The sequence below is a fragment of the Pan paniscus genome, chromosome 7 (genome assembly GCF_029289425.2).
Source record: "Pan paniscus chromosome 7, NHGRI_mPanPan1-v2.0_pri, whole genome shotgun sequence".
NCBI classification, from domain to species: domain Eukaryota; kingdom Metazoa; phylum Chordata; class Mammalia; order Primates; family Hominidae; genus Pan; species Pan paniscus.
The window spans coordinates 82219225-82288097 of record NC_073256.2 but is presented as its reverse complement, the minus strand read 5'-3'; the positions used below and the strand labels follow the sequence as shown (position 1 = coordinate 82288097).

The 68873-nt window shown below is 45.3% G+C and overlaps 1 protein-coding gene, 1 non-coding gene and 1 pseudogene across 2 annotated transcripts; 1 reads left to right on the top strand and 2 right to left on the bottom strand.

The window, feature by feature from the left end:
• Nucleotides 1-31798: 31798 nt before the first annotated feature.
• Nucleotides 31799-57320, bottom strand: VXN (vexin). Its single transcript, XM_008956725.4, has 6 exons — nt 56752-57320; nt 53972-54027; nt 44767-44920; nt 40144-40205; nt 36667-36764; nt 31799-34410 (listed from the first exon to the last, which is right to left on the bottom strand). The coding sequence occupies exons 1-6, from the start codon at nt 56819-56821 to the stop codon at nt 34227-34229; spliced, it is 624 nt and encodes a 207-aa protein (XP_008954973.1). The 5' UTR covers nt 56822-57320; the 3' UTR covers nt 31799-34226.
• On the top strand, nt 48980-49086 carry LOC112440705 (U6 spliceosomal RNA). Its single transcript, XR_003028725.1, has one exon. It is a non-coding gene; the product is annotated as a U6 spliceosomal RNA (small nuclear RNA).
• A 10375-nt stretch (nt 57321-67695) lies between the features above and the next one.
• LOC134730876 (adenylate kinase isoenzyme 6-like) overlaps nt 67696-68873 on the bottom strand; it is a 3616-nt pseudogene continuing 2438 nt past the window's right edge.

Sequence of the window (68873 nt, the reverse complement as noted above, 5' to 3'; positions counted from 1 at the left end):
AAAATTGATACTATAGTAAAGCAAATTAACATATACATTATCTCACATAGTTCCTTTTTTGTGTGTGACAAGAGCAGCTAAAAATCTTATTTAACAAAAATTCCCAATACAGTACAATTTTATTAACTTTGGTCCTCACATTGTACTTGCTACATCTCCCTATTTTCTCTCCCTTCCCCTCCTCACTTGTCCCTGTTCTCTATCTTTGTGTATTTGGGTTTTTTTTTTTTTTTTTTTAAGATTCCACGTGTAAGTAAGATCATGCAGTATTTTTTCTTTCTGTGTCTGGCTTATTTCACTTAACAAGGTGTCATCCAGGTCCTTTCCATCCATGTTGTGGGAAATGGCAGGATCTCTCTCTCTCTCTCTTTTTTAAAGATGGAGTTTTGCTGGAGTGCAGTGGTGTGATCATAGCTCGCTGCAGCCTCAAACTCCTGGGCTCACGTCATGTTTGAACTTTAACCTCCTGAGTAGCTGGGACTACAGTCACGCACCACCACACTCAGCTAATTTTTTTTTTTTTGGAAAGATGGGGATCTCGCTATGTTGCCCAGGCTGGTCTCAAACTCCTGGCTTAAAGTGTCTTCTTACCTTGGCCTCCCAAAGTGCTGGAATTATAGGCATGTGTCACCATGCCCATCCAGGATCTCCTTTCTGTAGCTGAGTACAAACAAGCATTTCAAAAATTTCATTGTCTATATGAAAGGCAATTATATTTTGGGTGAAGCTATACTTTTATTTGAGAAAAGTTGGTGGGCATAATAAGTTTTTAAGTAAAACAAAAGTTAATTAACTTATAGAATGGTCATTCATTCTGAGAACACATTCTTTCTATTTTTGGGGTGTCTGCATAATAATCTTTCTTTCTGAAACAATGAGGATAGTCCTAATTTGGCGATATATGCCAAACCCCAAACCTATTCTCCAAACCCCCAATATTTTTGAAATCTTACAGGCACATGAAATCCAGAATTTGGGGAACCACTCCTGGGGTTCTTGAATAAGAAACCCCCATCCCTAGAAAGATCTCTTTCACTCTCTTCCAGCATTTCCTTGACTGTTCATGTTCTTGAATATGTTCGGTGGCCAGTGAACTATGACACGAAACTTGGTGGGAAGTAAGATTTAGCTCTCATTGCCATTGTTTTGTTGGCATGTTGATATCAGAAACTCTAGTCACGGTAGTTGACTGGAGTAGTTGATTTTATATTAAATGGATAAGAGCACGGTTAATGGTACATTTCAGTTAAACTGGGCATTGCAGCCATGATGGGGTCTCTTTGGGTTCTGTGATGAAAGACCGTGAATTAGCAGTTTCAAGCCTGGAATCCTCACACAGAATGTCAAGCCGTGGTAAAGAACAAAGGGGCCCATGGGAAAACAAGCCACTGCATTCTTAGCAGCTGCCTAGATTTTCTTCTCTTATTATAACCCAGTGGCAATGGTTTTAAATGACAACACAGGATATCTATTTAGTAATAACCACAAAAATAAAGTAGCTGAGGAGGTAGAATGCTTGGTTGGGTGATAGTGATGAGAGGAACCCTGGAGGCAGAATGTCTGTGGGCCATGTAATTAAATCATCAGATGTCAGCTATCGACTTTCTCCCACATTGTAAGGACAGAGCTATCTTCTCACTTATGGTTATTTCTCCTCATTTTTGTGAAAACATAAAATGCAGTGTGTTCTGGAAAAAAAAATACTAAAGTACTATTACAGTGGATAGCTAGTCAGACACGAGCAGGGCAGGAAAGGCCCCCCGCCAACCCTGTGTTCACCAGAAATGTCAGGCAACCATGAGGTGATGGTCAGGTGGTTATTAAACTGTCTCTCTAAAATAATAATTGTGGCCAGGGGCAGTGGCTCACTCCTGTAATCCCAGCATTTTGAGAGGCCGAGGTGGGAGGATCACTGAGACCAGCCTGGGCAATATAGTGAGACCTCGTCTCTATAAAAAAAAATTGGTCACAACCAGCACCACGCAAAGGCAGTCTCCCAATAGATAGAAACACCTGAAACTGGTGATTAGCAGCTTCCCAATAAGATCTTAGGAGTTGGGTGAGCAGGTTCCAGCATGAGCACTAAGAGGCAAAATGACGGAGTTTAAGTGCTATATGACTTTCCTCCAGGAACACTTGACTGGTAAGGCAAAAATGCTTCAAGTGAGCATGTGCAACACCAGTAAACACTGCTCCTGGGGCTCCTCTCAACTGCTGGGAGTCCACTGAGCATGTGGACAGCCCACCCCAGGGGAAGAATCAGGGGAGAAGAGAGCAAAACCCCAGAAGCATGCCAATGTCTAAGACCCCAAGTCAAAGGTCAAACAGGGCACTTGAATCTGTGAAGTCACCACTTGGCCCTCTTCCAAGTGTACTTTACTTTCTTTCCTTCCTACTCCAAAATTTCTTAAAAAAACTTTCACTCCTGCTCTAAAACTTGCCTGGGTCTCTCACTCTGCCTTATGCCCCTCGGTTGAATTCTTCTGAGGAGGCAAGAATTGAGGTTGCTGCAGACCCTTATGGATTTGAGGCTGCTAACAGTACTATTATGCTCAAGAATATGGTCATTATTTTATAATCCCCACTTATTTTCCTAAGGCTTGAGAGGAAGTCATTTCCTGAGACAGATATAAGTTATTACAAAATTGAATTGTTGAGAAAAAGAAAGAGAGAGAGTTAGAGAATATATGTTTGGAGTTTTGTACATTAAATAACTCATATAATAGCTCAAGATATGCATGACTTCCATTATATAAATAAAAATAATCCAATTACTGTGGTGTTGGTTACACAACTCTGTGAGTCTATAAATTTTTTTTTTTTTTTGAGGCAGGGTCTCACTCTGTCTCCCAGGCTGGAGTGCAGTGGCACAATCACAGCTCGTTGCAGCCTTGATCTCCTGAGCTCAAGTCATCCTCCTGCCTCAGCCTCCCGAGCAGCTGGGACTATAGGTCTATACCACCATGCCTAGCTAATTTTTGTATATATTTTTTATAGCAGTGAGGTTTTGCCATGTCATCCAGGCTGGTCTTGAACTCCTGGGCTCAAGCAATTCACCGGCCTCCTAAAATGCTGGAATTATAGGCATGAGCCAGCATGCTCAGCCTATCAAAAATTATTGAATTGAATACTCGAGTGAATTTAATGGTATGTAAATTATGCCTCAATAAAGCTGTTAAAAATTAATTGGTTTGTATGGCATGTATAACCAATAAAATGTAACAAAAGAAGATAGGAGCAAAACATTTTTAAAAAGCCATAACTTAGTTCACATCCATGTGTAATATTGTAGGCTATAGAGGGATGGTCAAAAGTGAGAATCTGATATTGAATCACATGAGAAATATGAAAAAATTTGCATTTTTAGTTTGAAGAGTGCTCTGAAAGCTTTGACCCGTGTAACCACCCCAGTTCTGTATTCAGTGTTCAGCAATGACTCCAACAGGTTCTGAGGTACTAACAGGAACCATGGACAAGAAAGAGTTTATGGGGGGGGGTGACTCAGAGGGTTTTTGTTGACTTAAGAGTAGCTGTGGCCAGTAATCTCAGCACTTCAGGAGGCTTAGGCAAGAGGATTGCTTGAACGCAGGAGTTTGAGACCAGCCTGGGCAAAAATGTGAGACCCTTTCTCTACAGAAATGTTTAAAAATCAGCCAGGTGTGGTGGTGCACACCTGTAGTCCCAGCTACTTGGGAGGCTGAGGTGGGAGGATTGCTTGAACCCAGGAGGTTGAGGCTGCTGTGAGCCATGATTGCACCACTGCACTCCAGCCTGGGTGATGGAGTAAGAACCTGTCTTAAAAAAAAAAAAAAAAAAAAAAAAGAGGAAGAGTAGCTGTAACTGGAATGGTCATATAATTTACTATGTAAACTAAGGACAGTTTGGAACTTGAAATGTGATGCTATCCATAATCATACAGGAACAATAAACATAAGCAAGTCATATGCAAAGTCACTCTACCTCTAATCTTGTGTTTGATAATATAACAAATATTTGGCCCCAGAGAGTGGCTCATGCCTGTAGTCTCAGCACTTTGAGAGACTGAGGAAGGAAGGTCACTTGAGTCCAGGAGTTCAAGGCCAGACTGGGCAACAAGTGAGACTCTGTCTCTACAAAAAATAGAATAAATTACTAGGTGTGGTGGTGTGCACCTGTAGTCCCAGCTACTTAGCTGAGGTGGGAGGATCACTTGAGCCCAAGAGGTTGAGGCTGCAGTAAGCCACAACAACAAGAGGTTGAGGTGTGCAATAAGCACACCACTGCACTCCAGCCTAGGCTACAAAGCAAGACTTTGTCTCAAAAAAAAAAAATTCTATGTAACTCTTGATTGGTTTTATAGGTAGGATTTGGAATTGGAAGGCTTATATAGAAGACTTTCGGGGCTTTGATTTCCTCAATTCTAAAACAGAGAATCTTATTCCGTTTCCCTTCCTTCCTTCCTTCCTTCCTTCCCTCCCTCCCTCCCTCTCTCCCTCCCTCCCTCTTTCCTTCCCTCCTTCCTTCCTTCCTTCCATCCTTTCCTCCCTCCCTCTCTCCCTCCCTCCCTCCTTCCTTCCCTCCCTCCCTTCCTCCCTCCCTCCTTCCTTCCTTTCCTCCTTCCTTCCTTCCTTCCCTCCTTCCTTCCTTCCCTCCTTCCTTCCCTCCCTCCCTCCTTCCCTCCATCCCTCCTCTCCTTCCTTCCCTCCCTCCCTTCCTTCCTCCAACATGTATTTATTGAGCTCCTACTATATATTTTTAAAGTTCTGTGCTAGGGATTCAGGAGATAGAAATAATCATTTCTAGCCCCAGTAACTCCTAGTCTACTTTCAGAAACAGAGTCACTGGCTGAGTGCAGTGGCTCACAACTGTAATCCTAGCACTTTGAGAGGCTGAGGCAGGCGGCTCACATGAGGCCAGGAGTTTGAGACCAGCCTGGCCAACATGGGGAAACCCTGTCTCTACTAAAAATACAAAAATCAGCCAGGTGTGATGGCGTGCACCTCTAGTCCCAGCTACTTGGGTGGCTAAGGCAAGAGAATTGTTTGAACCAGGGAGGTGGAGGTTGCAGTGAGCTGAGATCTCACCATTGCACTTCAGTCCAGGTGACAGAGCAAGACCTTGTTAAAAAAAAAAAAAAAGGAAGAAGAAGAAACAGAGTCAAAGATATAATTATAATTGATGTGCTTAGTGACAGCCCCTTCTTTAGCTTTTACGGGGTGTAACCCCTAAGTTAAGTCTTAAACTCAGAATAAGTCTAGGCATGGTGGCTCACACCTGTAATCTCAGCACTTTGAGAGGCTGAGGATGGTGGATCTCTTGAGGCCAGGAGTTCGAAACCAGCCTGGCCAACATGGTGTTACTCTGTCTCCACTAAAAATATGAAAATCAGCCTGGCTTGGTGGCACACACCAGTAATCCCAGCTACTTGGGAGGCTGAGGCACAAGAGTAGCTTGAATCGGGGAGGTGGAGGTTGCAGTCAACCGAGATCACACCACTGCACTCCAGCCTGGATGACAGAGCAAGATTCTATCTCAAAAATAAAAAAAATGAAAATAAAAAAGAGTCAGAATAGGCTTAGGCTTTAAGCTGGGGTTGGACAAGCTCTCTCCGGCAAGAGGCTTAAGAACATCACTATCCAATGTTCCAAGGTGACAAACTCTCTGCAGGGCAGCCATCCCCAGTGCCCCTTGTCATCTCTGACATCACCCTGGGCAGGTTTCCTCCATAGGGCTCACCATTCTCTCAGGAGCACCAGCAGGTTGCAAAAGCAAAATGAACAATGGTGCTGACTGGCCTTTTATGAAATGCACTTCATGCCCACAGACCTAAAGCAGTCCCTCAGCATGGCTGCACGATCCTACCCCGTGCCCGTGGGTGGTCAGCTCCTTCCCTCTCAGGAGGGACCTTTCCATCTTCTCCTCTCTCTTCAGATTTGCATTCACTCTTGGTCTCTGCTTTGTGTTTTAGACAAAATAGTGACAACCAGCCAGAAATACCTCATTGCCCCTGCCTGCCAGCACAACCCCCTACTTCCCGCTGGGCCTACACCCACCAAGTTCCCTGCAGAGGTGCCCACCTATACTCTCTACTCTGCTTCCTGAGGGTGCATCATCCATTGCTCTGAGGCCCACCCACCCTGTGAGCTGGACCCTGTCACCCACCGTGACTTGTTGCCCCTACATGCCTTCCTTCTCTCTCCAGCATCCCACACTAGCAGACTATTTCCCCCTCTTTACCTGATTGTGGTCATCATCTACAATAGGGTGGAAATATCTCTCACTTTGAATAAATAACCCTCCCGTGACCCAAGCCTGCTCTGTATCTCCCATTTATTACCCTGCTGCTCTTCACAGCAAAACTCCACTTTTTCACCTTCCCTCTTACTCTGATAAAATCACCTCTTGCCAAACCAGTGCCCAGTTTGCAGTCCTTCTCTTATCTGATCTCTTAGGGGCTCATGGCAGAGCCCACTTGACCCTTTCCTTCATTCGGCCTCTGGGATCTTTCTAGCTCTTCTCCGGTTCTCTGGCTGCCCTCTTGGTTTCCTTTCCTGTCTCCTCCTCGTTGGGTGCCTAACTTCTAAATACTGGAGTCCCCAGGGCTGAGCCAGGGCCCCCTTTTCTTCTCTGTGTATTTGTCCCCTCAGGTGACTTCATCCAGTCCATGGCTTTCAATAACATCTATATGTAAAAAGAGAGCTGTCTCCAGTGTTCATTTTTTTAAATTTCTTTTTTATTATACAAGTGACACATTTAGTTATAGAAAATATGTAAAAGTCAGAAAACGCAGATGATCAAAAATAGGAAGATAAAATCAGCCATAAACACACAACCCAGAAATAATCACTATTATCATCTTGGCGTATATACTTTTTCTTCATCCATTCACACATATGTAAGTGTATATATATATATATATATATATATATATACACACACACATATAGTAACAAAATAGAATCATACTGTACATATTATTTTATAACTTGCTTTTTCAATTTAAGAATGTTTTTGTGGATGTCCTTTGATAGTAATATAAACCTGTCTTCAGCACCTTTAATCTTTTTTAAAACATTTATTTTTAATTTTTTTTAATAAAAAAACTCTGTGGGTACATAGTAGGTGTATATATTTACGGGGTACATGATGTGTTTTGATACAGGCATGCAATGTGTAATAATCACATCATGGAGATGGGGTATTCATCCCCTCGAGGGTCTATCCTTTTGTTACAAACAATCCAATTACACTCTTAGTTATTTTAAAATGTACAATGAAGTTTTTTTGACTATAGTCACCCCTGCTGTGCTATCAAATACTAGGTCTTATTCTTAGCATCTTTAAATTGCTACATAATATTTTTATAGTATGTATGTTTCTACAATTTATGTAACCTAACTCTTTCTTGTCAGAGTTGTTTCTAAATGTTTTCTATTACACAAAAAATAGTGGTGCTGGCACTTGGCTTGTCTTTGGACCATTCTGAGTGACACCCCAGGATGTACTTCTAGGAGAGGCGACTTGCTGAGTCGGAGGCGCACACTTTAATGTGCACTGTCAAGGCTTGCTGGGGTCCCAGGGCTCACGCATCCCTTTCTCTCGCTGAGGGCCAGTCCACCCACATCAGCCGTCAGTCCCGGTGCCAGCCCGGAGCGGGAGGGGCCCAAGCCCGCAGCACCCGGCGCCTTTTGTGTGGCCCGAGCCCTGGAGAGGCTGAGGACGCGGCGGGCATGTAGCCTGCGGATGGCCCTGGCCCGCACCTGCCAGAAGTGTGTCGCGTCGGCCTGGTGCGGGGCGGCCGCTGCGCTGCATAAATGCACAACCCGCCGGAGCGGGCGGCCTTTGTGCACGCCAGACACCAGATGGGACGCGATTAGGGATGTGACAAGCAGGGCCGAGGGCAGGCTCCCCGTGGACCTGCTGCTGCTGCTACTACTACGGACATTTTGGCGGGAAGAGAAAATTATTTAAAAACGAAATAAATAAAAGAACGTCTTCCCTGTGACAGGCCCTTCGGACAAACGTCTTTTTGACTTTGTGTGTGCTCGGGGGCGGGGTTGCCGCTCAGAACCGGCTCTTTCCTCTGGGATAAAAGGCTTTTGCTCTGTCAGATCTGAGCCAACAAATGACGGGGAGTTTCCATCTGGCCTTTGTGGGCAGAGACTAGAGCCATGTTTGCACTTGGGTGAGCGCGGCTGGCCCCGGGCCATTGTTAGGAGTCTTCAATGCAGGGTGTCAGCCAGGATGGATCTGCGCTGCATCCCTCTGTCCAGGGCCCGCCCCAGGAGCGCCCAGGGTGTGTGCATCTGCAGACAGACAGGACACCGGGACCCCCAGAGAGAGTCTCCCAAGGTACCTCTTGGCCCAGTGTTCCTGGCCAGAGAAAGACTTGGCAACTGGAGGACGTGGGCCGACCCCTGACCAGGTGTGGATGCGTGGTGTGTGTAGGGGAGGAGGGTAGGACACAGGCAAGCAGAGCCATGCTCCAGCTGTAGCCGCAAGTCGCCTGACCTCTGCCACCCCTGGTGGCCGTTTCTTCAGATCTGGCAGCAGAACTGATGATAGTAATCATGATTTATCTAGGGCTGCAGCTTGACCACCGTTTACACAGATTGGGAAATGCCCCGTTTGGATTTGAATGGGGTGTTCTGTTCTAGAACACCACTGTCCTGGGCCAGTAGATGTGAGGGAAGCTGTATGAAGGCCCCTTCTATGTTCTAAGCATCTGCTCCACTGACTTGTCCTCTTCAGGTCTAGGTGCTCTCTCCAGAAGGCCCTGGTTACATCTGTGGTGGTGACCCGAGTCTATTAGCTCACCTCATCCCTTTAGCAGGGACCAGTCATTACATGCAGGCAATGACTCTTGGCCCAAAAGTACACTGAGGCATGAAAATCGGGAGAGGTCTGCAGTTAGGATGAGAGAGAGAGAGGACAGGCAGACCTGGGTGAATGCTCAGCAGAGGGTCCCTGCTGTCAGGGGCGGGGCAAAGAGAGAAGACTCCACAGGGGAACCCCAAAAGCCCCTTCTGACATATTTGCCAACAGCCAGCCTGTTTGGATCTCACCTTCCCACCCAATCCTGCATTTCTAACACATCATCCTGGGTAGTATGCACAGATGTCCATCTGTGTTTGCATGGTGTGTTGTTGCTCTTCTAAAAAGAGAGTGATGGCCAGGTGCAGTGTTGAGCGTCTGTGGTCCCAGCTATTCAGGAGGCTGAGGCTGGTGGATTGCTTGAGCCCAGGAGTTCCAGGCTGCAGTGAGCTATGATCGCACCACTGCACTCCAGCCAGGGTGACAAAGTGAGATTCTGTCTCAAAAAAAAAAAAAAAAAAGGAAACAAGGTAAATCTGCCAATGACCTTTATGCCTTATTTAACTGGCATTTCCTTTTTTCCTTTATATCAAAGCATAAGACAGTTAAGGCCTTAGGAGATATTTTGACATTGTGAGACCTGTGGCCACAACTTGGAGAAAGAGATGTCCTTCTTTCCCTCTTGAGCAAAGGTAAGCCCCAAATACTTCATTAGGAAGGATTTTACTGCCCTATACAGTGATTCTCCACCAGCATTCTGCAAAGAGAAGAATAACTCCTTCTCATGTCCCTGGGAAGCAACTGAGCATGTCTCACTTAGCTCCATTCCTCCCAAGAGAAAGCCATTTCACACCAATCTCTTTGTACTTTGGTGCAGGCCAAGCAGAAGAAGTTGCATTTTCTTAACACAAAGTTCTCTTCTGAACAGTTTAAAGTCCTGTTGCATTTCAGTTTTTATGAGTGAAAACAGGCATCTCAGAACACAGGATGGGAATCAGGATGGGGTGGGGACATCCAGGCTGGGTTGTGCAGGCAGGCGGCCTACTTGTGGTCAGAGGCACTCTCCCTCACCCCCGGTACCCTGTGTGGAGGCCCTTTACCCCTGGCCTGCAGCCCAGAATGAGGCTGGAAATGGCCCTCCCCAGCCTGCAGCAGTCTAGAGGGCATGTGTAACAGAGAAGCCCCCACTTTCAAGAATGGGAGGATGCCAGAGACGCTCCTCCAGCTTCATGTTTGATATGTTTTTTTATTTTTATTTTTCACAAAGGCCCTACTCTAGGCTTGGCCAACTGCAGAGCTAGACAAGTCATTTGGCTTCTCCATTAAATAGGGAAGCTGTGAGCAAAATGGATCCTATAGTTCCATCTAGTTCCCAAGTCTGTGTCTACCATGAGAAAGAAGAAGCAGCAGTGTCAGAGGAATCAGATTCCCAGAAAAGGGAACTGAATATTCCTTCCTAGAACAACACATACCCAGAAACAAACACAGGTACAAAGACACATTTGACTGTCAAATGAGGTTTCTTATCTGATCATCCTTTCCTTTTTGACAACTATGCCCAATGATAACCATTAAAACCCTGGACTTGAGTAAATCAGTGGCTTTCATACTTACCATCTTTCATACTTACCATCCTAGCTTCCCCGGTCTTCTTTGACTGTCTTCCTGGGAACCAAGCTCGGGTCACTTCCCAAGCCTCAGACAAGGCCTTAGTAGGGCCTGGACTCAACTCCAGCCCCTGGTAACTTGGATGCTGCGTACTTGCTGATCACATGGCTGGCAGGAAGGCGGAGGTTAGTGGGCTAGAAGAGAATAATAACTATGTCTTCAACTGGGAGTGGTAGGGGAGGATAGGAGAATTTTTTTTTTCTTTTTTTGAGATGGAGTCTCACTCTGTCACCCAGGCTGGAGTGCAGTGGCATGGTCTAGGCTCACTGCAACCTTCACCTCCAGGGTTCAAGTGATTCTCCTGCCTTAGCTTCCTGAGTAGCTGGGATTACAGACATGTGCCACCACGCCTAGCTAATTTTTGTATTTTTAGTAGATACGGGGTTTCACCCTGTTGACCAGACTGGTCTCGAATACCTGATCTCCGGTGATCCACCTGCCTTGGCCTCCCAAAGTCCTGGAATTACATGTGTGAGCCACCGTGCCCAGCCAGAGGAGAATTCTTAACCATCCCACTTACTCCCTCACCTGCCAAGAACTCCTGGCATACAAGGCTCCGAAGTCCAGACAAGATCATGTCACTCCTCCACTCAAACGCTTCGGTGACTCCTGCTACTCACATTTGGGCACTTGGGGCCACCGTGAGCTAATCCCAAGCCTTCCTTTCTGGCTTGCTTCCTCACATTCCCCAATCAGATCCTTTCATCTCCTCAGAGAAACCCTTTGTCTTCTCACCTCCATTCTTTTTCTGAGCTAGATGCCCTTATAAAAATGCCCTAACCCCATAGCTTCCTCTTCAAATCCTAATTATCATGCAAGGCTCAAGGCTCAACTGGTTCTGCTGCCTCTTTCATGAAGTCTTCTTGGATCTCCTGAGCCAGAATTTTCTCTCCCTTATCTCAACATTCACAGTCTTTGGTTTGTACCTCTCTTTTGATACTACTTGCTTCCTACCTATTCTTATCATTATTTCTACTCATCTTTGATTATGCCTTTATGTACCTTGGAACATTTAGCTCATGCAATGTATTTAGTAAGTAACTGAACAAGTGTCCCTTGATTGACATATGAAAAGAAGCTGGCACAAACATGCCTGCCCTGATGTTGATGAAGCATGCAGCCGGACAGCTGTGAGGCAGGTGAAATGGAGATCTAAGAGCAAATGACTCCCCAACCACCTCAAAGCACATGGGCTTTATTTTCCAGAACTGAATCTGCTGCTAGCTTGCCAACCCTGTCTGCCTTCCAGAAAGGACCTATTTTCTTTCCTCTTCTCTTTTTTTTCCTTCTTATTTGAGGCCCACACACCTGTATACCTCTCAGGTGGAACAACAGAAGAGTTGGAAATACAAGATGTATTTAAGGAAAAGAGGTACTAATTTTGAAAGATTATATTGTGGTTAGGTTAATCTCACAACACAAGGAGTGTAGTTTTGATCACTTTCTGCTTATCATTTATTTTTTTTCTTAGACTATTTAAAGCAAGCTTTAAGGCCTCATGGGCTGCAAACCAGTGCTTCTCAAACTTGAATGTGCATACACACCACCAGAGGATCTTATTAAAATGCAGATCCACATTCAAAGTCTGTAATTTTGCATTTCTAATGAGCTCCGGGGTGGTGCCTTTGCTTTGGTTCCATGGGCCATACGTCAAAAAGCAAGGATCTAGAGATAATTTTCCAATTAGTAACTAAGGTTCTCAAATCACCTTTCTCACTTTGAATTCCCTTAATATCTTGTTTGTGTTGTTCTAAAGGCCCATGTAGCAGATTTCATTTTATTATAGCCATGCCATACATTAGAAGTAACCTCCTTGAAGACAGGAGCAATCCCTTTCTTATGTCTCCATATTTCTCCTTACAGCCTTCATACTGCTGGCACAGAGCAGGTCTTCACAAATGTTTGTTAAATGAATGAACAAATGGGTGAATTAATGGGCAAAACAAAACTATAAGACTGTATTCCAAGCTGGGCGCAGTGACTCATGCCTGTAATCTTAGCACTTTGGGAGGCTGAGGCAGGAGGATTGCTTGAGCCCAGGAATTTGAGACCAGCCTGGGCAACATACTGAGATCCTGTCTCTATAAAAATTTAAGAAGTTAGGCTGGACACAGTCTGTAATCCCAGCACTTTGGTGGGAAGTTAGGCTGGACATGTCTGTAATCCCAGCACTTTGGGAGGCTGAGGCGGGCGGATCACCTGAGGTCAGGAGTTTGAGACCAGCTTGGCCAACATGGTGAAACCCTGTCTCTACTAAAAATACAAAAAAATTAGCTGGGCATGGTGGCATGTGCCTGTAGTTCCAGCTACTCAGGAGGCTGAAGCAGGAGAATTGCTTGAACCTGGGAAGCCGAGGTTGCAGTGAGCTGAGATGGTGCCACCGAACTCCAGCTTGGGTGACAGAGTGAGACTCCATCTCAAAAAAAAAAAAAAAAATTTAAGAAATTAGCTGGGTGTGATGGTGTGCATCAGTAATCCCAGCTACTTAGGAGGCTGAGGCAGGAGGATTGCTTGAGTCCAGGAGGTTGAGGCTGCAATGAATTGTGACTATGCCACTGCATTCCAGCCTGGGTGACAGAGTAAGACCCTATCTTTAAAAAAAAGAAAAGAAAAAAAAGAAAGAAAAGACTGTATTCTTTATTCCAGGGCATGATTGTGCCCTTCAGAGAAAGCTAAGTCCAGGAAAAGAAAGCAAGATGTTCTATGGAAGCCTCCCTCCCTCAGGAGCTGACCTCACTGCCTAGGAAGAGAGTCCATTCTGGATGGACTGCACTGAATGCCCGTTTGGATGCTGTAGGTTCCTGGTCATACTTTGGAATGTGCCACCGGGGAGGACACATGAATTAGCATATGGCAGTCACCATATATAAGGGGCCTCTGGAGGCTTCTCCCTGTAATCCCTGTACATGGATTCATGTAATTATTCAAGTGCTAATTATAGAACCTATGGAGCATCCAGGCTCTTAGCATTTCTTTTGTTTTTCTCCCTCGTTTTTTTCAGTCACTGTCAACATGTTGGCACTATCCATCATGTCATTCTCAGAGCTGCCAGTGAGGGCTTTTCTGAGAGATCTCCTCAGAGCACCTCACTTTTCTTGTGAGCGTCCTCTGATACCCCACTGCCAGCCAGAGTCAAAATCCTGGGCTTAGCATGGCATTCCAAACCCCTCCCCTTCTCAGGTTCGTCATCCACCCATCCCCATCATGCACTTTTCTCCTGTCAAATGGACCATTTTCCAATCCCTGAACACATTCTCTGTCGTCTGTGGTTTTGTTTATGCTCTTTGCTTTGCCTAAAACACATTTCCTTTGTCCAGCTAGTGACCTCTTACTCCTGGCCCTGCCCAAGCCCAGCTCCCCCGGGTCCTTCTGATGCCCCAGGCAGAACTCATCAGTTCTCCTCCCCAGCCCTGCCTCTTTGCTCCTCTTGGGTTTCTGCACTGATCACATTGCATCATCGCGGGAGCTCAATCCGTCTGCCCACCTGCCTTCTCCTTTGTGTCTTCGGCATTCAGTGAGCGCTCAACTCGTGGTTGTTGAAGAAATGAAGTCAAGAGGAGAGCACTTTAACTGACTGCTGTTTATTATGCTTCTTCCTTTCTCCTGGCAATCAGGAGTTCCCATTGTTCCAGTACCTACTGTGTGCCAATGTCATTACCTCCCTATCTTATTTTGTGCCTCACAATTTCTCTGTGCAGTAGGTGTTATCTTCATTTTACACAAAGACACCGAGAGTTAGGGAAGTTAAAGCACTTGCCCCAGAGGTTTCTGAAATGTTTGATTGCAGACTTGGGGCCCAGAAATCAACCATCCTCTAGAAGTTGGTACTCTGGAAGCCCAAGTTCCATTAAGTGCTCACTGATTGCCTGTGGCTTCTTCATAAGGGCCGGGAGCTGTCAGTGGCTTCTGAGTCACTCATTCCTGAAACAAGACTTCAGATGTTTAATGGAATTTCCCTTCCTTTCCTGTCGCTGGCATATTCATGACTCAAGTGGAGGGCACAGTTAGTAGAGAGCTTGCTGACTTGATAGGTACAGCATTGAGGGTGGGGCAATGTTTCTAAACCACAAGCGGCCAAATTATTTCCCCTTTCAAGAGAGGTTTTTGCTGGCCATGCTGATGTAGTCATCTGGTGCAAACATTTTCAAAAGGTTTTTTTTTTTTCTGTTAATTTTAAATACAAGTGATTTCATGCTTTCTTGTTTAGAGTTTCAGATAGATTGCAGCTGTAGGGTATTGGACGGATACAGGATCAAAGCAGACAGAAACACACTTAGTGTCTGTGTGACCTTGAGCAAGTTATTGAACCTCTCTAAGCCTCCAATTTCTCATTTAGAAAATGAGGTTGCTGGGAGGACTACATAAGAATGTGTATTTGTGAAAACAGGGGATGAGCCGATACCAGCCACTCACAAATGTAAGGTCCCCGATCTTCTAGTTTTCCCTAATATGTATCTCTCATTGCAATCCTGCTCAAGCATTGACTGCTTCAACAATTCCAGAAACAGGCAAGATATAAATTACAAGTAAATATTCAATGATGTGTCTCACTACTTAAATAAGGCTGCCCTTTAGGATTCAGCTTCTTCTCCAGAAAAACATGGGCCATTGTGAAATGAAGTGAAAGTGTGAAATGAAGTGAAAGTGAAAGGAAGTCAAGTGAAACTCACTCACTCACTCACTGACAATTTAGGGCCAATTGGACTGATAGCATCTGAATTCCCTGTGGTTTTTTTTTTTCCTCCACCCTAACCTATGATAATCTAAGATAGGGACCCAGGAATTTGTATTTCTACAAACTCATCAGGTGATTCTTGTAAAGATTAAGGCTTTAGGGTGACTCAATTGCTTTTCCTAATCCTGAAAAACTCACTAACAAAAGGTGCTATAGGCTGGGCATGATGGCTCACATCTGTAATCCCAACACTTTGGGGGGCTGAAGTGGGAGGATTGCTTGAGCCCAGGAGTTTGAGACCAGCTTAGGCAACGTGGTGAGACCTGGCCTCAACAACAACAACAACAACACAAAATTAGCCGATTGTGATGGTTTGTGGCTGTATTTCAAGTTATTTGGGAGGCTGAGTTGAAAGTATTCCTTGAGCCCGAGAGTTCAGGGCTGCAGTGAGCTATGATTGCATCACTGCACTCCAGCCTGGGCAACAGAGCAAAACCCAGTCACACACACACACACACACACACACGCGCGTGTACGCGCGCGCATTATTCCAGAGAGCCAATCTCCTTGTTCTGGTCATGTCACAGCCCTTTCTTTAGGAGACTCCAGACCCACATTTGGCACTTGTCATACCCCTTGCAGGTTTCTGGAGACAAACCTTTCAGTCCTGAAGGGAGTTAACTGACATGTGTTTTGATGGGAAGATCATGGAGCTGTAGAACTGATCTCTAATCACCACGGCTGCCTACAGCACCAGGGTTTTAAAGCACAGCATATAAGTAAAAGCAAGAAAAAGATTGAGTTTGATAATTCTGGTATTGATATCTGGTGTTGATTTTGATAATTCAGAAATTCTGATAGTCTCTAGAGGGAATGCATAATGAGTGAATCTGCTCTGTTGAGGTGAGCATTTAATCCTGTGTGTGTGTAAAATACGACACATATTATGGGGCCACAGTATAACTGAATGTTTGATCCCCTCTGCTGCACGCTGGCTTCCCCCTGTGAAAGGTCCTTCCCCCTGTGCATGCCTCTGTTCCCTCTCCTTGGAGTGACAGGTGGGCTAGCATCTCATTAAGTCTGGGAGGGCACCTGGCATTTTGACATTATCATTTTGGCATAAGCATATTTGATACAGCCTTTTAAAAGAAGCCTAAAAAAGTCATTAAAAAACCCCACACAACACTGATTTTTTCAACTGACTTTATTATCAATAAAGGAAGAGCTTCATCCATCCCAAGCTCCATTTGGTCGCTGAACCTCCCCTCCATGCCAGTGCCCTGGATGCCTCTGAGACAGGGATCAGGAAAGGCGGGGACCAGGGCTGTGTCAGGTCCCCGGGGCAGGCAGTCGCTGATGGAAAACCACGAATAACAACACCATGATTGTGTTTACCACATGCGGGCCCTCAGGAAGTGCATCATTATGCTTGGTGAGGGTTGCTTCTTTTCTGAGAATCTGCTTGAGTCCTGAGAATTCTACATCTCACGTCCTCTGATTTTGCTCTTTGAGTTGCAACACCCATATTTTATGACAGATTTGCAAATCTGTCTATTTTTTCTAAGTTTCTTGAATATGTCAGTGGAATTATTTTTCAGACGCTAGAGGGGGCAGGGGGTAGGAGGCGAGGATACTGGAGACAATGTGATCCTTTTTCCTTAGCAACAGGCTGCCCAGAGAATGCTCAATTACATTTCTAACAGTTTTCTCAACATATTTTGTATTGGCATTAGTTAATAGGTTACATTCCTTTATGATGACGGTTTGGAGGAGGGGCATCCCCTGAAAAGCTAACCTAGTTTGAATGGACTTTTCAAAAATATTCTTAAGATTAAAACAATTTTTTTTAATAAGTAAAAATGCACATGGTTAAAACAAAAATCAAAGGCAAAACTATGGAGACGATAAAAAGACCAGTTGTTACCAGGGGTCCAGCGGAGAGAGAGAGGAAGGGAGAGATGAACAGGCAGAGAGAGCACAGAGGGTATTTATGGCAGTGAAACTAGTCTGTCTGATCCTGAAATGGCAGATACATGTCATTACACATTTGTCGAAACCCACAGAATGTACAACATCAAAGGTGACATAATGTACATTATGGACTTTGTGTGTTTGTTTGTTTTTTGAGACAGGACCTTGCTCTGTTCCCCAGGATGGAGTGTAGTGGTGCTATCATGGCTCACTGCAGCCTCGACCTCTTGGGCTCAAGTGATCCCCCTACCTCAGCCTCCCCAGTAGCTGGGGCTACAGGCTTGCGCCACCACACCTGGCTAATTTTTTTGGTATTTTTTGGTAAATGTACATGTTGCCCAGGTTGTCCTCAAATCCCAATGCCTGCTTTGGCCTTCCAAAGTGTTGGGATTACAGGGGTGAGCGACCTGGCCTAGAGGACTTTAGTTATAATGTATCAATATTGGCTCATCAATTGTAACACATGTACTACACTAATATGCAAGATATTAATAATAGGGTGTGGAGGGGTGAGGGAGTATGTGAGAGCTCTGTGTTCTGCCCATTTTTTCTGTAAATCTAAAACTGCTCACAAATAAATTTTAAAACAAGATTAAAAATCAGATGCATTTGATACAAAAAATATTCAGAGTTCAAAAGGGTGTATCTTGAGCAATACTGTTCTCACTATACCTGTTCCCAAGTCCCTAAGATCCCACGCTAGAAGCAATGAATACTGCCAGTTTAGAAAACATCCGTCTGGGCCGGCCTGTAATCCCAGCATTTGGGAGGCCAAGAGGGGGCGGATCACCTGAGGTCAGGAGTTCGAGACCAGCCTGGCCAACATGGTGAAACCCCGTCTCTACTAAAAGTACAAAAATTAGCCAGGTGTGGTGGCACATGCCTGTAATCCCAGGGAGGCTGAGGCAGGAGAATTGCTTAAACCTGGGATGCGGAGGTTGCAGTGAGCCGAGATTGCGCCATTGCAGTCTGGGTGACAAGAGTAAAACTCTTGTCAAACTCTTGTCAAAAAAAAAAAAAAGAAAAAAGAAAATATCCATCTAGGGAGTTTCTCTAAGTACACATCAGCATGATAGCCTACCTTTTTTTCACACGAATGTTGCATGTTATTTATATATTTCATTAAGAATAAATAAATTAGATGACTAATACGGAACCGAAAGCAATAGAAGGAGCAAAAATTCCCTATAAACCATGGTGGCCAGAGGCAGAGCAAGCATCAGGGATGCTTACAGGGTTCTGTGATACCAGACAGAAGGAGGCTCCATTTCATGGAGCAGTTTCCATGAGGCTCTGCCAAAATAGCTGTCCTGTCAAAATAACTGCACCACAAACACTGTAAACAGCCTGCTCCGTCTCTGATTAGAGAGTCGTATGGGGATTGTATGAAACCTGTGGGGTCTAATGAGGGCTGTTCTCTTTAAAACCGTGGCAAGCAGTCCATTCATTCCGGTGACGTCATCTCCCAAATGTCTTTGGAACCTCTCCTTTGTAATCGCCCTTCAGGGTCTGCAGAACAATTTGTTTTCTTGCAGTTTTTTAAATAGCAAAGCCCTTTTAGACCCTAAGAACGCAAGCCCTGAGACACCTGGTAGATCTGCTTGTGCACCTGAATTTGCCAATGTGGTCATTCTGTTATTTGCTTTTCTTGTTACATAAAAAGCAAACAAATCAACCATCCTAGCCTACTCCCACCACCTGCAATGTGGTATGAAAAATGCAGATTCAGAGGATTGCTTTGCATTTGAGAAAATGAATACAAATATGTCAGCTTGATTTACTTGTGACATTTTTTCCAAATTAATTAAATGAAATCCAGGGAATGAAGACATTAGACCTGTGTTGTCCAATACTATTGCTACCAGTCATGTGAAGCTGTTGACTACACTTAGACAATAGACAATTTACTTATTTATTTGTTTATTAGTCATTATCCGTCTCTCCTTACCCCTACCCCAGCTCCCTACCCCACCCACTAAAATATAAGCTCCAAGAAGTCAGAGATCTTTGTTTTGTTTACTTATGTACTTAGAATAGCATTGGCACGTAGTAAATTCTCAATAAATACTAGTTGAATAAATGAATGAAAGGCCTCACCTCTGTGCATGAAGAGCTTTCATTTTGGTTGGGAAGGGAGTAAATGTACATCCATGAAACGTGCAGGGAAAAACTTGGAACATAAATAAAATTAGGCGGGGTGCGGTGGCTCATGCCTATAATCCCAGCACTTTGGGAGGCCAAGGCGGGTGGATCACTTGAGGTCAGGAGTTTGAGACCAGCCTGGGCAACATGGTGAAACACTGTCTCTACTAAAAATACAAAAATTAGTTGGGCATGGTGGCGGGTGTCTGTAATCCCAGCTACTCTGGAGGCTGAGGCGGGAGAATCGCTTGAACCCAGGAGGCGGAGGTTGCAGTGAGCTGAGATTGCGCCATTGCACTCCAGCCTGGAAGACAGAGTGAGACCCCATCTCAAAAAACTAAACAAACAAATAAAATTAAATTTCAGATTGCATGGTGTAGATTATAAACGCTATTAGAATTCATAGGAGGGAAATAGCGGTGAGGTCTGGAGACACACTTGAGCTGAAACTTGAAGAAAGTTTAAGACTTGAGTCTGGAGTTTGGGTGGGTGTCAAGTAAGGAGACGAAACTTGAGTTAGATAGAGGAAAGGTAGTGGTACAAGGGTTAATTCTCCAAGAGGGTGATTGTAATGCAGGAGGAACAGAGGGCTGAGGCCTCAGTTTTAGGGGGCACCTACAGTCACAGCCTGGAAGCAGGAAGAAACACCAGCCAAGGAGCCAGGAAAGAGGTCAAGGAGATGAGGGGGGACCCAGGAGTGCCCCGCAGCAAGAAGCATGGGAAGAAGAGTTTGAAGAAAGGGAATGTGTGTTCTCAAGGGTCCCATGCAGGAGCGTGCTGGAGTACAGATATTGACTTGAGGGGCAATTTTGACCAGAAGGGAGTTCCTATTTGTTATCACTTCATAGATTTTGGGTTGCCAGGCTGTTTCTTGGTGTAGCGATTACGATTTGGGTAGCGGCCAATATAGGTGCTGCCTTGCTTATGTTTGATTGATGTATGAATAACAGAGATCACAGATCACCCTACAATTCAGACTCATAACGTTTTCTTCTAAAAATATATCTCTTTTATAAAATAGGCTATTTATGGTTGGGTGCGGTGGCTCATGTCTGTAACCCCAGCACTTTGGGAGGCCGAGGCAGGCAGATCATTTGAGGTCATGAGTTCAAAACCAGCCTGGCCAACATGGTGAAACCCCATCTCTGCTAAAAATACAAAAATTAGCCAGGTGTGGTGGTGGGCACCTGTAATCCCAGCTACTCAGGAGGCTTAAGCAGGAGTATCGCTTGAACCCGGGAGGTGGAGTTTGCAGTGAGCCGAAATGGTGCCACTGCACTCCAGCCTGGGCGACAGAGCGAGACTCCATCTCAAAATAATAAAATAAAATAAAATAAAATAAAATAAAATAAAATAAAATAGGCTATTTATGATTAATTTCTGCTTATAAACAAATACTACATAATTTAAAGTAACTCAACATTAGTTAAAATCCCATTGTTGTTAAACTCAATTATTATTAGTCACTGCTTAGCTAAATTTTGGCTTTCCTTCTAATTTAAAGGAAATGTTAAAATTTCTTTCACTTACTAAGGTAAGATTTTAGGTCCTGGTTTGCTTGGGACAGTCCCTGCTCTGCCTTTTATTCTAACATCCCATCCAGATTAGCCTTTGTCCCAGATTTTCTTTTTAAAAGATGTATTCTTATTACTGGCACAGAGATAAGCAGGGATGGGTTTGGTAGGTTCCTACTTCCAGCTAGTCTTGGCAAACAGTGTGTGAGATGGCATAGCAGCCAGAGCTCTCCCTTCAACGCATGGCTACATCTGAAAGGCAGCTGGGCATGCCTGTCCCTTTTCTTTTCTTTTCTTTTCTTTCTTTCTTTCTTTTTTCTTTTCCTTTTTACTCACCAAGCTTGCTCCATCTTTATTTATTTTTTAAAATTTGAGACAGGGTCTTGCTCTGTTGCCAAGGCTGGAGTGCAGTGGTACAATCACGGCTTACTACAGCCTCCAATTCTGGAGCTCAAACAATCCTCCTGCCTCAGCCTCCTCAGTAGCCAGGACTATAGGCATGTATCACCATGGCTGGCTAACTTTTTTTTTTTAGTAGAGATGGGGTCTCACTTTGTTGTCCAGGCTTGTCTTGAACCCCTGGGCTCAAGCAATCCTTCTACCTCAGCCTCCTGAAGTGCTGGGATTACAGGTGTGATCCACCATGCCCAGCCTTCATCCCCCCACCCCTTTTTTTTGAAGCTTTCTAGATGCAGCATAAGTAGCACCTCCTTTTCAAGGACAGCATGCAGGGTGTTTGTTGATGAAATAAAGTGCTTTTGGACAGGAGCTGCTAGGGACAACTAATTCCTTCTGGTCACAGGCAGTGGTAGTGGATGCAGTGGTAGTGGATGCTGCGGTACTGGCTGTTGATTGTTGTTGGTGACTCAGTGTACCAGTCAGTTGTGCTGTGACCCATATTTTGGCCTGTGTGATGCCATATGCTCAAAGTGCCAGGCTGCTAGTCAATGGGGTCAATGTGAAATCTGGAAAAATATAGGCTACGTGTACTTTCAATATGTTTGGGAAATAGAGGCCAAGCAGTTCTAGCTCAGAGTGTATAAGTAGTAGTCGGAAATCTGCTACATTGGTTGTGTCACTTATTGTATCATGTAAAACTACATCTAGTTTTTATATTGCTTATTGTGGTCAGCTGACTGATGCTCCACCATCTCCAATACCCAAAGATGTCCATGTCCTAATCCCTGGAACTTGTGAATACATTACCACACATGGCAAAAAGAATTTGCAGATGTGACTAAATTAAGGATCTTGAGATGTGTAGATTATTGCAGATTATCCACGTGGGCTTTATGTAATCAAGGGTCTTTATAAGAGGGAGACTACTGGAGTTCAGAGTCAGTGGTAGATGTTACAATTAAAGCAAGGGGTTGGAATGATGTGAAGAAGGAGCCATGAATCTAGGAATGCACATGGACTCCAGAAACTATAAGTGGCAAGGGAACAGATTCTTCACTTAGAGTCTCCGAAAGGAACCAGGTTGGCCAGCACCTTGACTTTAGCCTAGTAAGACTGATTTGGGGCTTCTGACCTCCAGAACTGTAACTGTAAGATAATAATTTTGCATTTTTTTTTTCCACAGAGCTTCATTCTTGTTGCCCAGGCTAGAGTGCAATGACACAGTCTGGGCTCACTGCAAACTCTGCCTCCTGGGTTCAGGTGATTCTCCTGCCTCAGCCTCCCAAGTAGCCAGGATTACAGACACCACCTCACCTGGCTAATTTTTTTTTGTATTTTCAGTAGAGATGGGGTTTCACCATGGTGGCCAGGCTGGTCTCGAACTGCTGACCTCGGGTGATCCACCCACTTCGGCCTCCCAAGGTGCTGGTATTACAGGCATGAGCCACTGCGCCCAGCCTGCATTGTTTTAAGCTACTAAATTGGTGGTAATTTGTTATAGCAGCAATGGGAAATGAATACACTTAATGCTTTTTAAATTTTGCAATAAGACTTTCTGCCAACAACCAGCTAAAAAAATAGAAAGTTCTTGTTTAATGAAAAATTAGATACCAGCTTTCCATGTCTCAAGATTGTTGGCAATGAACACGTAACTTGCACAACATTTTGTCAGCATTTATTGTCTGTCCACCATAGGGGAGGGTGGCATAGTGACATCACTGACCAGGAAAAGCAGACAACACCCATCAGCATCTACTTCAAAAGTTTGTTGTAATTTTAAGAAGACTGAGCAGAAAGATGATGCAGCTGCAGGAGCTGCATTTCCATGTGACTTAGTAAAGCATGACTTTTCATTTAGATCAAGTATTATTTCTTCTAAATTAATCTCACTCATTTTTATTTCTAAGTTTTGTTGTTTATATACAAAAAGTAAAGCAATTGATGTTAATGTGATGGTTTCATTATAAGCACAAGAGACTTTTTTTAAAAAACAAGTTCTCAGGCTGCATTTAGGTTAAAATTAGTTGTAAATGTTCTCAGCCTCAGCCTCCCAAAGTTCTGGGATTACAGTCATGAGTCACCATGCCTGGCCAAGTATTTTCATTTTGTTGTGCAAAAGACCTCTAGAACTTTTTCATCTGGTAAAACTGAAACTCTATACCCATTGAATAACAACTCTCCATTTCACCACTTCTCCAGCCCCTGGCTACCACCATTCTATTTTGTGTTTCTATGAGTTTGACTGCTTAAGATACCTCAACCATATGTATATTCTTACTCTAACTTTGCAGAAGGGCAATTATTATCCACATTTTATGGGTGAGTAATCTAAGATGAGAGCCTATATGCAAAGTACAGTCAAAACCATTCTCTCTCTCTTCCCTGGCCCACATCCCCTTGAGTTCTGGCTGACCTGTATTGCCATTTCGCAAGCCCCTTGCCAAAGGGCCCAGGCATTTTGCCCAGGGATGCTCCCTGTTCTCACAGTAAGAGAAATCTTCCCAAACTGGGTTGTTGTCACCTTTTCTTCTAGTGCTTGCTTTCTTTCTTCTTTTTTTTTTTTTTGTTTTGGTTGAGATGGAGTCTCGCTGTGTTGCCCAGGCTGGAGTGCAGTGGTGCGATCTCAGCTCACTGCAAGCTCCGCTTCTCAGGTTCACGCCGTTCTCCTGCCTCAGCCTCCCGAGTAGCTGGGACTATAGGCGCCTGCCACCGCATCTGGCTAATTTTTTGTATTCTTAGTAGAGATGGGGTTTCACCGTGTTAGCCAGGATGGTCTCGAACTCTTGACCTCGTGAACCTCCCACCTCAGCCTCCCAAAGTGCTGGGATTACAGGTGTGAGCCACTGTGCCCGGCCTCTTCTAGTGCTTTCTAAGTGACTTGTCTTTGGAATGCCCTTAGGCCCTTGCCCTTTCTTTTCTTGGCAAAACTTATACTTATCTTTCAATACCTAGCTCAAATATCCCTGAGTCTCCCAGTCAGATACTTACTGTATTTTCCCTTTGCAAGGTAAACATGTCTAACACAGATCACGTGGTTTTCTTGTTTGTTTCTGTCAGTATCTTCCATTAGACTGTTACACTGGCCAGGAGCAGGAGCATTTCATGTTTACATTCCCAATGTGCAGCATGGTTTACTGAATAATGAGTTAATTGTGTCTGAAATCATCTAAGCTGCTTCAAGCTCTTCCCTTTTCTCTTTTTCTTTCTGATTGCCAACTCAAATTCCCACATCTAATTCCCAGCTCACTTCTTCTAGTACACAACTTCCTCTTCCTTTTGGCTGCCCCATAAGTCCAACTTAGGCACTGCTGAATTCTGTGTTTCCTGAGGATGACTTTTGCTTTTTGTTGTAGGAAACACAGGGTTTGCATTTCAAAACACAATATTAAATTGTGGAGGAGGGTGTGTTTCTTAAATCCTTGTCATAAATCTAGGTTTCATGGTGGGGGAAAGGACCTCTCATTGGGGAGGTTCCCAGGACTAAAATAATCACTTGGGTGGGAATTAGGCTCATGGTTTTATTGACTGCACTTTCAGGCAGAGGAAAGAGACTAGAAATGCCCCCAGGCTGGAGAAACTTTCTCACATCAAGAAGCCTACCTGTTTTTTTCCCCTGTGCCCTGCCCCTCCCACTGCACAGGCCGGGGAGATTTTATGTTGGGGAGGCCAGGGCGCTGACCTGTATGGCTCTGCACTGTTGTGCTGTTGCCCCGGACACTGGGATGACAAGTGAGCTACTGTCTTTCGCAAGCAGCTCACCTGCCGAGTAAGGGGCTGGCTGAGGGCCTGCCTGGTCCTCCTGCCTCCCTGAAGCCACAGGCAGCATTTCCTCCTTCTGAACATGAGCTGTAGTTCTGGTCAGGAACACTGAAGTCTCCACCCTTCTTTTGGTCCTTAGAATGAAAAATTGTGCAATAGTAACAGATCATTGAAAATGGGGAAAATATTTGTGGCCTTTGTCCTGAGTCAAGAGAGACCTAAAACAATTCAAGAGCAGGTAGGCACAACCTTCATGATGTGGAAGTTGTGCAGGGACCACACTCTGATAGCCTGGACATTCTTGGGCTGGGGATGCCGCTGTTGGACTTGGCACGTTCTCACCCCTCTATCCCTGCCACATTTCTCCACCACTATTAACCAAAGCCAGAAAAGCCCCTGCATTATGGACAGGGAACCCAGAGTACAGAACCAGTTCTTTTTTAGAGTGGTTTTCTATTGCAATCAATAAAATGTGATGAGACCCTGGCAGGCATTTTTGCCTGGGGGATGATGTGTGGGTGCAGGGCGGTGAGTGTCTAGGAGGTAGAGAATCTGCAGTTGGAACTTCAAGGTGCAGGGCTGGGGGAGGAAGGAGACCTGGGGGTGGACCCCACCACTCCCAGGGAGCTCAGAGCATAAATAGGGATTGGAGCATTTCCAGGCAGCTTGGCTTGGGCACACTTCCCACACATTTTTACTTTAGTGCCTCTAACAGCAGAGAAGATATACCCTGGAGGGTTCAACCTAGGAGCAACTTTTCTTTGAAGACTTTTTTCTTTTTCTGATTTGTTTTCTTGTTAACTTAAAAAAAAAGCTAACTTTGAAGCAATCCTAAGCTTACAGATAAATTGAAAGTATAGTTCAAATAACTTTTTCCCATCTGAACCATTTGAAAGTCAATCATATACGTGTTTGTATTCTATAAAAATACCACTTTGATAGTAGCGGTGACCTTTGAGAAAGGGGCTGAAATTGAAGGCGTTAACACAAAAACTTTAGACAAATTAAATTTAACAGAGTTTAATTGAGCAAAAAACTGTTTGTGAATCGGGCAGTCCTCCACACCAGAATAGGTTTGGAGAGACTCTATTGGTATTGCCGTGTGGTCGGAGGGCATTTATGGAGAGAAAAAAGGAAAGTGATATACAGAAAGTGGGAGTGAGGACCAGACACAGCTGGATTCTTGCCTGGTATAGCTGCACAGAGTACAGCTGGGCTTTTGCCTTACTTGAACACAGTACGAACAGTTGGCCATCTGTGACTGGCTGAAACAAGAGTAGGTTACAGTCTGTTTATACGTCCAGTTTAGGGTACAGTTCACTGTGTAGGGAGAAACCTTTAGGAAGATGTAAGGAGGCAGCTTTAGGCTAAACTCAATTTAACTCAATTTAACAGAATATTAAATTAGTACCAAGACACCAATAACTATATGTAATTATATGACTACATAACAATTACATATAGTTATAGAGTGTATGTATATAACTAGTTACATATAGTTACATAGTTACATATAGCTATTGGTGTTTTGGTACTAACACTGCCAAAGAGAACTCAACCTTTAACTGAAATATTCAAGTAAATTTTGCCACTTTAGGAAGCTGACCCCTCGAAGCAAGTGGACAGTGCTGTCTTTGAGTGGAGGCAGTGCCCATGCACACAGCACTTGTCGCTAGCAGGGCACCTTCGGGCAGTGTACAAATTGGACATCTACCTGCAGTGGGCTCTGCAGTCCAACTGCCTGAGTCCATCTCTGGGCCGCCACCCATAGCTATGTGACCTCAAGCAACCTCATGAACTCTCTAAGCCTCTGTAAACCAATAGGGTAAATGAAAGAGCTATCCCATGGCGTTGTTAGGAGGATTGCATGAGCTAAGGCACTTGATGCACTTAGCACAGTGTGCGGCACATGTAAAGCATAAATGTTAGCTTCTGTTAATACAGTTGTATTTGTCTTAATGTGATAAAGTCCACCGCGGCCCAACTGGAGGGCCCAGGAAGATGTGTGGGTTTAGCCTGTAGCTTCAAGTAGCCTCCAGCACACAGGTGGGTACCTGGGGGGTGCATTTACCTAGGTTCAGAGACAGGGTGGCTTTCTGCCCTCTCTCTTCTCAGGGTGGAGGATCAGGGAATAAACAGCCAGGACTTCCAGGCCTCTCTTCTTCCTACTTCCTTCCCCAGTCTCCACCTCTCACCACATCCTGAGGAAGAACAAAGCAGCAGATGGGGAAAATGAAGCAGGACCAGGCTGAGTGGTTTCACAACAGGGCCCAGCGCTTAGCTCCCAGCTCCCAGCTCCAGCTCCAGCTCCCAGTGGCTGCCGAGGCAGCATGCTGTCACAGAGCCTGGCCAGGACCTGAAAGAGCCAAAATGACAAATAGTTTCGGCTTTGTTCTGCTTTCTTTCTGTGGTGGCAAGAGGGCAGGACCCACAGAGGGCAGAGACCCTCTGCACTGCCCACTCCTTGCTCCTGGGATGGTGGTATCTCTAGGCAGCTGGAAAAAAGCTCCCTCCCTGCTCCCAGCCTGCTTCTCAACTGGCTACCTGCTCCCTTTACAGGGGAGTGCCTCTTGGGGATTTTTCATGACACACTGAGTCCGGGATATATGGGGATGTGGGATTTGTGTGTGAGACGGAGGAGCCTGCTTTCCTGGTGAGGTCACTGTTCCTTGAGTTATTACCTTGCTTTCCTTGGCCTGAGCTAGCAGCAGAAATGCCTTGAAGGAATGTTTGTTTATGAAACATCAAGTCTGTGCCTAGTTACACCCACACAGGCCAGCTTGCCCCGGACCTTGATGGCTTAGTAGTGCTTAGTCCTGTGGGTACCGGCCCTGTTACCTGCCTCAAAATAGGAGGGCTGGGGCTCAGCTGAGGCAGGATGGGCAGGGGACACTTCCCTCATGGGGCTGGAGCATGCAGGCAGGGCCTCTGGTCTCCTGGGCCAATGTGCTTTGTAGGTTTCATCCGTGGGCTAATTTTGCTGGTAGGAATGCAGGCAAGAAGCCAAAAGCTGCACTTGGCAGCAGGCAGGCGGCTCCAGGAGAGAGAGTCATTTGAATTCAAAAAACTGGTCCTCATCCTCCACTTCTTGCTTGTGAGCAGAGGTCGCTGGACTGCACTGACCAGGTGGGGCGTCTGGCCACCTCGGGCTGCAGCACTGGGGAGCAGGTAGCTGAGGCCTGGCCAGCCTGGAGCCCCTGCCTGCCAGCTGCTGGCGAGCCTGGTCCCAGGAACCTGGCACGAGAGCTCTGAAAACGGTTCTATTTTCAGTCACCGCCTAGCTTTTCAGCCCTCACTCCTGTCTTGAGCTGCCTGAGTCACTTCTCCCCACGCCCAGCTCTGCTTCTTTCTGAATGGAGTGGATTAGCATAACACCATATGTTAGAAGTGCAATTCACAATTTACAAAGTCCTTTTATACACCAGCTCTCTTCTGATCTTTCATCAGCCTGTGAGGTTGGCTGAGCAGGTAATTTAATCCACATTTCACAGATGAGGGGAAATAGAGACTCAAAGAAACTCAGGCAGCTTGACCAATGACACACACACACACACACACACACACACACACTCTCTCTCTCTCTCCAGTAAGTGTGGGGCTGAGTCTTGGGGCCAGGCATTCTGCCTTGAATCTGGTGCTCCTTCACCATCCAGGGTCCACTGTCCCACCCGTCTACACTGCCCTGGGTGTCCGTGGTGTCTGTGGCTGGCGAGTGGGACTCTGCAGCACCACCTGTGGGGCCCATTTCCCTTCTTCTTCATGGAGTACATCTGCTTCCAGGGAGTATTGCACCTTGAATCCAAGGAATTTAAAATGCTGGTGGGGAACATGTAGGGCTTGAAGGATAAGTAGGGCTCTAGGCAGTGAGGAGAAATAGCCTGAAGTTGTTTCCCCATTTGGGCTCCTAACACTTCCTTCCCTTGGTATTACACCTCCTTCCTTTCACCTTACCTGCCAGTCCCTACAAAAACCTCCGCTCCATTCCTTCATTCACTTACTCTAAGGTATAAATGACTGATGACAGTTTAAGGGGTGATCCCTCTCTACCTTAGCCTGCCTGTTACTTATGTGGTCTATAATTCAACTTACAAGACAGGTGCACCCAAATGCATTGCTTCCAGAGGACAGTCCAAATTTTTAACAGGAAGAGCATGGACAAACGACCAATGAGGATAAATGCCAGCCACCATGCTGGGCAGGTCCTGAAACCACCCTCACCCTGCTGCTGCCCACCCCCCCAATATTGTGTCAGGCATTACCCACAGCTGCTGATCCCTGGGGAGGTCAGCGAAGAGTCCTGGGGAGGGCTTGGGTAATCAGGCCAATAGGGGACAGGGGATGCTTCAGGGAGCTCTGGGATTGGCTGGTACCAGACAGTGTTGAGGCATACGGACATTTTCACACATGTGCAGTTGTCCTGGTGCATACCAGCTGCATGTCAGCATTGATTATTTTATTTAATCTTTCCTAGGACATTTAGAGAAAGATACAACATTTTCTTTTCAACACCTGAGGGCTGGGTGTGGTGGCTCACACCTGTAATCCCAGCACTTTGGGATGCCAAGGCGGACGGATCACTTGAAGCCAGGAGTTCAAGACCAGCCTGGTCAACATGGTGAAACCCCGTCTCTACTAAAAATATAAAAATTAACTGGGCATGGTGGCGGGCACCTATAATTCCAGTTACTCAGGAGGCTGGAGCAGGAGAATCGCTTGAACCTGGGAGGTGGAGGTTGCAGCGAGCTGAGATAACGCCATTGCACTCCAGCATGGGTGACAGAGTGAGACACCGTCTCAAAAAAAAAAAAAAAAAAAATCATTCTTTTCAACTACTGAGGAAACTGGGTTTCCATGAGGTTCAACAGCATCTGAACCTCTTAGAGCCAGTGAGTGTTTCTGGCAGTTGGAAGAAAGGTCAGAGCCTGGGGCACCCAGGACGGAGGCCCCGAGTGGGAAGGAGGAGGTGGGAGCCCTGGCAGGCAGAGGACATGGTGAGGGCTCAGGCCCTGCCAGAGGTCAAGGAGCAGAATATGGGGGAAACCAGGGAAAGGAACAGAAAGAAAAGGGGTGTGTGTGTGTTTTGAACAGGGAAGATGGGGGACTGTGGGGTGTGGGTGAAGACACTGAGAAACTGAGAGCAAGCCTACCCTCAACAGGGTTTGTTGTGGCCAAACTAGTCCTGGCGAGGCAATAAAACCATTCCCACTGTTTGCTTTCCTGCTTGCCTTTATCTGAATGTTGTCACCTGGGAAGTGTGGTCACACTTGGAACAGTCACTGGGGCATTTGTGATTTTAGAAATAGCTGTGTCTTGTCCACTGGGGGCTGCTGATTAACTCCTGATGTCCCCAGACCCTGTGCCAATCATTCAATTGCCTGACTGAGGTGAATCCTGAGCTCGGAGGAGTCTGGTTGAAGATGAACTGGGGACTCTCTCTGAAGAATGCCCAGGGCTCAGGCAGCTGAATAGAAAACTCAGTGTGCTTCTCTGTGGATCCAGTCCAAAGCGTTGGTCAGCATTTGCTCAGAATTCTGGGTACTCCTGCCTAATTGGGGCCAGGCAGGGTCCAGATCCTGGTCCTTCCTGGAAAAGTGAGGCCCCTCCTATCCCCCTTTGGGCTCCTCTGGGCAACTTTTCTGGGGAAGGCAGATGAGCCTTATGGCAACTGTGCTCCAAGGGGCCAGCCTAGGCCTGGGGAGATGGCACTTGGATCTCCAGAACTGCCCAGGTTCTGAGAAGTCTGAGGGGTGTGGGAAGGGCCCACAATGGGGGCAGTGGGATCCTCTTGGCTTGGCTCCCTGACGAGGACATAGGGACGTGGCTGGTGCAGCTCGGCTACCCAACGGATGACCTGCTGCATGTCAGGCTCCTTCTGCTGCCATTTCTCACCCTCCCTGCTCCCTCCCGACCAAGGGTATTAAAAGGTATGAATTTTGTCCCAGGTCCAAAGTAACAAAAATTTTAAATAAATTTCTAGGCATGTGGCCTGGTCTGCAGAACGAGAGCCTTCTTGCTGTGCATTGTGGTGATGGATTCAATCACAAAGCTCTCAGTGGTTTGCAAAACTCAATGCAAATTCTAATCCTTAGGAGAGTCATCTTTCTGCCTGTGTTTTTTCCTTGCTTGTCCTTCGGTCTCTGCCAATTTCAAGGCGACAACGTGTCACATGATTCCTTTTAAAGTCAGGCTCTGGCTGGTGCTGCTTTTCCTACCCACTGCCCATCTGCCAGCTCAAAAGACAACCTGAGTGCTGGGTGGGGTGGGGGAACCGCCACAGTGAGTGCTCAAGTAAGAACAGAAATATTTGACTGGACTGGGTCCTAACAGAGGCGATTTTATTACCCTAAATGTCCTGGAAACCCTGTTGCCTCTGGCTCGAGAAGACTCCAGGCTTGGTCATTCCCGGATGGCCTGCTGCAGCGAGCCTTGGCGTCCTTCTGCAAGTGGCTGTGACATGAGTCATGGGGGCAGTCTCTAGCGAGGCTGAACAAGAGGTGGGCACAGAGCAGGAAGGTTGCATCTTCCTCCCATCAAGGGTGAGAGACTAGCAGGCTGGCAATAACCACTGGATCCCCTGGGGCTTATGGTGGGGACCAAGGAGTCAGCATCAGCAGGAGGAGGCTGAGCCCAGGGGGGACAGGTCAGGCCAGTCCAGGCCCTGACAGAAGTGACCCTCCTGTTAACTGCTGAGCAGTGCCCGTAATATCAAAACCAGACTTTGCCTTAGGATGGAAAGAACACGCTGGGTTCTTTCTTACCATCCCTCTCATTTAAAGGAGCAGTGAGGTACAGGCTCCTAATTCTTTCCCTTCGTGAAAGTCGCCTCTTTTATTCAACAAGGGATCCTCAGGCATGCTCTTACGGTGGTGCATGAATGTCACAAACAAAGCTGACTTTATTTTTATTTGAATTGGCCAAGTAAAATATTCCATACAAGGCAAACAGTTCAACATGAAATATTTAAATTAAAAATAAATTACTTCCATCCTATATAAATCTCTAGCTGCCACATACAAATGAAAGATACCAGTTATAAATGAAATAAGTTAAAATAAATGGTTGTAAGGAGCTAGGTGTGGTGGCATGTGCCTGTCATCCCAGCTTTCAGGAGACTGAGGTGGGAGGATGGATCTCCTGAACCCAGGAGTTTGAGACCAGTCTGGGCAACACAGCAAAATCCTGTCTTAAAAACAAACATAATTCTAGGATCCTCTGTTACGACCAGCATAGGTTACTGGTTTGCTCCCTAACTTTGTTCTGGACTCCAACATCTCTATTGAATAAGACTTTTGAACAGTCCTCTGGGATAGCCCCTTCTTAAAAGAGCACTTGATGCCCAGGTCTCCAAATCACTTTCAGATATGAGGATCTGGTGTTCAGAGTCTAAAACAATGGTTGAAGAGCAGAGATAGCAAGGTGGAATCCCAGAGGCCCAGGCCTCTCAGCCACCCTCTGCCTTCTTATGGTTCACCTGGAGATATGGAAACAGGGAACTCAGCAAAAAAGCAAGACATAGGCACAGAGCGGCAGTCACACATAGCAGTTGAGTCTGAGACCTGTAATGTGGCCAAACACTTCTTTGTATCAACATATGGCAATTTCCAGCACTGTCTTAGGCTAAATTTCCCATAGGATCTCTGGTTTTATTAAGTGGGCTAGATTAATTTAAACCTCTGAATTAGAAAACAAACCTTCAGGGGCAGAGTTTAGGCCACAGATGACAAATATACAAGGCATGTGTCACTAATCCCTCCATGGGCAAGCATTACTAATTGACCACTGCATTCTTCTATCTCAGATTCCATCTTTACACAGTACTTCGGGCAGCCTCTACCCATCAATCATGTTTAGTGTTTGGGATGAAAATCATTTATTAACCTTGGTCCTTCTCTATGTTCTGGACTATTTTGTGTGAAGGAGTAGCTCAAACACAGGCATTGAAGCCTGACACTCACATAAGTTAGGTGCCTTAGTCTAATCATTTAACCTCTTTGAATTGGCATCTATTAAGTGGATAGGGCCACCTAATAGAGTTTTTAGAAAGATTAGGATGATATATGTAAATTGCCTAGTATCATGCCTGAAACATAGGCATTTAATAGATGATAGCTATAAGTATCATTATCATCATTATTATTATGTTATTGTTTTAAGGCTACTAATGTTGACAATGGAATTGATGATGACATTTTCATTGATAGAAGAAAAGCATAGTATCATATATGAGGTTGAACCATATGAAATTGATGCTCAATTGTTTTTGACCTACAAAAATGTCAACTTTTTCTGGTTCAAGCTAACATATAAGATATAATAGTGTATTTCATTCAAATCCCTTACTTGTTCCAACATATCAGAGTCTTCTTTTCAATGGTTGCCCCCAGAGACACACTCTCACCATTTAAAAACTTCCCCAAGTCAGTTGCTAGAGAGTAGGCAAAGCAGGGAGTCCACTGGAGAGAAGTTAAGGACCTGCTGTCTGGTTCCACTACCTGGTATCTGGTCCTGTAATCTCTGAAGGCCTCCATTTCCCCCTCTGCAGATTGGGAATAATTGTGCTTTCTTCCACAGGGGTTTTGTGAAGATAAGAGATAACGGATGAGAAAGCACTTTCAAAAGTTCAAATTATTATACCAAAGCAAGGGATTATTGATTCCACTAGACTATGCCACTTCAGAAAACATTAGCAGTCAACATTTAACTTTTAATGTTTTTCTATAGAAAAACTGCACATAAAAGAATAGAGAATTCATGCAATCATGCCAAATGGCCATGAAAATCAATCTTGAGTATACTCTCAAGTGGATATTAGAACTACTAACTTTATATATAGTGCTTTGTCCTTGAAAATTGTACCTTGTCAAGGTGAAGTAAATGCAGTAATGGAAACAGTAAGAACCATTGTGTTTACAAGTGCCTCAAAGTCAATTTACACTAGAAAATCACACACTTTAGAGCAACTCACAAGGAAGACAGAGGAATTGCTTTTTTCCTTCCTTGGAGGTCTTTAAAATGAGCTGGGAAAGTTTAATTTTTTGCTTAAAGATAGAGATACCAACTTTATGACCTCCCAAAGTCACTTTCAGACCAATCGCTTTAGCAATTCTAAGAAGGGGCAGTTTTATATTGCCTTCGAGGGACATTTCTTTCCTGTGCCCTATCCCAGGGTAATCAATGAGTGAGGGAGGATAATGGGTTTGGACCAGCTACTAGCAGAGGTGCGTGTGGCTCAGTTTCAATCCTGAAGGTTTTTCCTCTTGCCCGGGGAACCTTGGCCAACACACGGCACTTGAAGAGGGTCACCTTTAGTCGGCCTCAAAGGCGCTGTTGGTGGCTCCCACATATTCAGACTTCTTCTTGTGCCTTGTCCACATTTTCCGGAGGATGCCGGGGACGCCGCAGGAAGCACTGCCCGTCAGTGGTAGAGAGGCTTCCGCTCCTTGGGGAAGGGCTGGATACTCTTCAGTCATCTTCTTGAGATGTCTGGATCTAAAGAAAAGCCAGGAGTGGGTGGGGAGGGTGGTCCGCTCACAAGCCAAACTTCATTTTTGCCCTCGAGAAGAGTGGCCAGAGCTCTCTCTCCTCTGCTCCTCCTCCGTGACCGGGATCCACATAGCTGTCAGGTCACTGTTGGGACCCTCACAGGAATGTCTTCCCTTGGGCAAAGCTTCCCATGGCATGAATGGAGGAGGTGACCCTGAACACACTGGTTCATGGGATTTCAAGTTCTGCTCCTGTCCCCCTGCTCTGGGTCTGGTCTTGCCAAAGGCTCTGCATCCCTACCCCTTCAGCCTCTATGTGAACAAACTTGCTGGAAAGGACAGGTCCCCAAACAGTAGCTATTGAAAGAGCATGAGGTCTGGGATGGAATCCTGCTTCCCATCTGCTGTGTGACCTCAGGCAAATGACTTAACCTTTACCAGCCTCAGTTTCTTCATGTGCAAAATGGGGATAATCTCATCTAACTCATGGGGCTTTTTGGAGGAGGTAAATGAGAGAGTGAAGCATCTGGCACATTGTGGGCCTCGACATGTGTTCATGCCTTAACCCCTGCTCCCCTTAGGTGAAAGAAATGGTGGGCTTAATTTTCTTTTCTGTAACTAGGGTCCAGGAACAAATTGAAATGACAATGACTGAGTTTAGAGAGAAGGGAGCCATTTAGAACCCTTTGCAACGCAGCCACGTGGACTGAAAGGTTGGCCTCTGTCACGGCACAGTGAAGTTTTTGCTGGTTTACACCGGCAGCCAGCAACAGCTATTGCCACTTAAAAATTGTACCTCATCAAGGTAAAATAAATATGATCCAATCTTTTTGGATATTTATTGGATATAATAGAATCAAAGAAAATTTTTTTTGTTTGTTTTCTTCAATTAAGTCCCCATACATTGAGTAACACATGACTTGGTTTTTATAATTCTTTCTAGCCAATCTTCTGTCATTCAGAAGTGCTCCCCACTAGCCTGTTCTTGCTCTGACCTCCCAGTGCTTTCAAAGTGTGCAGCGCTCAGGCTGACAGTGTAGTCTGGAGCCCCGCCTGCTTGCATCCAACATGTTCCCAAGTGCATAGCTTCCCAACTACTAGGTAAGTCTCCTGAAACACGTTGACAACAGCTTGTGCTAAGCTCTCCACATATTATCTCTTTCAATTCTCAGGCCAGGTGTGGAGGCTCATGCCTGTAATCCCAGCACTTTGGGAGGTCAAGGCAGGCGGATCACTTGAGGTCAGGAGTTTGAGACCAGCCTGTCCAACATGGCAAAAACCCATCTCTACTAAAAATACAAAAATTGGCTGGGCGTGGTGGCGGGCGCCTATAGCTCCAGCTACTTGGGAGGCTGGAGAATTGTTTGAACCCCGGAGGAAGAGGTTGCAGTGAGCCAAAATTGCGCCACTGCACTCCAGCCTGGTGACAGAGTGAGACCCCCTCTCAAAACAAAACAAAACAAAAACAAAAAAATTAATTCTCACCACAACCCCCTAAGATGGGTACCCCCTGTGATTCCTGTTTTACCTTTTTGTTTTTGAACAGATGGGGACAGGAAGGCTGAATAACTTGCCTGAAGTCATGGTGGGTTGGTGGCAGTTCCAGGCTAGAAAGCAGATCTGAGAAAATAACCCAACCCTTCGCCACCCTGAAACGCCTTTTCTGCTGCCTGCGGTGTGGAGGATGTAGTCTGGGGCATACAGGTATGTGCTGAATCGAGTTGAAGACTCACTGTCTTGGTACAAGGCAGAAAGCAGTGTCACTGAGGGGTGTCGGGGGTTATCCGCTCCTGCCTCCCTAGCTGCCGGTTCTGGATGAAAGCGAGCAGTCACACTGCAGTTTCAAGTGTGGTTTGAAACCTTTGTACTTGACACACTTCTTAACCGGTGGGCAGGGGATCTTGAACTTACTCATGAGATATTTCTGACACCTGCATGCCTATGGGAGGTTCGGAATATGGCTCGTGATTACATTCATCTAATTAACCAAAAAACCTCCCAAATGACTTCTCCAAGCCTAAAGAGTGGCGTTAATGAAGTGGAAACCATGAAAAACCCTCCTGCTTAATCCTAGGGAAACAGTTGATGAGGCGCTGCAGAGACCCAGGATTATTGGCCTCATTAAAAGATAATTTGCAGCTGGCATGGGTTTGTGTTGGCCTCTCGAGGGTCTGTCAACCAGGCGGCCTGGTGCTCTTCTGGGGAAGGAAGGATCAGGACAGTGGGAGGCCACAGGCGGTGGGGCCAGAGACGCAGCACTTACCCTCTCATCAGAACAGCTCCCTTCTCTGTGCCCATGGCTGTTGCCTCCAATGAGGCAGAGGCCGAAGTTTTCACTGAGATCCGGGGCACTGGCGGTATCTGTCATGAGGAAGCGGGAGGGAGTGTGAGGATGCATCTGCCTTCCCACTCTGGCTCTGACTGAGGCTGTCTGCAAGTGGGGGTGACTGAATGGAACCACCACCACCTGGGCATAGTTCTCATCATTCAGCAGGTGTGGGACTGCCCTGGAGGGCTTGATAAACAGTGCCAGGCCCCACCCCAGCTTCTGAGTCCGCGGGTCTGCTGTGGGCCTGAGAATCTGCATTGCTAACAATTCCCCAGGTGTGCTGGTGCTGCTAGCCCTGGGACTCCACTTTGAGCCACTGACCTAGAGAAACTCAGGAGAGAGAAACGAGAAACTGGAGACCGCGCAGCTCAGTCTTATATGGCCACTGCCACCCTCACACCTCCATCATCACTGGTGTCCAGTTTGTTACTAAATCCTGCAGATTCTTGCTTTGATTAGGCTACGTAGGGTAGGGCCAGCCCAGCCTCTCCATTTCCTCCGCTGCAGCCTTCAAGGGACAGTGACCTCGGACCTCCTTGCTTCCGACCAGATCCACCACATTCCTCATGCCCCTCCTTGGACTGTAGAAGCATAAGGCACTCCAACCCCGCCCACCCACCTTGCAGGGCAGATTGACTCTGCAGCTGCTCCTCCAGGCTCCTCAGCACAGGACGCCCTCTATCTACGCAGCTCGGCCTCCCATTGGTCCCGTGTGTGTCAGTAGCTCCGCTCCCAGCAGCGGGTGCTCCCTTCTCTGATGCTGGCACAGCAACATCTCCTCCTTCACCCTCTGACTTGAGGCCTCATCTGTCTCCCCTTCAAGGCTTTCCTCTAGGAAGCCTTCCCTGAGGCTGGTGGCCCAAGTTGATCTTTCTCTGTCCTCAGGTCCCCACAGCACTGAGTGTCTATGTGGGTAACAGGGTCTGGGACTGGACCCCTTGGCAGCCCTCCTCAGCCCTCCCAAAGGAGTGACAAGTACTCAGGAACATGGAGAGTTAACTGAAAATTAACCAATGGCCTAAACAGGGCTAAGTCCAGAGGCCGCTTAGACAATAGACACACTCTGTGCTGTGTTCTTCCCCCTAAGCCCTATCCAAGGCTTCAAGTCACCACATTCCTAAAATTGCTGGAAATTCCCGGTCAAGGGCACCTTCTTCACCCCTCCTCCCACCCCAAGCTGGCCGACTGTGGGCAGAGCTGCTGTGCCACCTTGTGGTCCGTCCAAACGCTTCCTTCCCATTATGCCATGGGCCGGTGAACTCTTGCACCCCCTTATCTCTGGGTGAAAGGACTTGTTCCCACTCTTTTCCCCTTTCCTTAGGCCAATCTCACCCAGCACACTTCGCACTGACTTGGATTTAGCTGTGTGGGCCCTGGATTGCTCTCCCATGCTGGGGTCACAGATTTCTGATAAGCTGTGAGACCCTAGCCCCACTGTCTCCAGGCCTGAGGAAGGGTCTGTTGTGCTGCCTCCTCTTCCTCTTCATTCTTTTTTTTTTTTTTGAAACTGAGTTTCGCTCTTGTTGCCCAGGCTGGAGTGCAGTGGCAGATTTTGGCTCACTGCAAACTCTGCCTCCTGTGTTCAAGTGATTCTCTTGCCTCAGCCTCCCGAGTAGCTGGGATCACAGGCATGGCTCACCACGCCCGGCTAATTTTTGTATTTTTAGTAGAGATGGGGTTTCGCCATGTTGGCCAGGCTGGTCTCAAACTCTTGACCTCAGGTGACCACCTGCCTCTGCCTCCCAAAGTGCTGGGATTACAGCTGTGAGCCACTGTGCCTGGCCTCTTCCTCTTCATTCTTATTCCCCCGCTTTGTAACTACATCCCCATCACCACCCTATCCCCTCCCAGCTTCCTCTGGACTCCTGCTGTCACTGCCTGTCTGCCAAGGGCACTGTCTGAGGCCAGCTTAAGGGCTGGGGCCAGGCAGTCAAAGATCATAAGCTACCTGCCTCCTCTTGACCTTGCTTTTTCTCTGGCTCAGGTGAGGGCAGCTGTTGGAGCTGTCATAGCCTGATAATCTTCCCTTGACATCAACTGCCCAGACCTCCTGGTTTCCCCTAAGTACCAGGTTGGGGAAGGGGAAACAGCCCTGTGTGTGGTTTTCCTAGAATAGTGATGACCTAAATGAGATTCCCTGGATTAGGTCTCCTGCCCAGACCAGGAGCGAAGCACCCATATCTCTGTCCAATTTGTTTGTGACGATGAGGGCCTGGCACAATAACTTGGGTCTCTTCCGGTTCTCACATTGCACCACCTATGGATCGTGACAGCGGATACTCAAAGAGTCTAGGATGCCTGAGCTGACCTCACCTCCAGCCACTGCTGACTCTGCTAACCGAGAGGGAACCCGACATTCCTGCCCAGAGATGAGGGAGATGTACTGATAGGCCTGAAAATGTGCCACCCCATCCCCTTCAAGGAAGGACAGCTGCCCAGCTGTGGGAGGGAGGACAGCAGGGTGGGTAGCAGAAAGCTCTTAGCTCCTTCAGGTGGGCTTGGCTGTAGAGGGCCACCTTGTCAAGGTCACACCCTTCCTGGGACAGCCCACATGCCTTGATGGAGTGAGAAGGGAACATAAAAGCTTGGTCATTTCGGCCTGACTCAGACCAGTCTGAGTGGGTAATGCTTGTTCCGGAGCCCCCTACAAGGTGTTGAAACCCTAGTCCTGGATGTATGGTATTGGGAGCAGGGCCTTTGGGAGGTGATTAGGTTTAGATGAGGTCACGATGGTGGAGACTCTATGATAAGATCAGTGCCCTTATAAGAAAAGGAAGAGATGCCAGGTATCTCCCTCTCCCCACATGCACAGAGGGAAGGCCATGTGAACCCACAGTGAGAAGGTGGTCATCTGCAAGCCAGAAAGAGAGCCGTCGCCAGTCACTGAATCTGCTGGCACCTTGATCTTGGACTTCCCAGCCTCCAGAACTGTGAGAAATTGTTGTTTTAGCCACCCAGTCTATGGTATTTTCTTACAGCAGCCTGTGCTAACTAAGACACTGGTGTTTTGTGTTTCATAGTGCTTGAGAACCTCACCTCTCTTTTCCCCTGTGGCTGTGCCTGGGAATTAGTCAGGCATTTCCACCTGGTGGGGTCCTGTGATAGAAACCACTCCCTCCTGCCCCCACCCCTCACCATGTATAAGATGTCTATTGGATAATAGCTTCTTTTGTTTGCCTAAGAGCGGAATTTCTCACAAGAAAGAGAGAAGCAGCCAGGGATATTCCACAAGGGTACAAATTAGGGCCAACCGAGAGCTTTTGGGAGCAAAGAACTGCCAGTTATGCTTTTCTAATAATCCTCAGGCCTGGAACAAAGAACACTGAGTCTCTCTTCATGGCACAGGAGAATCAGACATGACCAGAAGTTTAATGCACAACAGATACAACTAAGCAGGCTTATTTTACTTACCAGAGATTTTCCATATGCTCGATTCCCACACAGATTTGATGTTTTGGGTTCAGAAATCCCCACTGCAATGTTGAACAGAGGAGATATTACTCAGTGGTACTCTGTGTTCTGCCTCCCACTGGCCCTGCATCAATTACCTTGTTAGCCAATCAACCACGCCAGGGAATTTCTAAAGGCCTTTGTACCAAGCAGCAAAACCAGGCAGGAGGGTCAGGCCACAAGGCAACTGTCACTCTTCTAGGGGAGCTGGAACTAAGGCCTAAATAAGATCAGTGTGTCTATGTAGGTTCATTGACTATCACAAACATATCCCTCTGGTGGGAGATGTTGATGGGGGGAGGCTGTGCTTGTGTGTGGGGGCAGGAGATATATGGGAAACCTCTGTACCTTCAGCTCAATTTTGCTGTATACCTAAAACTGCTCTAAAAATAAAGTCTATTTAAAAATAAGATCACACATGTGGATCATTTAGCACTGTGTCTGCATGCAGTAGGTGCTCAGAATGTGCCTTCAGCTCTTCCTTCCTTCCCAAGGCCTCAGATCACAAGAGGTTAAACAGGTTCTTGGAATTAAGTCTTTATAGCTGGGATCAGTTATTTAACACGGTGCTGTGGACACCCCTCTAAAAATGAGCAGAGAAGTCATGCCTGTGCTGGGAAGGAAGTGCAGCCCCATAACATGGAAGGACTGGAGTGTATCAGATCAGAATCCTGGGACACTGGCTTTACGAGATGTATGGGTGGAGAACCTTAGAGAACTTTCTTTCTAATGCCTTTATTCCTGATGCCCCAACCTAATTCTGGGTACTTTTTACTCTGAAGCTTCTAAGGATTCAAGTGTTGAGCTGAGGTAGCTGATAAAACGTAGGGGAAAGCTGGCTTTCAGCACAGGTCTCTCTGGGGGCAGATGTCCCAGGACAAGCCCCATCTGATTGTACTACAGCATCTAGAAATAACTCCCCTTCCACAAGAAAACACCTCAATGCAAATAAAATCAAGTATTACAAGACTACCAAGATTAAACTATAATGAATGGAGCCCTGGCGTAACTAATAATAATAGCAGCTCACATTTTTGTCTGTACGCCAGGCACTGTGCTGAGCATAAACCGTAAAATTATTATCTCATTTAATCCTCACCACAATCTTTCTTTTCTTTCGAGATGGGGTCTCACTCTGTCATTCAGGCTGGAGTGCAGTGGCATGCGTAATCTCTGGCTCACTGCAGCCTTGACCTCCTGAGCTCAATCAATTCTCCTACCTCAGCTTCCAGAGTAGCTGGGACCACAGGTGCACACCACCACGCCTGGCTAATTTTTGTTTGTGGAGATAGGGTTTCGCCATGTTGCCCAGGCTGGTTTGGAATAGTCTGCACTTTCTAGTCAAGGAAACGAGGCTTTAGAGATACATAACAGTTATGATGAAGCCAGGTAAGGGTGATTTAGGGAGTAGCGAACTGACTTTGGGTGGTCTTGCAGGGTTAAGGAGGCTTGACTGAGTAACCCTCTACCCCGGCTAGGAGAAGGTGGAGTTTGCCAGGTGGAGAGACACAGGGAAGGCAATCTGCTGAGAGAACAGTGTCAGGGAAAGTGCTGGGAAGCAGGATATCATGGAGCTGTCACAGAACTACCCCCAGCTCAGGGCTGTTCTACGTGATAGAACGGTGGGGACAGGGGTGTCATAGGAGGTAGCCTTGGAGAGGTCAGTGTGGTCTGGAGGGCAGGGGCCAGGAACGGACACAGCACTTAAAGCTGAGGGAGCACAGGGGCAGATTTCTGCTCCAAGTGGACCTCTCTGGTAGCCTGGTGGGAGGGGCTGGAGGCTGGGCCCTTCACTGACGATGTTCTCTACACAGCCGAGATGAAGGGAGTGGGAGCCAGGGTGGCTCAAGGTAGGTACCAAGAGGGCTAGGAGAGAAATACCTAGGAGTGGATGCCGTCAGTGTTTCATGTCGAAGGTGTGGGGAGGACAAGGAGGCATTAGGGGAAACATCCCGGGGACTTGCTGGGACGGTGGATAATGGCCCCCACTGAGAAAAGAGGAAAGGCTTGAACAAGTTGGTTCTGAGGTGCCTGAGGACATCTCTGAAGAAGTCCTGGAGGCAGCCACTTCTCCCAGGCCCAGGACTGGGGACTGCCCCATTTCCAGGCACCTGAGAGTTTCTCAGTCAGGTCTCTGCATTTAGAGTTCCTACAATTCCCAAGATTCCCCAGAGCATCTTTCTCCCAGGTGAGATGGCTACTGTGTCCAGGTGCCTTCTATGGCCCAGGAAAAAAGCAGTTCCAAAATCTGAGCTCCCTGGAAACAGGCACCTTTCTTGACAGGAGGATGGTCTGGCTTTGACTCAGAAACATTCCCTCCCTCCCACCCACTCTGGAATCTATCAGATTGGAGGAGGTGAAGGAATTGAACCAATCCCCAGCTCAGTCTCTCTCTCTCTCTTTTTTTGAAACCTCGCTGGCATATTTCCTGCATGAGCTGACTGTCACGTGCTGGGCAGATTCTCTCCATATCATAACTTATTGCTCTTGTCTTTCAGAATAAAAGACTGACTCAGGCAGCCCAAGCTTCCACAAACTACTTAGAAAGGAATGAAAGTGATCCTTAAAACTAGACAGTTGGAAAGACATTCCCTGTGGGGAAGAGGCACTAGCTAGGGAATCAAAAGACCTGAGATTCAATCTTGGCTCTGTTGCTCACAAGCAATGCGACCTTGGGTAGGTCAAACAGTTTCTATGGTTTCGGTTTCTTCTGGAAATTGGCAGAGGGGCAGTTACAGTAAATCAGAGGCTCTCTACGTTCAGGGTGCATTAGAATCACGTGGGGCGGAGGCAGTGCGGGATGGTGGGGAGAGGGTTGTTAAAATACAGATTAATGTTCCCTAAACCTGGAGTTTCTAATTCAATAAAATTTGCATTTCCAACAATTTTCCAGAGACTGCTGCTGCTGCTCCTGGGACTCCACTTTGAGAACCACCACATTAGATCCTCTCTAAATCCTTGCTGCTCAATATGTTGTGCCCAGAGCAGCAGCATCTGGAAGCTTGTTAGAAACATAAAATCTTGGGGCCTACCCAGTCCTACTAAATTTGAATCTGCATAAAAATAAGATTCCTAGGTGATTCTTTTGCATATTAAAATTTGAGAAGCATGGCTCTAAATTCACTTTATGGTTTTATAGAAAAGATAAATATTCTGTCTCTTCTTTCCACACACACATGCACCCACCCACCCACCCACCCACCTATATATAGACACAGAGAAAAATCTATCTCGTCTTAATTTGCAAGGCAGATTGTGGTTTTCCTAATGCTTTCAAACTCTGCATACATATACGTGTATGTAACCACTTAATAGAGAATATAGCTTGATGTATGAGTTCTTACGCAAAGGATCAGAGGAGCAGGATTAGGTTCTTAGCAATCAAAGAAATCTTGGTGGCCTGGTCTAGCATCTACAAATGGAAAACTCAAAGATGGATGGAGGAAGGGACTATACGCAGTAGAGTCTTATTTCAGTCCTTATAATATGCAAAGTTGCCAACGCCCGAAGGCTTTCAGAAGGACACCCTGGACTTTCTATTGTGTATTTTTGGAGTTAAAATATGAATAACTTTAGGTTGTGGGCATAATAGAAATAACCTAAACCAGCAATTAAAGGCACAATACCACCATAGACTTGGGTGGGCTAGAGGCAGATTCCTGGTTATCTGCTTGGGGTGGAAGCCATTAAAAAAAAATAGCATCCAAGGTAAAACTATAATGTTTCCAGTTTTCAGGACAAACTTACTTCTACATTCTTGTTATAGATTGTTGTTTAGGTTATTCAAATTTAGAATGGTAAGATTTTATGATGGCAGTTTATGAAGAGCCTGTACAATTTTACACACACACACACACACACACACACACACACACACACACACACACACACACAGTCTCTCTCTGTTAAATAAATCATGTGATCCTCCTTTGCTTCATGGGTCATGATTTTCTCTCCCCCAGAGCATTCTGATTTACACTCTCTCTAGAATACAGTAGGGCCTCCTGTGGAGCAAGACAGCAGATAAGAGCCCATCTCAGTGGGTCATGCCTGTAATCCCAGCACTTTGGGAGGCCTCAGCCAGTGGATCACTTGTGTTCAGGAGTTCGAGACCAGCCTGGGCAACACAGCAAGACCCCGTCTTTTAAAGATAAAAAAAAATTGGTTGGCCATGGTGGCTGTGCACCTATAGTCCCAGGGAGGCTGAGGCGGGAGGATGGCTTGAGCCCAGGGCAGTGAGCCGTGATTGCTGCCACTGCACTCCAGCCTAGGTAACACAGTGAGACCCTGTCTCAATGAAAGAAAAGAAAAAAAAGATGAGATAAGAGCATCTTTGCTCATTACGCACACCTAGGAGTGACTGTTTTATAGGTAGAAGATGCTGTGTGAGGCTAAGGTGAGGCCTGAGAGCAGGTGCTTTTGTGGTGGAAACAGCATTTACTTGGGAAAGCACAGGTGCTTGGTCACCTGGCGCGATTGAGGCCGCAGCCACCGCCAACGCTGCCCTGACCTGGGCTTGTGGTGGCTCTGAGTGGGTCTCTGCGCCCAGGGAGGTGCGGGGAGCTGGGGCCGGGACTCACGTACCGGGTCTGGCAGAGGCTTTGGCCGGGTGGGCTGTGGGCGGCCGCGCGGTCTGGAGCCGCCCAAACCTGCGGCGGTCGCCAGGGTCCCTGCGGTCTCCGCGGTGGGGCAGCAGCTCCAGGGGCTGGTGCGTGTACAGGTCCGACTCGATCACCACCTGCCGGGCGGGGGAAACGCGGTTAGCCCACTCCTCTGCTCGGGCCTAGGGACCCATGGAACCCCAGGGCAGGAGCTTTGCAGATGGAGCTCGCGTCGAGGGAGTTTCTGGATCCTTCCTGATTCCAGTGAATTCTAGGAACAGCGACAAAATCTGGGCAGGAAACCGGCCAGAAGTGACTGTTTTATTTGACTTCAGACTGCCAAATGGTGCCATGGGGCAAGCAAATGAGGGTTCTGGAGCGGGCAGGGGTGTTCCTCAACAGCAGGCCCTTCACAGGGTCAGGAGCCTGGGCCATCAGGCCAGAGATACGGGCAGGCCAGCTGCCCGGTCGCCTGACGTGTTTTGACAACAGGACAGGCAATGAAACAGGACAGTTCTGGAGATCGAGGTCTTACAGTCTTTGTAGCTGAGTGGACAACGCCCTTGTTCATGCAGAGGACAACTTTTTGGATGCTCTAGCAGAGCGAAGACCTAGGGAGAGGGCTCAGGCCCAACTTAGTCTCAGATTTTTAAAAATAAAGAAGCTGCTGGCAAAATGGAGCAGGGGGCACGGGGTGCTCTCCTACCCGCGTCCCCACTTCCCAGTGTAGAGTGCCTGGGTCAGGGTGGAGCTGGGAGATGAATTTCCACTGTGTGTGGTTCTGTGCACGGAAATCTTGATAAGCCGGAACAAAGGTCCCAATGCTAAAATGTTTTCAGTCATCACCACCTGCTGAGTAGTTATACTGGGAAATTACTCTGTTAGAGTCCACCAAAATGGGCCTTAAAAATGGTATTTTTTGGAAAAAATTGTAATAAAAATACTTAAATCATTGAGATAATTTAAGTGTAAAAACTTGAGACAAATAGTAGCCATTTTATCTTACTATGGAGAGTCGTGAAGGGGAATCTTGGTAGTTTGGGCTTCGATCCTGCATGTTTATACATAGGCAGGACACTGGGTCATTCATTCTGGGGGTGGGGGGGCGGAGGTGGGCAGCCCTTTCATCACAGCTGTTCCTGATTTTATTTTCATTCTCTCAGCATCGCTCTCGGAGAGGAGGAGTGAGGGCTGCTGTGGAGTTTTCAGACCCACTTTGTAGAAGGAGGAAGTAAGGCAGGATGTGAAGCCTGGAGTCCACAGGAAGACTGCCGCTGCCTTCCAATATTTCCTTCTCTGAAAGGGAGACAAATGTTCCCTTTCAGGAACAAGAACCACCACCTCCCCATCTCTTCTCTGCACAGTGGGGAGGGAGAATGGGGAGGGAGAGAGTGGAGTGGCATTAGCTGCTCAGCCCAGCAGCCAGATGGATGTAGGAGGTTTCCTGGGGGTGGCAAGGAGGCCAGTTATTTCCCAGGTCGCGACTGGGGACAGTGCCTCCTCTTCTCCAGCCCACCAAAGGATGCCAGTAGCAGGAAATGAAAGAGGAGAAGAGCCCAGCTCTGAGCCTTCCTGTTTCTTAGCTGGGCCTGATACTTGGTTCTCATTTTCCACAATAATGGAGGCTCTGAGATGGTTGCAGCTCAGTGTGTTAGGCCCGTCCCAGGGAACAGACGGCTGAATGGATGGGATGTGGCCTCCTGAGAGGCTCCTGACAGCCTGGTTTATTTTCTGGTCTATAGGACACAGTCTGGGCTTGCTGCTGATGGTCTTAGAACACACTGGTCTGAGTAGAGGCTCTTTAGCATCCTGAGTATAGGAGCAAGATTAGAGAATTAGGATGGTGGTATGGGATGTTAATAGCAGGGAGGAGGAGAGATAAGGGTTGAATGCTGGAATTTTCCTTTCTTAGGTCAGCAAACTGCCAGCTGAAGTTGGGGAATGTATTAGAGTAACAAGCATTACCACAATAAAGTAATACTTCCTTGCTGGTCATAGAGAGGTCAAGATAGGAAAAGCAGAAGACACAGGCTAACACACAAGCCTCAGGATCCCATCTGCTGACGTCTTTGATTCACACTTCTCCTTATTTGTCACCTAGATCGCTGATAGACAGTTAGAAAGACAGTCAAGAAGACGGAGATAATAGAGAATCACAATGCTTTGGGGCTGAGGGGATTCACAGAAATGTTCTAGCCCAATTCTAGCCTAATTTTATACATAGGGAAACTGAGGCCAAGAGAGGCCATGTGTCTTACTCAAGACCACAGAACTGTAAGGGACAGAGCCAGGATGAGAACCATGGTTTCATGCCTCCTAAGTGGGTGCTCTTGGTAAACCTGAATATAGAAGTGCCTACATTCAGGCTGGGCGCAGTGGCTTATGCCTGTAATCCCAGCACTTTGGGAGGATGAGGTGGCGGATCATTGAACCCAGGAGTTCAAGACCAGCCTGGGCAACATGGCAAAACCCTGTCTCTACAAAAAAATACAAAAACTAGCTGGGTTTGGTGCCACATGCCTGTAGTCCCACCTACTTGGGAGGCTGAAATGGGAGGATCACCTGAGCCCAGGAGGTGGGGGCTGTAGTGAGCTTTGATCATGCCACTGCACTCCAGCATGGGGGACAGAGTGAGACCCCGTCTTAAAAAAAAAAAGGAAGAAGAACAGCCTACATCCAGATAGGAATTTACAAGTGCAAGTGCAATTGGTTGCTCTGTGCATTTCTTTTCTTTTTCTTTTTCTTTTTTTGTTTATTTTGAGACGGAGTCTCACTCTGTCGCCCAGGCTGGAGTGCAGTGTGGCATGACCTTGGCTCACCACAACCTCTGCCTCCTGGGTTCAGGCAATTCTCCTGCCTCAGCCTCTCAAGTAGCTGGGACTACAGGCGCCTGCCACCACGCCTGGCTAATTTTTGTATTTTTAGTAGAGATGGGGTTTCACTATGTTGGTCAGGCTGATCTCAAACTCTGACCTCAGGCAATCCACCTGCCTCGGCCTCCCAAAGTGCTAGGATTACAGGTGCGAGCCACTGTGCACGGCGCTCTGTGCATTTCAAAAAATCAGGAGAACCCCACATATATTCCTCCTTACAAGCTTGAAATCTGAGAAGAATGTGACCTTTGCAATCTCATTTATCCATCTTTTCTAATGGCTGACCGCCTGCTTATTCTGAAGGGGCCACGAATCTTCATTGTCGTGGCTCCATGCCAGAAGGCTTAACTGACCCACACCTTTGTGTAAGTTTATCCCCTTGAGTTACTCCTATGATAGTGGGCATCAGGATGGTCAAAATGTCCATAAAATTGTCTAAGAATTAAAAAAATTAAAGACTGGAGAGGCCGTCTAGAGAAGGAACAGTGTGAGGCTTTGCCTTGAATTTGGAAGAAATACAATTCAAGAGGAGTCAGAGAGGAAGGAAAGCTGACATTAAGGATTGCTCAGGGAGGAAAGAGGTATTTGAGAAGAAGGAAGCTGACATCCATTCACATGGTAGTCTAAGGGATAAGAAGAGATAGAAATACAAATTTGAGGACATAGGAAGTTGTAAATATGGTACAGTTGCAAAATAAGAATTATTTTCCTCACCAAGATAATCAATCACAATTGCTTTTAGATCACCAAGTTGGAGAAGACAAAGACTCAAAGGGAAGCCAAGGGTCAGTTGGTTGGGGACACAAGAGACCAGAGACAATTCTTTCCTTTTTGGGACTCACTTTTCCCATCTGCAAAAGTAGGAGGTGGACTAAGAGACCTTGCCTCTCTTCTAATTTGAATGGTCTGTGTGGCTGGGGCTGAGTTTTACAAGCAGAGGCTGGGCTAAGCTAAACTGTTAGGGGAAATTAGAAATTCAGAGGAAAGTGCAAAAAGCCAGAGAGCACTCCTGTGCTGTCCACCTGGAGGAAGACTGAATATGGGAAGACAAGAGCCAAACTTCTTGACCAAAAGACTGAAAGATCTGTGGTGAAACTTTCTTAAACTCCAAATTACCCACAGACAACCCCTTCTCTTTCCATTTTTGAGAACACCTCACCCATTGCTCCTTGAAAGTTGGGAGCATTTTCCTTCTGGACTCTGGGATTGAGTTTTCAGGGACCATGAGAAGGATCAGAATCAGTTGCCCTACAAGCAAATTTTCCATCCATTAAAAACCCTTCTCTTTCTTAACATACAAAAGGTTCTTGAAAAAGGCATATAGTGCTTGCTTCAGCAACACATACACTAAAATTGAAATGATACAGAGAAGATTAGCATGGCCACTGTGCAAGGGTAACACGCAAATTCATGAAGTATTCTGTATTTTTACTACACGGCCATAAAAAAGAACAAAATTGGCTGGGTGTGGTGGCTCACACCTGTAATACCAGCACTTTGGGAGGTAGAGGCGGGCGGATCATTTGAGGTCAGGAGTTTGGGACCAGCCTGACCAACATGGTGAAACCCCGTCTCTACTAAAAATACAAAAAAAATTAGCTGGGCCTGATGGCGGGCACCTGTAGTCCCAGCTACTCGGAGGCTGAGGCAGGAGAATCGCTTGAACCTAGGAGGCGGAGGTTGCAGTGAGCTGAGATCACACCATGGCACTCCAGCCTGGGCAATGAAGTGAGACTCTGTTTAAAAAAAAAAAAAAAAAAATCAAGTCCTTTGCATCAACATGGATGCAATGCAGCTGGAGGATATTATTCTAAGCAAATTAACACAGAACAGAAACTGAAAACTATATACTACATGCTCTCACTTATAAGTGGGAGCTAAATATTGGGTACAGGCAGACACAAAGATGGGACTAATAGTCACTGGGAACTCCGAAAAGGAGGAGGAAGGGAAGAGGGAAAGGGTGGAAACACTACCTATTGGGTATGATGTTCACTACTTGGGCGATGCTATCATTAGAAGCCCAAACCTCAGCATCATGCAATATACTCATCTAAAAAACCTGCACACATACCCCCTAAATCTAAAATAAGAAAAAGGCATATAACTGAGAGAAATATAGGCAAAAGTCATGAGTAAGAAACCGTAGGGGAAAAAAATGTTGAAATGATCAATACATCTATGAAAAGATGAAGAATCACATCAATAATTATAGAAATAAAATTAAACAGGATATGTTTACCTATCTGATTGTCAAAGACTAACAACAATGATGCCACAAAGTATAGGCTCAGCTGTTCTGGAAAAGGTATTTTAAAATGTAATTGCTAGGAATTTGTCAGTGGCTATAAAATTGTTTCAACGTGTATCTCCTTTGGCCTAGGATTTTCATATCTATGAATTTATCCTTGGAATCATTTCAGAACATAAAAATATGTTCAAGAATTTGTTGTGGCATTGTTTAATAGAAAAAGTGGGGAACCCTATTTATCGATAATTTGGTTAAATAATGAATCTAGAAAACTTCAGGTTTGGTTTGGGTAAAAAAAATTATAGAGCATTCATACAATGTTGTATTATACAGCCGCTATAAAGAATGAGGTAGGCCAGGCACAGTGGCTCAGGCCTGTAATCTCAGCACTTTGGGAGGCTGAGACAGTAGGTTTGCTTGAGCCCAAGAGTTCAACACCAGCCTGGGCAACATGACAAAACCCTATCAATAATAATAATAATAATAAATAAAGATTTAAAAATGTTCGTGTATATAAAAGAAGAATAAGGTAGAGCTATACAGATGAATTGGCATAGAAAGATATTCAAGATTTATTAAGAGAAAAAAGCAAATTGCAAAGCAGTACATTATCAGACAATAAGGCATAATATAGGTTAATATATGGAAATTTTTCACTTAAAAACAAACAAACAAAAAAAAAACAAAAAAACCTGGGCCAGGCGCAGTGGCTCACACCTGTAATCCCAGCACTTTGGGAGGCCGAGGTGGGTGGATCACCTGAAGTCAGGAGTTCGAGACCAGCCTGGCCAACATGGTGAAACTCCGTCTCTAATAAAAATATTTAAAAAAATAGCTGGGCATGGCGGTGGGTGCCTGTAATCCCAGCTACTCAGGAGGCTGAGGCAGAAGAATTGCTTGAACCCAGGAGACGGAGGTTGCAGTGAGCTGACATGGTGCCACTGCACTCCAGCCTGGGCGACAGAGTGAGACTGTGTCTCAAACAAACAAACAAAAAACAAAAAAACAAAACTGGCTGGGCACAGTGGCTCACACCTGCAAATTCCAGCACTTTGGGAGGAGGCAGAGGCAGGTGGATCACTTGAGTCCAAGAGTTTGAGACTAACCTGGGTGACATAGTGAAACCCTGTCTCTACTAAAAGTACAAAAATTACCTGGGTGTGGTGGCTCATGACTGTAGTCCCAGATACTTGGGAGGCTAAGAAGGGAGGATCACTTGAGCCCTGGGGGTCGAGACTGTGGTGAGCTGAGACCACGCCACTGCACTCCAGTCTGGGTGACAGAGTGAGACCCTGTACCCCCCCCCCCAAAAAAAAACAAACCAAAAAAAAAAAACCAACCCAATACTTATTGAATGCTTATATGTGTCAGGCTCTGGACTAAATATTTTATATGCATTAAATCATTTGCCAAAAAAAAGAGAAAAAAATAAAACAATAAATATGGCTTTTGTTGCAGAAGAAAAAAAATCATTTGCTCCTTCCCATGGTCCTTGAGAAATGTTCTCTTATTATCCTCATTTAATGCTAAGGAAGTTGAGTTCCACAATAGCTAAACAACTTGCTCAAGGTCACATAGCTAGAAATGGATAGAACTGGGATTTAAACCCAGGCCATTTGACTCTGAAGTCTACATACCTAACCCCTGTCTTCTGCAGCTTCTCAGGATTTGCTGATAGTATACAGTAGTCCCTTTCATCTATGGTTTCAGTTACCCTTGGTCAAGTAGAGTCTGAAAATATTAAATGGAAAATTCCAGAAATATTTCATAGGTTTTAAATTTTGCACCATTCTGAGCAGTGTGATGAAATCTCACACCAATCCGCATGGCCCCTCCTGGGGCATGAATCATCCCTTTGTCCAGGGTCTCCATTCTGTGGACAACCCCCACCTGTTAGTCACTTAGTAGCCATCTTGGTTATTAGATTTAAAGGACACACACACACACACAAAAGATTTAAAGGACATAGTGATACAGGGTTCAGTACTATCCGTGGTTTCAGGCATCTGCTGGAGGTTTTGGAACATATTTCCTGCAGATAAGGGGGGGACTACTGTATTGTATAAAATTTTATATAGCATATACTGCTTTTGGAAATAAAAAGGTAATACATTTATATACATGTATACATTTACATGTATAGTATATGTACAAGTTATATAGAAACAACAACTAGTAAAACTCCATCTCATTCAAAGGACATTATTATTATTTTTTTATTTGAGGCAGGGTCTCACTGTTTGCCCAGGCTGGAGTACAGTAGCATGACCATGGCTCACTGTAGCCTCGAACTCCCTGGCTCACATGAACCTTCCACTTCAGCCTCCCAAGTAGCTAGGACAACAGGAGCATAGCTCCATGCCTGGCTAATTTTTTTTTTTTTTTTTGAGACGGAGTCTTGCTCTGTTGCCCAGGCTGGAACGCAGTGGCATAATCTTGGCTCACTGCAACCTCTGCCTCTCAGGTTCAAGCAATTCTCCTGCCTCAGCCTCCTGAGTAGCTGGGATTACAGGCATGCGCCACCATGCCCAACTAATTTTTGTATTTTTAGTAGAGATGGGGTTTCTCCATGTTGGCCAGGCTGATCTTGAACTCCTGACCTCGGGTGATCCGCTCGCCTCAGCCTCCCAAAGTGCTAGGATTACAGGCGTGAGCCACTGTGCCTGGCCGCCTGGCTAATTTTTTGACTTTTTTGTAGAGTCGGGTTCTCATGTTGCCCAGGCTGGCCTCGAATTCTTGGGCTCTAGCTAACCTCCTGCTTCAACCTCCCAAAGTGCTGGGATTATAGGTGTAAGCCACAGTGCCCAGTTGGAAAAATTCTTAATGGAGAATAGGCTTTTGAAAATTGAGATACTTCAAAAATTGAAATGCTATCCTATGAAAAATTGTCATAGAAATAGAAACTCCAGTACAATCAAGAGGAGACTACTCAGTTTCAACTTTAAAGAAGTGCAAAGATGTATTGCCAGTTTTATGTAAAGAAATTTATATATAAAATGGGAATTGCACAGCATTATTAGGCTCTAAAGACATGTAAACTAATTTTAGAGTAATGCATATGCATGTTAAAGCAGCAAAACATAATACAAAAAGAGGAAAGCCAATGCTGGTGATGTTGGTGGTAAATGGACAAGCATTACTGGAAGCCCCCAAATTGTTCAGAATTCCTGACAGTATGTGACAAAACTGTAAAAAGAACTAGTTTGAGCAAATCACAATTCTCTACATCTAGCACAATGTTTGTCACACACAGTAGGAATGCAAATATTTGATGAAGGAGTAGATGGATGGATGAAATCGTTCTTATCCTTTTACCTGTTTTTTCTACTTTGAGGCCTATGCTCTGAGGAATTAATCCGAAAGAATAGTATTTTGGCCAGGAGCAGTGGCTCGTGCCTGTAATCCCAGCACTTTGGAAGGCCAAGGCAGATGGATCATGAGGTCAGGAGATCGAGACCATCCTGGCCAACATGGTGAAACCCCGTCTCTACTAAAATACAAAAAATTAGCCAGGCGTGCTGGCGTGCGCCTGTAGTCCCAGCTACTTGGGAGGCTGAGGCAGGGGAATCCCTTGAACCCTGGAGGCGGAGGTTGCAGTGAGCAGAGATTGTGCCATTGCACTCCAGCCTGGCGACAGAGAGAGACTCCATCTCAAAAAAAAATAGTATTTTATATAAATACATTCATTGCTGTGCTATTAATAATAGTAAAAAAATGGAACATTATGAATGCCAACAATAGGAAAACACCTAGATCAGGAATGCTATGTCCACATCGTGAACTCTGTTTAAACAAGAAAAAAAAAAGTGTGCATAAAACAAGGCTTACTCTCTGTGCCTGGAGAAAATGGCAGAATAAGTGGTCCAGTTCAGGGTCACTTGGTGTCTGGTTGACATTTGTCAATTATTTTGGTTAAGTGGAGAACGGAGAGTGCAGCATCCACCACATGGAACACTGAAACCCTCCTGGCCACTGAGAGCTGGGGAGGGAGAGTGAAGAAGAAGCCTGGCATTGCTTTCTAAATGAAAGTCAACCAAAGAACATCAAAACTAAAGTTTCCTTACATTCTTGGTCAAGAGGTGCTGAGAGCTTTTGGCTCTTCTTCTGGCTGGACTGGATACTGCAAAGACAGAGAGAAAGAAATGGTTTTAGACAACACCAGCGAGGCTGACGTAGCTACAGTAATAACACTGAGAAGGTTTGAATCTGTGGCGAGGCAGGGGCATAGAGGAGGGGATGGGAAAAAGAGACAGGGTTGTTGCGATTGAAGATGTTACTTGGCTTGAGTACAAAGTTCATAGCTGCATTACTCACAAGAGCTGAAGTTTGGGAACAACCCAAATGTCCACCAACAGATGAATGAATAAACAAAATATGGTGTCTGTATGTGACGGAATATTGCTCAGCCTTGAAAAGGAATGGAATTCTGATACATGCCACACATGGATGAACCTTGAAAACATGGTATTAAGTGAAATAAGCCGGACACAAAAGGTCACATAGTCTACAATTCCTCTTAATATGGGGTTCCTAGAGTAGTCAAATTCATAGAGACAGAAAAACAAACAAACAAAAGGACAAAAAACCAAATTTGTAGGACAGAAAGTAGAATGGTGGTTACTGGTGGCTGGAAGAGTGGGGGAATGAGTTAGTGTTCAAGGGATTCAGAGTTTTAGTTTGGGATAATGAAGAAGTGCTAGGATGGATGGGGGTGATGGTTGCACAACAGTGTGAATAGACTTAATGCCACTGACCTGTACACTTAAAATAGTTTTTAAAATGGTACATTTTGTTATGCATATTTTACCACAATTATAAAAAAGCTTAAAGAAATTAACCATTAAACATGTTACTTGGTTGGGAAAAGGTTTTACAGCAACTTCACAAGGTAGCTACTCTTGTACCACAAGGAAGTGGCCATGAATGAAAATGGGAAGGAAAAAAAGATAAGATTAAATATTTATCTTTGACTGATCATGTTGATTATTCTAAATACAAAATAAAATTGGAAATCACTTTGTAAGTGATGTATTTAATGGTGCTTACTACATGCCAGCTACTATTCTACATGCTTTATATATTTACTCATTTATTCCCCATATGATCCTGGAAGATAAGTTGTTTCTCCCATTTACAGCAGTGGAAACTCAGGCCCAGAGAGGTTAAGTAGCTTGCCCAAGGTCACACAGTGCAGAAGTGGCAGCAGTCTCTTAACCACTTCATTTTGACTTTTTCTTCCTTTAAAAAGTTTGTAAATGGAACTAAATGATAGAAAATAAACACATGTAACATTTTCATATTTCCTTCTACTTTGTTTTCTTCTCATACACAAGAAATACAAAATCAGAGGCGATGTTTTGGTTCTCTTTCTACCCTTCCCTAATTCTCCTTCCCTACCTTCCCAAGACTACTGAGATCACTAATTTTATCTGTATCTTTCTGGTCTATGTTTTTGTATTTTTCTCTAGATACATATCCATAAACAATATATAGTATTGGTTTATATTTTCAAATTTACAGAAATGCTATCTTACACATATAATTTTTCAGCCTGTTTGTTTGGCACTCAGCATTATGCTTAGATCTACCTATGTTCACATGCATACATCTAGTTAATTCCTGTTGACATTGTATAGTATTCCACAGCATGACAGCACCACATTTTAACCATTCCCCTCTTCATGGACACTCAGGTTATTTTCAGTAGTGCCCTCTTAGAATCAATGCCACCGTGAACATCCAGGGGTAAGAGGAGTTCCACCCAAAAGCGAAACTGCTGATTCCGAGGGTCAACTTGGACTTTCAGAGTTTCCAGAGGGAATTCCAACTCCTGCACGTGGGCAGCAGACTCCCAGCTCTTTTCCCTCTCTCTGGATCTGGCAGTAAATGTCTAAAGCTTAATTTATGTCCTGCAGGCTGTCTCTTTGTGGCCAAACGGAATCTCTCCCTGCCCCACTGTGCAATGGCCCTGTCAGCGGCTGACACAGGGGAAGAAAGGAATTGTTTGAATGTGGACTCACAACACCAGCAAACACCCAGCCTACTTCATTCAAGGCTGACAATGAGACCAGGGGCTAAGCCTGAGTCATGGAGGTGGATGGGAGGGGGCAAGACAGGAGCGCAGGCAGAGAACAGAGGCGGCAGGAGAGGGGGCCATGCTTAGGAGAGGCTGAGGGAACTCCTCAGGAACCAGACACTTGGAGTCATCAGAACCCTCACACAAAGCCCTTAACACCGTTCACTGAGGACCACAAGAGCTTATAAAGTCAAGATTCTCGTGTCGCATTCTCTGGCAGCATTAGTTCCAGGTTAAGTTTGCAAGGTGGCCCTGGGTTCTGTGGACAAGCCAGCCCAGGGTCAGGGCGCTCTCTGACGGCTTCACTGGACTTCAAGCAGCCACCGGGAGTATTTCTCCGCACTTTGCATGGCACAGTTACAAATCATACTTTTAAGCCAGCTGTTCTCATTTCAGAACCCACTTGCTCACTGGAAAAAATGAAAGTCTCTAGCTACCCTGGGATTTTGTTGGTGAAAACAACATAAGACATAAGATAGCAATAGCTTGCTGTCGCTTCCATTGGTGTACTGGACTGTTGGTACTGAATTAAATGAGACAGGGAGTATTTAGCTGCTCTCCCCTTCCCTCTGATGGATTGTTTCTCAGTGATTGATGTTTATCCTTGTGCCTCTTTCCCCCCTCCAAAAAATCAAATACCATCAAAACCGAGAGTCCACCAGACCCCAGAGACCTGAGGATAAACCGTAGTAAGGCAGCACGTGACTGTCCTTCCCCTCCTGCCTAAGATGCCACGTTAAGGAAACAGTCAAGGGCAATTTCACTCACCCTTGGAAGGAATCACGGTGGTGAAAACTTCTATGTTCTCGTCACTGCAGCTGTAAATCTGATGCATCATTTCAGCCTCCTCTTCCCGAAGTGCCTGGGAACTGGAGGCCTCTGTCTCTGGACCCCTAGTCGCGAGGCATCCTAATCCAGTCTGGCTCAGGGATCATTGTGCGGGTCCACAAAAGACAGGCTGGTGCTATGAGCTCATCTCGTTCCAGTCTTCACTGCAACATTTTCTAAACCCATCTGTCCTTTTTTTTTTTTTTTTTTTTAAATGAATCCTATTATTGCAAACCTTTGATTGAGCCTGGAGGCTTCAATCCCCTCCCAGCTAGGATGTATTTAACATTTTTATTTTGCGGTGTCTGCCGCAGTGAATTTGGAAGCCTTTTGTGAGGTGACGACGAAGTGAAATCGCCTACTCTGTTAGCGCCAAGCTTGGCTGGAGAATTTCCACCAAAAAGGAAACGTGAATTTTGGTACCAGCAATTCCCTTTCTCATTTCAGAAATGAAGGGGCTTTTTTTTTTTTTTTCTCCCCTCCAGGAGAACGGGATATTCAGTAATTTGTCATGTGCTAACTTGGCTCTCTTAGAAGTTTCTATTTTAAACAAAAGGACTGTTTCTCCAGTGTTTTCCCCTCATGCCATTACATGACAAGGCTGACATTTCTCAAGGGTCCTGTGTTTGGTACCTCCGCGTATGACCCTTAGGTGCTCACAGAGACATGGCAACAGGCAGTGCCCCATGTTCAAGGAGCAAATTATAGAAAGTTATATTTGTATTACCCTATATATCCTAATATATTATATAAACCCTATTATGCTACATATACAGGTTACAGATTATATACTGTCCCATATATCATATTTATTATATATGTATGTATATCATATGTATATATGTATGTGTATATATATATCATATATATTTGTGTATGTATATATATCATATATATTTGTATATGATATATGTATATATAGCATATGTATATATTTGTATTACCCTATATATATTTGTATTACCCTATATATCCTAATACATTTATCCTATATATTTATTATCTTATAAATCCTATTATGCTACATATAGAGGTCACAGGTTATATACTGTTCCATATATCATATATATCATGTGTATATATGAGATATCATATATATCATGTGTATATAATATCATATATATCATGTGTATATATCATATATATCATGTGTATATATATCATATATATCATGTGTTTATATGATATCATATATATCATCTGTATATATGATATCATATATGTGATATATGTACAATGATCCCTGAGCCAGACTGGATTAGGATGCCTCGCGACTAGGGGTCCAGAGACAGAGGCCTCCAGTTCCCAGGCACTTCGGGAAGAGGAGGCTGAAATGATGCATCAGATTTACAGCTGCAGTGACGAGAACATAGAAGTTTTCACCACCGTGATTCCTTCCAAGGGTGAGTGAAATTGTCCCTGACTGTTTCCTTAACGTGGCATCTTAGGCAGGAGGGGAAGGACAGTCACGTGCTGCCTTACTACGGTTTATCCTCAGGTCTCTGGGGTCTGATGGACTCTTGGTTTTGATGGTATTTGATTTTTTTGGAGGGGGGAAAGAGGCACAAGGATAAACATCAATCACTGAGAAACAATCCATCAGAGGGAAGGCGAGAGCAGCTAAATACTCCCTGTCTCATTTAATTCAGTACCAACAGTCCAGTACACCAATGGAAGTGACAGCAAGCCATTGCTACAGACACAGGTGAAAACAAAATCTCAGGGCAGCTAGATATACGATATCATATGCATATGATATCCTATGTATGCCCTGTATTTTATATATTCTCTATGTATATACACACAAATAAGGTTATGGTTGAAACATATGTATCATGCCAAACCCACTGCATTTTATTACACTGTTACAGCTTCATTTCTTCATACTAATACTGATGGTGATGAAATAATAATAATGAGAGTTGCCACTTATTAAATGCTTGCTATAAGTTAGGTAGTCTGATATATAATTTCATTTAATATCTACGAATACCCAATAAGACTAGCTATTATATTTGCCATCTTATAGGTGAGAAAACTGAGGCATAAAGCCACTGAGTAACTCTTGTGAGATTAAAATATCTAGTTTGTGGTAGAATTAGGATTTAATCCCTAGTTCGACTCCAAAGTCAAATGTACTTAACCGGGCCAGCCTCAGTGGCTCACGCCTATAATCCCAATACTTTGAGAGGCCAAGGCAGGAGGATCACTTGAGCTCAGGAGTTTGAGAGCAGCCTGGGCCACGTGACGAAACCCCATCTCTACCAAAAATACAAAAAATTAGCCGGGCGTGGTGGTGTGTGCCTGTGGTCCCAGCTACTCGGGAGGCTGGGGTGGGAGGATTGCTTGAGCTCAGGAGGCAGAGGTTGCAAAGAGCCAAGATTGCACCACAGCACTCCAGCCTGGGCGACAGAGCCAGACCCCATCTCAAAAAGAAAAAGTACTTAACCACTAAATTTTACTCTATTCTTTATCTCCTGTCAACCCAAATAACAGAGAGAAGCTCTCTAAAAATATGTAGTTTAATTGGGAATTGCAGGACACAGATGCTATGACAAATCTTAGGCACATCCAGGGAGGCTAAGGTAAGGGGAAGTTTTAAAGGCAAAAGAGTACATATAGATTGTTTTGAAACAAACAGAACATTGGTTACAAGGGTTTATGACAGGAGTTGTTGTCAGTTCTTTAGTGGAGACAGTGTGTCAGGCAAGTGTTCTTGTACAAGCCGCTAGCTGTCTTTTTGTGACTCATGTAGCAAACTATGGTTTGATAACATTTCCTGTGATAGTTCCTTTTATCAGGCAAATCATGCCTGAGAGCCTTCCCCTACCTCCATGATCTCCTGGCTCTATTTTGTTAAGGCTGACATAAGTGACCCAATTTTGATTCTGACAACTTTCCCACTGCAAAGCCTTCCATTACTTTGAACTTGAGTGGACCTGATCCACATATCTTAGACCTGGAGTTGGCATCCATTGATATCTCTATAGTAAACAAATTGAGGCATTTACTCATCAGGTAGTCGTCAATATTATATACCTCTTTCTTTGAGAATTGCACCCAGTCACAGAGGATGGCTCTGGGAAGCCATGTTTATTCTCCTTGAACTTGTCCTCTTGCCACCTTTGTCTGGACCACAGTGGACATCTAACCCAAACTACTGCCTTGTGGAAACAGAAATTGGGCTTTGGTCTGGGGCCAGAGGAAAGGTGTAAACTCTGAATATCTGGGATGTTTCTCAGGGCCCAGGGGGTAAAATTGAAGGGAAGTCAGTATAAATAAGTGAAACTGGTGGTCTGGCAGAGGCCTGGGGCCTGAATGCACATCCAGTGTAAAGAGTTTTAGCTGGAAGCGGGCACAAGTGCTTTTACCATGGTCCATAGTTGGTGGGTCTGTGGTCATGTACACACGCCAGTAAGGGCCAGTGGGACGGGAGGGTGGACTGGGGGTGAAGGGAGTGTTGGGAGAGTGAGAAAGGGTGTTGGGGATTGAGACAGAGAATAAAGAGGCCCAGCTCAGGAGGGAGGGAGGATTGCATGTCTCCCGCCTTACCTCTCTCAGGCCAATGCCATGCCTATCTTGGAGTCAGTGAGATAGTGAGATAGCTCAGTCTCCATCTGATAAAGTTCCTGTTGGCTTAAGTGTATATAGGTTTTGGTCATTTTCAACTAAAAAGGAGGGCTGGGTGTGGTGGCTTACATCTGTTATCCCAGCACTTTGGGAGGCTGAGGTGGGAGGATCACTTGAGGCCAAGAGTTTGAGACCAAGCTGGGCAGCACATCAAGACCTCTCTACAAAATAAAATAAAATAAATAAAATAAAATAAAATAAAATAAAATAAAATAAAGATTAGCTGGGTGTAGTGGCACATGCCTGTAATCTCAACACTTTGGGAGGCTGAGGTGGGAGGATCCCTCGAGCTCATGAGTTCGAGGCTGCAGTGAGCTATTACATTATTGTGCCACTGGACTCCAGCCTGGGACACAGAGTGAAACACTGTCTCTAAAATAATAATAACAATAAATAAAAAGGATAGCATCTAAAAGTCTTCTTTGTGCCTGCTGTCTATAAATTTTATGATCTCCCCAGTGATACATTTTTAGATAATGTAAAGTTTAGACGAGTACCTACTGCAATAGAAGTGGAGATCTAAAATTGTTTTAACAGACTGGACTGTTGTACCAACATCTACAAGATGAAATTTAACAAAACTAAATGTAATCATCCATCTTTACATTAACACAAATAATTGATTTGGTACAGAATGGGGGTGACATGCTTTAGCAGCAAATTAATAAAAAGGAATCTAGGGTTTTGGTTAACCACGTGCTTAATAGAGCCAATATTAAAGAGCAGGGCCTAAAAGACACAACGTTTCAAAGACATGATGCTAAACTGAAATTAAGAACACTCAGGGAAACCCAAAAGCCAATCAGGATTACTTGGACTTAATTCCAAGGGATCTAGACTGGATTAGGTATTAGCTAAGAAAACCCAAATTTAATCAATCACAGTTATTGAGCCTGAAACAAGCTCAATAATGTGAAGAAGCATGTCCAGAGCAAAACAGTTCTTGGCGGGCTGCAGTGGCTCACACCTGTAATCCCAACACTTTGGGAGGCTGAGGTGGGTGGATCACTTGAACCCAGGAGTTCGAGACCAGCCTGGGCAACACTGCAAAACTTTGTTTGTACTAAAAATACAAAAATTAGCTGAGCATGGTGGCACGTGCCTGTGGTCCCAGCTACTTGGAAGGCTGAGGTGGGAGAATCGCTTGAGCCTGGGAGGTCAAGGCTGCAATGGGGATTGAGACAGAGCATAAAGTGATTGTGCCACTGCCCTCCAGCCTCAGCAACAACAACAACAAAAAAAAAAAAAAAAAAAAAAGAAAGGAAAGAAAAAAAAAGAGAAACAGTTCTCAAGAGATCATTTTTACCTGTTTGAAATATTTTTTAAATAGTAAAAATAGTACACACTTATTATAACAAACTCAAAAATTATACAGGAGTATACAGAAAAAGTGAAACCCACTTCCCCCAACCTAGTATCACTTCCTAAAAGCAATCATTGTTTACAGATTGGAGGTTTTTTTGCAGATATTTTTCATGCTTAGTCACACATATATTTACATATACATGAATGAGATTTTTAAACAACAGAAACGTGTGTGGACATTTATAGTTCTTTTAGCAGATATGCAGGAGATCACTGTGTTATAGAAATTTATCCACTCCTCTTGATAGATCCATGGCTTACTTCCATTATTTAAAATTAGACACAATGCAGCAAAGTACACCCTTGTGATGTATCTTTATACATGTCTTCTAATATTTTTATAGGTTACATTACTAGCTGCAGAAGTGCAGGTCATAGCATATGCATGTTTTAAATTTTGAGGGTTTTTGTTTTTTTCCAAATTGCTTTCCAAAATTTCTTCATCCGTTGACACTTTCAGTAATAGGCCATGAGGGGCTTATTCCTCACACCCTTGGCAATACTTGATATTATCAGTCTTAATTTTTTGCTGAAATGATCTTGTTTGGCTTTTGTGCTCAGAGCCCAGAATCTTGATCGTATTTGACAATTAGGGTCCTCTTAGCCCAGGTGCTTTGCAGTTCATGGGGAGGTGGATGGCTGAGGCCTCATTTTGGAATGCAAACAGTGTAACCCATATGCAGCAGTAAGTATATGCTACACCTGTGGGTACTGGTGACAGCTCCTGTCCAGGACGAGGCTAAGACTAAGGTCAACTCTGTTCTGATCTGGGTTCCTCTTTTCCCAGGTCCAGGGAACTCACTGCTGAGGGTTTCATGCTGACTGCACACCAGTGCTCACTTATTACTGTTTTTACATTTGGCTTCTAAATTTACAGAAAGGACAGTCAATTGATGTCAATGGAAGACTTTACTTTTTTTTAATTTTTTTAATTTTTATTTTTAGAGACAGGTCTTGTTCTGTTGCCTAGGCTGGAGTACAGTGGTTTGGTAACAGCTCACTGCAGCCTTGAACTCCTGTACACAAGTGATTCTCCTGCCTCAGCTGGAGGCTAGAGCCACAGGCATATGACACCACACTTGGCTGATTTAAAAAAAAAAAATTTTTTTTTTTTGGTAGAAACAGGGTCCTGCTATGTTACCCAGGCTAGGCTTGAACTCCTGGCCTCAAGTGATCCTCCCTCCTTGGCCTCCCAAAGTGCTGGGATTATAGGTGTGAGCTACCGTGCCTGGCCACAGTGGGAGACACTTTCTTTCCAGGATTCTCTGTAAAATGCTTGCCACTTGCTTGACCAGCGAGTGGCTGTGTTTCCTTCTCCAGCCTGAGAGCTCTGAAGATCTAGCCCACCAAAGGCACTAGAAGAAGCCCTGTCTGGGCCGGGTGCGGTTGCTCATGCTTGTAATCCCAGCACTTTGGGAGGCTGAGGTGGGTGGATCACTTGAGGTCAGGAGTTCAAGACCAGCCTGGCCAACATGGCGAAACCCTGTCTCTACTAAAAATAGGAAAATTAGCTGGATGCATGCCTGTGATCCCAGCTACTCGGGAGGCTGAGGCATGAGAATCCCTTGGACTCAGGATGTGGAGGTTGCAGTCAGCCAATATTGTGCCACTGCACTCCAGCCTGGGTGACAGAGTGAGACAAAAAAAAAAAAAAAAAAAGCCCTGTCTGAGGAAGCTACCTTTAGGCTGAAACCTAAGCAGTGCTCAGACTCTAGCATGGGTACGAATCACCAGGGGATCTTGTCAAAATGCAGATTCTGGTTCTGAAGTTCTGGGATGGAGTGTGACTGGTCCTGGGCACACTGTGGAGTTAGAGCAGAATTGCCTTAAGGAGAGCAGAAGTTCCTGACCAGGATACATTAGAATTATAAGCAGCTCAGGTCCTCCCCTAGACTATTTAAATCCAGTTACTAAGGGCCCAGGCACAGGTATTTAAAAACACCTTTGGTGGTTAAAATATGCTAGGGTTGCGGGAGGTTGAGACTGCAGTGAGCTGTGATCACACCACAGCACTCCAGCCTGGGCAACATAGCAAGACTCTGTCTCAAAAAAAAAAAAAAAAAAATGCTAGGGTTGAGAGCCATGGATGTGGCACAGTAATTCTCAAATTGTCCCCAGAGAGCAGCATCAGCATCTCTGGGAACTTGTTAGACATGCGAGTTCTTGGCCCCATCCTGTCTGCCAAATCAGGAACTGTGGGACAGGGCCCAGCGTCTGTTTGAACAAGCTCTTTAGGGGATGCTTATCCTCACCACTGGTGAATGGAGCATCTTGATAAACATTCACAAGCCTGGATCCCAGCCTCATTCTTTCTAATTCCAAAATCTTGGAGTGGTTCCCAGAAGTATGTGGCTTTAAAAGCACCCATAGGGTGCTGATTCAGTGGCTGAGCAGAGGGGTGGCAGCTCTCAACATGAGTGGTGGCCTATGTATGGCCTCCTGGCTCATGCTGTACAGTGTTCATCCATCACCTCACAGGGGTCAAACCCAGACAAGATGCTGACAATGTTACTGTCGAACACTTGCTATGTACCAGGCACTTTATACATGAGCCCTACAACAACCGTGCAAGGTGCTCCTATCATGGTTTTACGAAAGCGAGTCTCTAACCCAAGCCAGTCATGACTCCAAAACCTGGGCTATCCACCATCTCAGAGTACCAGTTTTGGCAGATTAGGGGGGCACTGGGCTGTGGGCCTCTGAGAAGCCTCTGTTGTGTAATCTTCAGTGGCTTATTTTGTGAAATTGGAGATATATTTGTAATTTTAGCAAGCATAACATTCTCCTTTCAGTTCCTCTGAGGGAAAGAGAGGTGGTTTCAATCTTTAATTTATGCAAAGTGATGTTCTTTGTCTGTGAAGAGAACTCCTTTAATCAGAGAGCAGGTGCTTGGTATGTCAGGTTGTTAGAAAAAATACAGGATATCCAGTTAAATTTGACTTTACAATAAATAGAAAATAGGTTTAAAAAGTTATAAGTATGTCCCAAATACTGCATGAGGCATATTTATACTAAAAATTATTTTTTTATTAACAGAGATTCAAATCTAACTGAGCATCCTGTATTTTTATTTGCTAAATCAGGCAAGCCTATTGCAGTGAGTTTTCTGGCTCTGGTAATGAACCTGCCTCATTCTTCTGCAACCAGGGATGCTCATGTGTTAGAAGATGCGGCCAGGGCTTGAGAAGGAGCAGAATTAAAACTTACTTGTTAGGCTCTGCAATGACTAAGACAATCAGACACAGCCTGAACTTAATAATCCTTTAAAAAAAATAGCACTTATGTGCCAAGCACTATGCTATGAGTCTTTCATTCACCATTTTTTTTTTTTTTTTGAGACGGAGTCTTGCTCTTTTGCCCAGGCTGGAGTGCAGTGGCGTGATCTCTGCTCACTGCCAGCTCTGCCTCCCGGGTTCACGCCATTCTCCTGCCTCAGCCTCCTGGGTAGCTGGGACTACAGGCGCCCGCCACCACGCCCGGCTAATTTTTTGTATTTTTAGTAGAGACAGGGTTTCACCGTGTTAGCCAGGATGGTTTCGATCTCCTGACCTCGTGATTCGCCTGCCTTGGCCTCCCAAAGTGCTGGGATTACAGATGTGAGCCACCGCGCCTGGCCTCTTTCACTATTTTATTTAATTCTCACAGTCCTATGACTAGGCCCAGTAGTAGTATCACTATTTTACAGATGGGAAAACTGAGGCCAAGAAAAGCTTAGTGATTGGTCTAAGGCAGGATTTCTCAATTGCAGCACTATCAGCATTTGGGGCCAAATAATTCCTTAAGCAACTTATTTTAATTTAATTTTTTGAGACAGGGTCTCACTCTGTCACCCAGGCTGGAGTGCAGTGGCACGATCGTGACTCACTGGTTAATTTTTGTGTTTTTTGTAGAAATGGAGTTTCACCATGCTGCCCAGGCTGGTCTCGAACTCGTGGGATCAAGTGTGATCTGCCTGCCTCGGCCTCCCAAAATGCCGGGAATACAGAGTGAGCCACTGTGCCTGGCTAATTCTTTGCTGTGAAGTCTGTCCTGTGCATTTTAGGATGTGTAGCAGCATCCCTGGCCTTTATCTTGAGGGAGACAGGTGATAAACAAGATAAGTAAGTAGAATATAAAGCATATTAGAGAGTGATAAGGTTTAAAAAAAAGGAGAAAATATAAAGCAAGGAGGAGAGAATATGAGGGGTTGGCATGGATACTTGAACTTTTAAATGGGGTGGCCTGGAAAATAAACCTAATTAAAAAGGTGATCTTGGGCTGGGCGTGGTGGCTCACGCCTGTAATCCCAGCACTTTGGGAGGCCGATGCGGGCGGATCATGAGGTCAGGAGATCGAGACCATCCTGGCTAACACGGTGAAACCCCGTCTCTACTAAAAATACAAAAAAATTAGCCAGGCGTGGTGGCGGGCGCCTGTAGTCCCAGCTACTCTGGAGGCTGAGGCAGGAGAATGGCGTGAACCCGGGAGGCGGAGCTTGCAGTGAGTCGAGATCGTGCCACTGCACTCCAGCCTGGGCGACAGAGCGAGACTTCATCTCAAACAAACAAACAAGCAAACAAACAAAAAACAAAACAAAAAAGAGGCTTTCTTGGCGTGAGGGAGCTGCAGGTATCTTGGGGAAGAGCATCTCAGGCAAGGAAACAGCTGGCGCAAAAGCCTGGAGGCAGGGATTTTTCTATCTCTTTGAGGACTATTCTGGAGTCACTGGAATGGGGTGAGTGGGGACGGGGATGGTAGTAGGAGGTGATTTCCAAGAGGTAGCAGGAGGTAGGGTGACCACATAATTTGTAATCCAAATGGGGCTAAGTGGTCACTGTTAAAATTATGCTGGGACAACAGATATAAACTAGGATTATCCCAGGCGTGCTGGGTTAGTAAGGATTTAGTCATTACTCTGAGTGACTTGGCTTTGGGCAGAGCTGCAACATGACCTGACTCGAGACCTCTGTTTTGATTACTCTGTTGAAAGGGACTCAAGGGCAGCAAGGCTGAAGCAGGGAGAGTAGCTGGGGGGGCCATCACAACACCCAAAGTGAGAGAGGATGGGGGCGCAGATCGGGGGCAATGGCAAAGGGGCCCTGAAAACTGGTCAAATTATGGATATAATTTGAAGGTAGAACCAACAGGATTTCTGACCCATACTAGGCTACGGGTGTGAGAGAAAGAGGAGTAAAAGATGGCACCAGCGGAAAATGGAAAGAGGAAAAGATTTGGAAGGAAGATCATGTTGCAGGTTAAGTTCACAGGAAGCAGAACCAGATGAAATGAGCATGCAGGAGGTTTGCTGGCCAGTGCTCTTGTGATCAATACCTGAGAGAGAAGCGGAACAAGAAGGATGTGGTGGAGGAAGTTGCTGGGTAGCCACTTGGTCCCAAGAAGGGACTTAACCAACCCCATGGGGCAACTCTGAAGTTGGGCAGGCCCTTCAGAGTTACTCCAATGGGGCAAGTCAGCCAGGTCTCATACTTGACCTTCTAACTGACTGTCGCTGAGTGGAGGCAGTTCTGGGAAGGGTTAGGCCTCAGGCAAGGTGGCTCTCCATGGAAATCAAGCTCTGGAGTGGGGTTGGGTTGTCAGTCACCAACACTCTCAGCAGCTGGGGAAAGGGTGCCTTGGTCCCAGAGAATCTGGGTAGTGACTATGGCATCCATTACAGATCAGGCGCTCAGTTTTGTACCCAGGAAGTTTGAGATGGCCCCTAGATAGTCAAGGGGGGATGCTAAGTGACTCTTGTCCCTTTTCTGCTGACTCCAAGGGCCAGCACAGCCTCTGAGTTCCTTCAAGGTGGCTTGCAACCCTTACTCTTTCCTAGCTCATGCTGAACTTCCAGAGCGGCATATTCCATAGAAATACAGTCCCAGACACATGGCTAACTTATTATTATTATTATTATTATTATTATTATTATTATTATTATTATCATCACTGAGCAAGTCTTGCTCTGTCATCCATGCTGAGTGCAGTGGGATGATCACAGCTCACTGCAACCTCAAACTCCTGGGCTCAAGGGATTCTCCCACCTCAGCCTCCCAAGTAGCTGAGACCACAGGCATGTGCCACCATGCCTAATTTTTTTTATCTTATTTTTTGTAGAAATGGGGGTCTTGCTATGTTGCCCAGGCTGGTTTTGAACTCCTGGACTCAAGGGATCCTCCAGCCTTGGTTTCCCAAAGTGCTAGGATTGCAGGTGTGAGCTACCATGCCCAGCCATACATATCTAACTTAAAGTGGTATCATATTCACACTTTAAAAGTTCAAAGAAATGGGTGAAATTTAATAATGTATTTTTTTGAAACAAGCGTTAAATGTTTGAACTGTTATATAAGCATTTTTTTCATTTTCTTTGAAAAAAAGATAAAATTAGGCAAAAATGCTTATGCTAAACAATAGGCTGGACACAATGGCTCACATCTGTAATCCCAGCACTTCGAGAGGCCAAGGCAGGTGGATTGCTTAGACCTAGGAGTTCAAGACCAGCCTGGGCAACATGGTGAAACTCTGTCTCTACAAAAAAATACAAAAATTAGTCAAATGTGGTGGCAGGCACCTGTAGGTAGTCCCAACTACTCAAGAGGCTGAGGTGCGAGGATTGCCTGAGCCCAGGAGATCAAGGCTGCAGTGAGCCGAGATCACGCCACTGCACTCCAGCCTGGGTGACAGAGCAAGCCCCTGTCTCAAAAAAAAAAAAAAAAAAAAAAGAAGCTACCATTTTCCAGTTATCTTTGAATGTTATCTTTTATGCTTTACTTTTCATTGTGAATCACTGTGAATATATACAAAGGTGAAAAGTGAAGCATATAGTACAATGAACCCTCAGTTACTTATCACTGAACTCTAACAATTATCAACTCACTGCCAAACTTAAAAAAAACTTTTGTCTTTAGATTTATTTATTTATTTATTTTCGAGATGGGGTCTCACTTTGTCACCCAGGCTAGAGTGCAGTGGTGTGATGTTGGCTCCCTGCAGCCTCCACCTCCCGGGCACAAGAGATCCTCTCACCTCAGCCTCCTGAGTAGCCGGGACCACCTTTATACTATCTACTGGTTAGCCCTGCAACATGATTT

What these genes read in the sequence shown, in the direction of transcription:
- VXN (XM_008956725.4), bottom strand. Translation starts at nt 56,821, where the DNA reads ATGATGCATCAGATTTACAGCTGCAGTGACGAGAACATAGAAGTTTTC. An exon ending in AGCACCTCTTGACCAAGAAT is followed by an intron (nt 44,921 to 53,971) that starts GTAAGGAAACTT and finishes CCCGCCCGGCAG; the next exon opens with GTGGTGATCGAGTCGGACCT. An exon ending in GGAGCTGTTCTGATGAGAGG is followed by an intron (nt 34,411 to 36,666) that starts GTAAGTGCTGCG and finishes GCTTTTCTTTAG; the next exon opens with ATCCAGACATCTCAAGAAGA.